Source organism: Vicia villosa, linkage group LG1 (assembly GCF_029867415.1).
Source record: "Vicia villosa cultivar HV-30 ecotype Madison, WI linkage group LG1, Vvil1.0, whole genome shotgun sequence".
NCBI lineage: Eukaryota > Viridiplantae > Streptophyta > Magnoliopsida > Fabales > Fabaceae > Vicia > Vicia villosa.
In genome coordinates, this window is record NC_081180.1 from 101,992,502 (window position 1) to 102,064,590 (window position 72,089).

The window sequence follows — 72,089 nt, forward strand, 5'->3', positions numbered from 1 at the left end:
AAACTTACCGTTAACTCTCATGTAAGTATTGGATTAGTTGGTCGCAAGGTCGGATACCAAGATTTCAAAAAAAAAAACTCATGTAAATCAGTTTTTATTAACTGATTGTGAAGTTGCTAGTTAATTCGCTTTATAACAGTCCTCTATGAAGGGCACTATGGTGTCATACTAGCAAGATATGTATTGCATTAATGTCTGTTGTATAGGACAATAAAAACAAATGATTCTAATGTCTGAAAATATGATTTAAATTTTGAGGGATGCCCGAGACTCTGCTAAATACTGAAACCATAAGGAAAACTTGGGCATAATTGAAAATGTACATTGCATTTGTATCATCTTAGTTTGCCAAGACTTGAGACCATGGAGACATAGCGATCCCCTGATATATATGTTATGAAACTGTTCTTATGATTTACTCTTTTCTATGTTATGTGTGAACTAATCCTTTTAGGTTGAGCCAGCCAAAGAAAACAATTTTGGAGGACAAGCTTTATGCAGACTTCTCATTATTTCCCTCAAAAGGGAACCATGTTTAGCATCAGGTTCTGTTGCATGCATTTCATGGAACTGAGCTGAATTTAGTGTTGTGATTGTATCCATCAAATAATGAAGGTGCTGCTGGCACATTTTTTCCCTTATTCAATATACAAATGAGGTGTTGTTTGTAAGTGCATCCTGTGCAGAAATGAAAGTTGCAAAAGGATGTTGACACAGGTTTTCATGATTGCCTTTGCCAGGAAAGTTTCATATATAGATGGATTTAATACGTACGCAACACAGAAGCATACGCAGTTCACATGAGTATTCCTTTGTTTAAGCAAATGCATGGAATGAGAAAGACTATATAATGTTGTTCCTTAGATCCAGGGGGCAAAATCAATTGGCTCATTGTCTACTTGGTGTAAACCTACACGGTGCAAATCTCCATGTTAAAAATCTTGCTTTAACTGCATTATACTTGGAAGTTGGAAGTGAAAAGCTTAAGCATTTATGGAGTAATGTTTATTCATATCTATCTTTAAGGATGAAATTTGTTTAATTATTTTTCATGTTGAGCAACCATGGAAAATGTATTGTAGTAGAGCATCACCTTACCTGAGCATATACACCGTAGTAGAGTATTCGCTTCTAAAACTCCTTTAGAATCCGAAGAAAATCTACATGATCAGGAAGAGGTTAGGTGTCTAGTGTATGTATGGAGCACCCTCATCGATAGGGATCAAGCATGAGCTGTCCCATGACCATCAATGCCCTCAAAGGCAATATAAATATTGGACTTTTACGGAAAAATCATTATCGCCCCATAAGGATATTGTTGGACTCCTACTCGAGGACCCTTGCTATCCTATGGAGTAATACGATGTCAGACTACCATATGAAGATTCTTGCCAACTCTTAAGGCAACATGTGAATGTTGGACTTTCACAGGAAGATCATTGCCGCCTCTTAAGACAACATATGAATGTTGGACTTCATAGGAAGGTCATTGTCGCCTCTTAGGACAATACATGAATGTTGGACTACCATAGGAAGATTCTTGTCGATATGACTGTGTTATCCACTGGGGACCAATTATCTAAACACCTCGCCTGAAAGACTTGAAGTTTTCTTGGGCGGGAGTCAGCCTAAAGTCTCGCCCAAGGAATGCAACTTAAAGTCTGGCCTAAGTATTGACTTAAAGTCTTGTTTGAGGACTTGATAGAAGTCCTGCCCAAGATGTCTAACGCCTCGCCCGAGAGACTTAGAGTTTCGTCAACTAGGCTCAATATATAACCAGGCTGAGGACTTGAAGTCCATCAATCAGGTTTATCGAAATGCCTCACACGGGGACTTAAAGGTTCCTCGGGCGGGATCCAGCTTAACGTATCGCCTTAGAGACCCAACTTAAAGTCTCACTCAAGGGAATCAACTTAAATTCTCTCATGAGAGATTCAATATATAACCTCTCCTGAAGGGCTTGGAGTCCACCAATCATGCTTAGTTAAACGGCTCACTTAAGGGACTTGAAGTTTCATCGGGCGATATCTAGCTTAAAGTCTCGCCTAAGGGACTCAACTTATAACTCACTTAAGGGACTCAACTTAAAGTCTCATTTGAGGGACACAATATGCAACCTCACCTGAAAGACTTTGAGTCCATCAATCAGGCTTATCTTAACGGTCTCAGCTTATAGTCTGTTTGAAGAACTCAGCTTAAAGCATCGCCCGAGAGACTCAACATAAAGTCTTGTCTAAAGGACTCAACTAAGAATTTCGGAAAATAGGCTCGTTTGAGCGCGCCTCCTACATGCCTAAGCTCCCCTTACGCAAAAGTCAATTAAACACGTTGCCCTTTGTCAAGCCCTCATGCTTAGAGACTGTATAGTGATATATTTTTATCATGCTCTGAGAAGGCATAGCTTACGTAAAAGTAAGGAAAACCAACACGGGGGAGAGGAGCGAGGTACCCAGCAAAGTCAACGGCCGCCCGAAAGAGGCCATGCCGCCTGAATTGGGCCTCGAAGTTGCCAAATCTTAGTGACGGCCCACCCGGTTGGACTTATTCCACCTAAACTATTTTCACTTGCCTAGTAGACGTGGGAGACGACGTGTCCCATTATAATGGACTAGAAGAATGGGTCAAAAGATGAATAACTACTTCCTCCCCATGATCTAATAGTGGGGGAGAAATAATTTCCGTCAACCCAGGCCCATTGACCTCTATAAATATCCAAACTCTAGGTTTGAGGAGACATATCACAACTTACCTCACGTTACGCGTAAACACGGAGCCTTTCACCTCATACCACCGAAAATACCATTAAAATCACCAGACAGGGTCTCTCACCGTTGTGAACAGACCCTAACCATCATCAACGACTAAGGCCTTTAAGTATCCCTTACACGCGTATGGATACCACACACATATTTATTTTTTGTCAAGTATAAAAGAGTTCGCAACTTTTCCGTCCAAAAAGTATAGTCGGGAGAGTTTATAATTTTATCTTTATAAAAACTAAATGTTGAGTAATAAAATATTTTTGTTATATTTTATTTTATTTTAAAATTTTCTTCTTCTTTTCCTTCTTTGTAGGTGTGCTTCTGTGTGTGGGTAGAAATTTAATTTTTTTTAGCTTTCCCAACAATAAGGACAAGGGAGCGACAAAAGGCAAAGAGGAAGGAGAAAATCCTGCATGCCAATTTCAGATGATTCTGAAGATATGGTTGTTATGGTTGCAGTTGCAGATGACCATGTCGACTCCAAGGTCTGGTTCCTCGACACAAGCTGCTCAAAACACATGATTGGTAGAAAAGTGTGGTTGGCATATTTCGAAGAGTCAAAGAAGAGCATGGTCAAACATACAGATAATAGATCATTTAAAGCAGAAGGTACTAGCAATATAGTTATTTAAAGGAGCAATGGAGCAAAATTTATGATCAAAGATGTACTATATGTACCTGGAATGAAGTGCAATCTACTAAGTGATGGAAAATTGGTCGAAAAAGGTTTCTTAGTGGTTATAAAAGATGGAGTCTTGGAAATATTCTATACTCAAAATAATATGGTCTTAAAATCTTCTCTATCGAAGAATAGGACATTTAAGACCATGATCAGTTCGATAGAGGTACAATGCCTAAAAACAGTTGTCGACCACAAGCATGGTTGGTTGTGGCATTTGAGATTTGACCATCTAAACTTTAGGTCACTCAATAAATTGATCACTCAAGATATGGTAACAGGTATACCAATTCTTGTGATGCCCGAAAAACTATGTGAAAGTTTCTTAGTAGATAAGTAGTTCAGAAAGTCTTTCGTTTTGACTATGCCGATGAGATCCTCTTGCATACTAGAAGTAGTACATTCAAATGTATGTGGCCCCTTTGAGGATCATACCATCGATGAGTATAGTCAAAAAATTTGAATTTATGTGATCAAGCGAAAGGACTAAGTATTTGAAATCTTTAAGATATTCAAGATGCTTTTCGAAAACTAGAGTGAAAAAAAGTTCAAGGTTTTGCGAACAGGTGGATGTGGTGAATACAAATCCAAGATATTTGAATAATTCTGTGCAGAACATGGTATTGATCATGAGGCAATGATGTGGATATCCACAAGTGCACAAAATCTATCGTAGTTATAAAAGATATCAAACCCACAGGGACAAATAACCAATCTACCACTATCTATTATTGATATGTAAATCTAAGGCTATGGATCTTAAGGGGAATAAAGTTTAAAACAGGAATTAAAGTAAATTGGTTTAAGAATACTGAATAAAAGCGAGACCGAAATGTGATTTCTGGTATACCTCTGGGACTCAGATAAATCTCTGCACTTAGTTTCGGTTTAAAACATTTTTTGGAGGAAATAATAATTTAAAAATACTACTCACTTTCGCGCAGCCGTGTTATGTTTCAAAACCGTAAATGTCATGTTATCGTTCCACAAGTTACAATTTCAAAACAATTTTTGAAAACGGATAGGTCCTAATTAATTACTAAAGAATTGTCGTTGTTTTTAGAAATTAAAAATCTAATTTTTTATGATTGGATAACCGGTCTCACATTGTCACATTGTTGACCAATATCTAAACGCTCTCGCTTTCACGCAGAAACATTTTACTGATGGAAAAATAAGTTAATATTAAAAATCAGTGCCGGTATAATTTACCAAGTCCCGTCAGAACGACATTCCTCACATCTAGAGCTATCAAAATGGGCTACCCATATGGACCGGCCCGTCCGGTCCGAAAAATCATAGGGCTTGGGCCTTAAAATTAGAGCACATATTTTTTAGGGTTTTTTAGCCCAGCCTTGAAAAGCCCGCTACCCATTAGGGCTAGCCCAATGGGTCGTGTGTAGCCCATTAGGCCCGCATAACTATAAATTTCAAAAAATATATATTAATATTTATATTGTCTTACTCCAAAATAGCAAATGATTTTTCTCACCTCACTAAATTTTATCTCTATTTATTCAATCTTTCCCTTTTAAACATCATACATTAATATAATCAACATTCTTTCATCGTATTATATTAGTTTTTCTATTATGTTAAATATTCAAGTATTATTTTATACAATTTAAGCATATATTTTATTTAGAAACAAATTATAATATTTATAAGAGATAATATAGTACTGAAAAATATTTATGTTTAAAATAACATAATTTTTAATTTTATTTATAATAAATATTATGGAGTTTTTATTTTAATTTTTTTAAATAAAAAAGCCCGTTTAGGGTCGGGTAGCCCGAAGCCTATCTAGGGCCGGGCTCGGGTAGTAATTCTCGAGTCCATATTATATATGGCCTTTTTGCCCAGTCCTAAAAATCCCATGGCCCGCTAAGACCATCCCGTTTAGGGGCGGGTAGCCCATTTTGACAGCTCTACTCACATCACAAGCTCTGAGAGCTTAACCGGACATGTTTATCATAATAATCATACTATTATAAATTTGCATACCAAACAAAACTTTAAACATAATAATATAATATTGATAAGTAGAAACTAGCATGCATAAAGCAGCAACATGGAACAATTGGAAAAATCAGTAGAACAAAAGTATATCACTTAAAGCTAATGTTGTGCAGGAAAAATTTTGAAATGGAAAACTTCAAACTAATGTTGTGCAGTAAGATTACACTAAGTACGATCCAAACACAGACAGACGATTCACAATTCTTAACTCTAAAGTGCAGTAATTCTTCATTGTGAGAAACTACTGCTTTTCAATTGTATTTTACAGCCTAACACTAGATTCTAGAAAACTTGGATCTCAAAAACCTAAAACCTAAGCCTCTTTATAGAGTTCCAACTGTTTCATAGCCAGACAGATTAGTGTAGAATACAGGTACGAAAAATTAGCTCAAGTGGGAGAAGACTGGGCAATCTCAATTGCTATCTTTCTGCTAACGAAGTCCATGGTGAAGGCCATGGCCTCATGGCGAGTGCCATGAGTACTAAGTGGAAGAGGTGGCCAATGGAGGGGTCATGGCGAACGTCATGCCCCTGTAGCAAGCGCCATGCGTACTAAAGCGCACTCATTGGCTTTCTTCATGCTGAGGAGTCTTTTTCTCCGCTTTTTTGCCATTTTTTGCTTTGCTCTAATTTCTAATGTGCCAACTCCTACTTGGGAAATATATGCAAAAAAGATGAAATACCAACATAAAACTATATAAAAATATGAAATGGACCTAAAACGATAAAGAAATGCATGTGTATCGAGATGGAAATACCGATAAGTTTCATGGTCATCAAACTCCCTCATACTTGAACCATTGCTTGTCCTCAAGCAATTCATCCAACAAGTAACATTAAAATGTGGCAAGACTATTAAACACATTAAGTGAAGCAAAGAATTGAAAACTACTCGTACGTGGCTGATGAAATTTAGTTTGGCTATGATCAATTTGGTAGGTACTAATGCAATACCAAGGATATTTTAATAACACAAACCACATTTTGTGGACACAAGACTCCCTCCTATGCATATTAGTGCTAAATCAAGCCATTGGAACAAAGTCTAATTTTCCTATCTACTTTTAATCCTCTTTCATTCACGACAGTCAAATTAAGGCCCTTTATCTTTCATCTTACATGGTAGACGGTCTATTAGTGATTATGATCCAAACATCTTTCAAAATTTTTATTTTTCTTGGTTTTTCAAAGATGCGTTTTCTTTCTTTATTAGGGATTCAACCACTTCATTTGGGCTAAATAACTTGATGAGAGTTATCTAACTTATGTGGTCTATTTCTTATTTATTTGCAAATTGGATCGTCCACTTATTATTCTTCGACCGACCCGTTTAGTGACTACAAATGGTGCCCGACTCGATATAAAAACTACTTTGAGGATTTTCAACAATTAAAAGCTTACGACTAAGGTTCAATGGGGGGTTTTCACTAATGTGCATAATTGGGAGTCTTAAGGTGTTAAGACCATACCGATTTTCTCGGATTTTCCCAAGCCTCCTTGATTTATCCTATCCTTACTTCACCTGCTATGTAATTTTCAAAAAAATTGGTATGGCTCAAGAAAACAGAAAGTTCAATAAATAGCAGAAACCACACATAAAAAGTCGACAGCTCGTGCATTGACTCTACTAACAACAATTAAACTAGAAATTGACAACATCCTAATAACATGAAATAAACTAGAAAAAAGTAAGGCTTACTAAAAAGCAATAAAGAGGAAATAGTAAAATTCCTCCCCCACACTTGTACCAAACATTGTCTCCAATATTTTAATAGTAGCATGAAAAGAAAGAAAGAAAGAACATGGTGAAGGGGGGAAGATCAATGTCGACCACGACCTAGCCTGTGGTGATGCTGCTGACGAGGTGGTGGAGGCATACACATACTGCACATGTAGTGTAACATGTCCTCCATCTGCTTGTCACGATAAATCTACTGTTGAAAATCTCTAGACTCTCTGTCCTTAATCCCCACTTGTAACCCTTGCAACCGCTCGGTCAGATCGGCTATCTGGTGCTTTATATGTCTCGCATAATCATGTTGCTACTCCTGTATATGTTGTATGTATGTCAGCATGTCAATTTGATGTCTCTGCATAGCTCTGATTAGCTGGTCGCGTTCAGCATCTATGTCATTACGATGGCGCAGCTTTTGAAGGACCTCATTTAGGGAGGTCCGCATAGCAACATAGTCATTCTCCTATCCATTATCATTAATTTTGGAGATTCATCTCTGGATAAATCCTATTGTGTTTTACGAAAAAATGTGTTTTCGAATATGCATATTCGTAAGTGCCTTGTTGTGTTTTTTTTAAATTTAACATTGGGTGTATTCGGATAGGTAAGCCTAGTTTTCATGCATCACCAATGCAAAAAATATGTATATACCAACAATCCTATTGATAAAAACTATTAGAAAATTGAAAAACGATTAAAATAAAATTATAAAAATCTGAATATACAACTAAAAATCAAATCAAATAAAATTAAGTGTCTAAAATTTTATTTCGTATTTTTTCGATAATATAAAAACAGAAAACAAATAAAATAAAATAAAAAAAACAAGGAATTTAAGGTTTTTCTGATGAAATGGTACGGTAAAATTTTGATTCTGAATTGATTTTTCAAAAATCCAAGTTTTTACGCTAGATCCCGTAAAGGCCAGAAAAGCAAGGGTCAAAACGCGAGGATACAATTTCTATGATTCTAATATTGGTTAAAATCGACAAAGTCCCTGACAACGACACCAATTTTATTGAAAAATGTGTAGTAAATGGGGTCAGGGGTGTTTTCGAAGATGCATCTCCGAATTCATCTTGAAATTTTTTGGAGATCATCTCCGAATTAATTTTTTATGAAAACAAAATAAGGTACGTTCAAGTTAAATCTTTAAAAATTTATGAGGCCAATTTCAAATTTTCGGAGGTGCGAGACAAACCATAAAAATGAAGAAAGAAATTGCCTTTTATTTTTATTTGTTGGGCCTTTATTTTTATTTGTTGGGCCTATTAAAGCCCGTTTGTACATTAGTTATGTTCATACACACATATGAAACTTGGAATATTCTGTTCTTCACACGGTTTGTTATTAAATATAAATAGAAGTAATCAATCTTAGGTTTGCTCATTCATCACATAAATATGAACCCCGGAAAATTAATTGTATTCTCAAAAATACTTTTGATGATGGTCATTGCAAAAAAAAAAATTATTGAAAAAATATATATTTTACTTTTTTCACACAGTTTAAATTTTAATTAAACAAAGTGTACTTCAGAAATAACATTTTATAAAATGTTCATATTTTATACCAAGAAAACTGATATTTTAGAATAATTGATTCTAAAGTATCAATCAACCTTTATAAGAGATTTAGGTTTTTCACTGACATGGAAACTTCTAATCTCAAGAATTGGAAATAGATGCAAATCTGCATCAACTTTTTAATAAACAAACCTATCAATGATTATGCATTCATCTTCTAATCAAAGAGTTGGAAGAAGTTGCTCTCACTCTTATAAAACCTACCCCATTATGATAGAGAAATTGAAACAGACTTTCAATATAATAGATTGGTTAGACCTAAGAGGTTGGTGATTAAATTGACCCAAATTTTGCACATTATTAACATGTAAACCAAAGCATACATTACATACATGGGTACACACACATTGATGATATAATTTTAAATACTCATAAAAAGTAAACATAATGAAGAGGTAGCTTGTCCTTTTATGATTTTATCAAAATAGTAACATGTCTTAAAATAGGGGAGATGTACATGTCATAAAGAATATCATATCATATCATATCACCTGATGAAGTTGAAGCAAGTGAAATTCATTTGAGCAATTATTTGAGCTTACCAGCAAGCAAATATCATTAAATTTATTGTTAGTTGCTAAGTTATGGGAGATCATGACATGTTGCCAAATCCTTTATAAAAGAACCTCAACTCATAATTACATTTATATATTAAGCATTGTTCTTACCTTACAAGGCATGACTAAGTCTTACCAAGAAGAATCATCATTTCTTTCCCTAAACTTTTTTTCTTTTTGGTTTGTTAGGTGTCTCCCAATATTTATACTATAAATGATAACTAACATGTCTTTTTCTTTTTCTTTCATGTACTCTTCACTCTTTAGTTAAGGAGTCAAATCTTAAATCCATGTAATAAATAATAATCACTTCAAAAACTTTTTACACCTCACAATGAAACAGCATATCCTTTATGGACAGATAGCACTAAGAATCAACTGGCACAGCAGAAAGGTTTAGAATTGATGCTTCATTTTATGGTACATTTCTTGCTCCAGAGAATATAAGCAAGATGTCTAGAATCTAATACTTCAAATTTTCCTCAAAAATATATTCCTCAAATACTTATAGATGTTGTTACTAGTATAGGATATATGCAAAACCAGAGTGATAAAAATGACACAAAGCAAGTGCAAATTTTTAAGTCTTTTACTCAACTCAAAGTTTGGCTACAAATAAACTGCAAAAAGAATTCCCAATAAGGATATTATAAAAAGAGAGAAAAAATAAAACGAATGCCAAGAAAAAGAAAATGCAACTGAGACACCAACTCCTAAAGACCTAAGTAACCTAAAACTACTAGACCTAAGACTCTACTCTTTTTGACTTCCATATCTCTTCTAACCTCTTTTCTTCTGTTCTCATTAAAATCTTGTTCTAAATGCTAAAAATGATCTTCATCATCATCTAATGCTCCTATTCCCCCATTCCAACCCTGTACAAAAACCAATGACCAAAGGAAATAAAATATCAATAAGAAATAACATAAGACGCGACACTAGAGAAGGCGACGAGCGAGAAAACTCCACGACTAGGACTAGGATCGTTCCTGCTTTAAATGTATTCCAGGGCGAGAATGCTGTTAGTGTTTGGGATGAGTTCTGGAGAGGCAGCTGAATGTGATTCAAAACCAGAGCTATCACTGTCCTTGGTTCTCATTTCAAGGACCTTCTTGTGAGAATTGGAGTGCAATGAAGGACAAAAAGTTGGACTGGCAGCAGGACGGTATTCAGGGAATAGCCGACCTGACTTGTAGCGCACGCCACAAGCATTGCAGAGTGTTTTCGGCCCCAATGGACCTGCCCTCCATTGTGGTGTCTTGGTTATTTCACAATGCATACATTTCCTAACAGGCAGCGAACCATTCTGATCGCCGCTGTCAGCCGGAGCAGCAGGAAGCGGCATTTTGATCTTCTTTTTCTTCTTAGGTTCTCCAGAAGGGAGCTTTGGTTTCTTAGCCACAATTTGAGACTCAGCAAAATTGTCAAAATCTGACGATGCAGCCGCCTTGGTGGAGATAACATTAGGCTGCACATTCTCCCCAACAGAAGAGGAAGTAGGGGAAATGAGCTGCATGGCGGAACGGGGGTTGAAGGTTGCAGGACGTGGACGCTTGGTGCGTGCACGTCCACAAGGCACTGGGATGTAAATCCCTGCTGGCGTCATCGTCTTTCCGCCAGAGCAGGAACTGCTGCTTTCAAGGACAGAAACTGGACTTGATGTCTGGAATTGGTTATGCACAGAGTCCTCCTTAGTGGTGACACATGATGATGGTGGTTGCTCAACTTTCTTCATTGTGAGACTCCCCTCAGAAAATGAGTCCTCCACAAAAGTTGACAGCCATTCCAATGGAAGAATGTCTTCATACTGTAATAATAACAAAGAACAAGGCATTGATCAAAACCACATTTAATGTAAGGTTTAATTCATATGTATTATTACTCATTTAAAACCAGCTCAATTAGTTAGTAGCTGTGTAAGGACATCAGTTAATAGGAAAAGTACCATTAGTATAATACCATTCACAAGTAGACAATTCAAGCAAAGAATACATGTTAGTAAAGCATATTAGAAAGTATATTACTCTTCAAATCGAATGAAGAATAAGAATTTGTGCTTTTGTATAAAATAAAAATCAAACGTGGGTTGTTACTGGCTAGATTGAGGGTTCATTATTTATTTGTGTGGGTGCTCACATCACGTGATCATCACATGCAAAATCACATGATATTCAATAATGATGATCCAAATAATTGAGACAGCGCACCACGAAATTAGAGAGTAGGGTGGAAGTGATATGCCACATGTCACCGACACAATCAAGTGTCATGTCGAAATGACCAAACTGCCCCTCTATAAAATATTCAATTTTGTCATTTAAGAATAATTACTTCAAATTTAAGTAAAGGGATTTTCACTTTTTTGGACCAACTTTAGAAAAAACATATTGTCAAAATAAAATAATTTTTATGCATTTAAAAACTAACCAAAGAGAGGCTTCGAATTCAAGTAAGAGGACTTTCACTTTTTCGGACCGTCATAGAAAATTAAAAAATATATAAGTAAAAAAAATTAATTTTGAGAATTGTATTTCAAAAAATTTATACAATTAAATTACGACATAAACATTTAACAAAATAAATTAAGAATTAACATTCAAAAATAACTTTATCATACTATTTCATCAAAAATATTTTAAGTTGTCGGTAATATCTTATATAAATAAATTCATTAATAACTGATTTAAATTTATCCCTTAATTCTAATAAAAAAATTAAATTTCTTCATAAAAAAACAAAACTTTTCAAATATATTTCGCCTGTTAATTTTTGTGAAATAAAGACAAAAAAAACTATTATATCCATTTAATGTAGTGACAGACTGAAAACAGTACTAGTTTGAAACGGACAATGAGGTCCGTACACGCAACCATCGTGTCATCATCAAAGAATCGAACGGCTAGAAACGAAATTAGATAGAAACCGTTGGATTTTCACTGATAATAATTACATAACACTTCACGTAAAAAACGTGAACCTGTCCAATTTTTTAATTTAATAATATAATATGATAATAATGAAAATTAAAATTATTTACATAAATTAAATTTAAAACAATAATAAATAATTACTCACCGGAACGGAAAGCTCCACCGAGAGGTCAGAAGGACTGTTGCCGGAAAACACCGAGTCAGAGGCAGGAAACGAGTCAGACTCATTCGGCCAAATACTCGCCAGTGAGTTGCAGTTTGCGGCGGAGGTGACGGTCGACAACGAAGCGGCGGCGGTGGCATCAACGTCGTCGACGGGGAAATCAAGCAAATCGTCGATGTGGTCAAAGAAGCTACCACAGTCAATCTCGTCCATGAAGTTTGGTCCAACCATTTTCTCTGCAAGTGAAATTTTCGACTGAGTGAATTCAAAACGTAAAGAGAAAATCAAGGGTTTTGTAAAATGGGAATTACAAAGTGGCGGCTTTTATAAACCGGAACTTAACGCGCATGTTAGCATTCCGCGTATATTAATTATGGAAATTTTCAAAATAAAATCCAAAACAGTCAAATAAAGTAAAACAAGTTTTTAAATTTTTTAAACTATTACGTAAACAATTTACCTTTTAACCAATAATGTATTGACACGTAATTAAATGATGTGGCAATATATGTATTTGAATTTTTTTTTACATATATAAATTAATGAATTTAATTAATTTCCATTTAGATTATAAACTTTTTATTAAAACCAAAAGTGACATTGTGCTGAAATGTGACTGGGTGCATACACGTAGAAATTAATCTCTTTTATCACAACTTTGTATTTTCCTTAATTTTATATCAAAAATATTAATTTTCCTTTTTTATGAAATAAATCCGAATTTGAAGATTTTTTAGGATAAGAATGAATTGAATGTTGAAACAAACCAGAGAAAATGAATTTAATTAATTTGGTAGAAGCCCATTGTATTTTATGAACCGCTGGTCCCAATTTTTTATTTACCAGCTCATTTTATTCCATTTTTTTTACAATAATCAAAATTAAATTAAAGATACCCACAACACATAAGAAATTTGAAATTAGAAAATTGAGATAAAGTTGAATAAGGTGACCAACCTTGTTGAATTTCAAGTATAATCTACAGAAGAGTGTACGAGGAGTTGAGAATTGAAGTCCTGCAAAATAAGATAAGAAAATTAAGCAAGGTGAAACTCAAAATTGGGTTTGTGCCGACACTACACTACCACACTAGTGTTTGTTATCCTTAGAGGAAAAAGTAGAATTTGAGAAGCAAACCTGAAACTAGAAATTGGTAATTTGAGGTGAAATTGAAATGAAGAGAGAGAGTGTTAGAGAGAGAGTTGAGGAGAGAGAGAGAGAGAGGGAGGTGGGTTTTTTGAAAGGAGAAAGAGTGGAGTTGAGAAGGTTTAAATGGAAAAGAAGAGAATGTGATGGATGGGCAATGGTAGGTGAGGCTCCTCCTTCATTGCTAGCTGTCTTTTACTATCCCCACTGTCGTGATGTTGAAGTCTTCTTTCTTCCTTTCTACTAACACTTACTCTCTCTTTAGTTTACCCACAGGCCCCACATACCCCCAACCTTTCCTCCATTCACGGATTTTATTTTACCTTTCTTTTCATTCAATTCAAATACAGTCAATCTTATATCAGTTCAATTGATAGTTCTGCAGATACATCTGATAAAAGACGTAGGTTCTAACTCACGATATCTCACTTATTAATAGATGAATTATCGGTCACTACACTATTTAATTAAAAAAACTCTAAAATAAAATGATTACTAAAAATGTTAATGTAAAACAGAAAAATAAACATGGTCACATGAAAATGGTTACCTTTGTTATTTGCGGTTCAAGATTGTGTGAGTACTATTTTGAAAGGGGGAAAGTGAGAAAGACGATGAGTGAAGGTTGGATAAATAGAATGCTAATTGGAAATGTCAGGCTTTAACCGCCGTTGTTTCAGACACGGTTTGTCTTGGTGTGTGTTTTTTGAAATAAAAACAAAAAATTAAATTACTGCATGGGTTAAATAAAACTGGGTATTCTTAGTATTCTACTGTAACAATGTTCAGAAAGTCAAGAGTTTCCTTGAAGCGCGTGATGGACACGGAAAGTGTTTAAGTTTTTGATTTGGGTTCGGAAATCGATGATTGTTCTTTGTTCTACGCTACCTGTGGTAATTTTGAAGAACGTTATACTCGCTACATCCAATAATATTTATATTTATTTAATTGTATGGTTTTTTAATAATATTTTAAATGTGTGTTTCGATGACATAATTTAAAAACTTACTATGTTAAATGATTTTATTTAAAAGGTTTTTGACCAAACAAAAATTAAAAAACTAATATATATGGAATAAGATAAAAAATGAAAATAATTTTGCTTTGTTATTAAAAAACCTTATACATTGTTCATTCGTAATATTTAACCATCACAATGGTAATTCCGACTTTTATCATCGGTAATTTTTAATCATCTGACTAATTTTAAAGTATCTAAATCCATCTTCCTCACTATTCCTTCCCTCCATTAGGATATCTAGTTCTTGGAAAATTTAGAAGTGTATAAATTCATCATCCTCACCTTCCCCTCTTTTCATTAAGATCTCTAGTTTCTAGAAAAAATTTACTAACGATAATTGTGATATTTTTTTGTAAGTGAAGTGACGCAATCTTGCATCAAATGTGATTTTATTGCAATCATTATCTATGAAGATAAATACTTAGCATGAGTTAATTCATGCAATGGTAGGATACTTTAGTCAAAAGGAATAACTCATTTTGCATGTTGACGCATAGTGTGAGAAGTTATATGTCCTTTTGAAATCAATCAAAAAAAGGTTTCTATGCTTTCAATTTCTCGTCCCTTAAAAATGTGAGAAGTGTTAGATCGGTGAAAGTTTAAATTTGAAATCGGACCTCTTGAGGTTATTTACTTGGTCGCGTAATCTCAACCCCAACATTTAGCAACAAATTGCAGCTTAGGATGGATTTGAGTCGATGGGTTGTCACAAGAGTATCGGAGACCCAAAATCTTATTTACTATAGCTAATAGTATCGAGACCCCAATTTGTGTTGATGAAATAACAAATAAGTCTAAGTTTAATAGAATCTTTGGCTATTTGCTAGGATTCTAGTTGAAGTTGATCTCTTCACGCGGTTAGAGTATCAGATCTTGGTAGAAAGACAAATTTTGCTTTCTTTGTGGATATATTACAAAAATCTACCTGACTTTTGTAATAAGTGTAATATGAAAGTTATTTATAAGGATATTGCTCCCGTAACCTCAATCTCTGGTGTCAAAAACCTTGATGAAAGTCATCTTGATGAAAATAACTTGAACCGTTCCACGAGATAGATGAAACTGGTTAGAACGCTAACTTCACGAAATCCTCCTGTCACCCAAGATCAACAAGATGAGAGGAAGAAGGGGAGAAATGGCTAGTTGAAGTTGATCTGTTAACTTATACATTTAATCTCTACAATCATTGTCTAACTTATGTGGCATACAAAATATGCTACAATGCACTAATGCAATAACAAATTTAATGAATACATGAAAATTAAAAGAGATAAGGGAAGAAGAAAAGATACACAGAGATATATAGTGGTTAGGCGTTCTTCCTCGCTTTGTTTACTCCAATCATCAAAGGTGTTAAAAACCATTGGAAAATAATCACAATCTTTCACTATTTTGATAATTTTGATACAAACATTTTGGTTATAATGAACTATCAAACAATAATCCCTTTGTTGATGCAGACACTCAAACTGCTAAGAAAAACAAGATCTCCACAAGATCTTGATCCAATAGCCTATATATCCATTATATTGTGCTCCAACTTGATCCCATTGATTTCTTGTCTAAGCAATTTCCATTAACTAAGTGTTTATTGGACAACTCCCAACTTTGTCTGTGAACAATCTTTCTCCAAATCCACCAAAGAGGGATAACTTTCACCTCTCCCTTACGGGACAATTGATACTTGATCTCGCCAAAGTCTTCCTTTGAGTATAGTGAAACTCTCTTCTTGATGGATAATAACAAATACCAAAAATGCGTTCAAGAAATGATATATGTGCCTGTAAAAAACAACAACTTCACACAAAAACATTAGATACCCTAATGTACATTAGTCTTCCTCAACACTCAATCTATAGAGATGGAGGTCCATAACAATGGAAAATTAACAAAGAATGAAGATGATAAACATTTCCATACTATCTCACAAACACTCTAAAACACAATGTGTTAGTCAAGGGATTAGATGAATATGATGAAGAACACACACAAGGTTCTCTCAAATTTTTGGATAAATGGGTCTTGGTTCTTGATTGTTATCATGAGCTTGATTAATTATGAACACCACAATAAGATTAATCAACCCACTCTCTCTCTCTCTAATTCACTCAAAATAACAACAAATTGCACAAGAACAAGATGTAACAAAAAATGTGAATCTGGCATGGATTACGTGTAGCGGTAAAAAATTAAGACCGGCGGCCATTGGATTGACCCGACTCGTATTTTAGTGAAATTCGTCACCGCGCTTTATTGTTTCCAAAGAGAAATGGGAAAAATAGAGAAATAAAACCCAAAGAAGTTTTTCAAATCAAAACTAATAAAAGAAAACAGAGATCTTAGGTTCGGGGTTGGTTATGCAATGGGAGGGTATTAGCACCCCTCACATCTACGGTAGTCCGTAAGAACCTCTTTAAAAATATACTATTTTTATTGTTATTATATATTGTTTTTGTTTTGTGAAATAGAGTGGGATGGTGAGAAAATAAATTTTTAAAAGTGTGTTCGGTAAGACATCACATCTTGTGCCTACATACCCCTTAAGTGCAATAGGGAAGTCAGAGCATTTGTAGTTCCCCTTTAAAAGAAAATAAAATCCAAATGGCAAAATCTTTTTGGGTGTTGAGTTTTACCAATACTCAACGGGTTTTTAAAATGTTAAGTCTTACCAATACTTAATAAGTTTTTTAAAAGGGTGCCAAGCTTTACCAATACAAGACAAGGGTGATTTAAAAGAGTGGTGATTAAGCTTTAACAATATAAAATCAAGGTTGATTTAAAAGAGGTTGAGCTTTAACATTACAAAACCATTTTTAAGACAGGGAGGGTGCTAAGCTTTAACAATACTAAGCACAAAGTAAAAGAGGAGAAAAAGAGAGTGAGTACCTTGAGAAATTTAGTCAATACCATTCATTCCCATTCCTTTGGATTTTTTAGCATCAATGAGGAATCAAACATCTCAAGCAAGCATTAAGGGTAAGTATCTCAAGTGGTGTGTGAGACATGTTATGTGTATCATGGACAAAATCAAAGAATAGTTAAGATATAAAGGTAAATAAACTTAAGTGTAAAAGGGTTATGAATAAAAGTAATGACATACCTCATGATCATTTCATGTATGTATGAATATGATGTATGATGGATGAATTTCTCATGGGTGTGGGGTTAATAAACAATGTATATATACAAAGATAATAATATAACCAAAGTATAAAGTACAAGGAATAAATGAACAAGTATATGTACAAGTGGATAAACAAAGAGGGATCATGACAATCAAGTTAATATCAACATGGGATTGCATTGAACTTAAAAGGTCAAAGATTTGAAGATTAGGGTTTTGACTATATACACTAACCTAAACCTAATTATTGAAAATTTTAATTAAATCCTAGGTGAATCAACTAAGGGATAATTGTATTATTTTCAAGATAGGCTCATCTTAACCCTAATTGGTTCACACAAATATGTACAAGTCGTTTGGTAAAGAAAACATTTTGAAAACATTTGATTTAAAGATCTTTAAAAGGCATGAAAAGTACTACATTCAAAATGAAACCATTTCAAAAAGTATAAACATTAAAGTTGTATAACTTTTCAATACAAATTCAACCATGTGCATAGCATAAATTTATTTAGCCCGTAGCTCTTTAATTTTTCAGAAAACTACATGAACCCTAATATTTGAAATCAAATTAAATGACATATAGCCAATATAAATGAACACCAACAAAGGGCTTTTGATTCTAACATGATTCTAAATACGATAGAATCGAGAATTATTGAGAATGATACATAAATGTTAGAGTTCTAGTTTTGAAAACTTACCTCTGTAGGTCGAGATCAAAATTGTGTTTAGAGCACTTCCAGATGAGTGTTGATGATTTGACTAGCTTCCTAGAACCTTGGTGATGCTAATTGAATGCTTAGAACACCTTGAGATGGCCCGAGTTGCTCTATCGAATCCAATTGCAAGTAACAAAAGTTGAAAATGGAGGATGGTGTTCAGGGTGTTACAAATGCAATGTTAAAGGTTGGACAGTTTCTATGAAGTGTATGGAAGGTGTTTGAGTGATTGGTTTACGCATAAAACACTTGGAACTCAAAAACTATAAGTTTATGCAAAGTGGAATTTTGGGACTTACAAGTGAGTGAAAATGAGATTTTTGAACCATTTAATACAATTTTTAAATTTGTAATAACAGATACTAATATGTCATTTTTTGAAAATTTTAAAATTCAACTTTAAAATTTTGAAAAAAATGATGAACAACTTTAAAATTTTAAAATATCAATCGAAATTAATTTGAAATTAACATTTTATATAATATGTTCATTTGAAATTAACATATTATTATATTCGAACCGTAATTTAGTAGTGAATTGTCACTTCGTCTACATATAAAAAAAATCATTTTTTATTTTAGATATCGTTTAAAATTAGATAATATATTTTACAAATATTTAATTATTTAAAAAGGTCAATTTTTCATCAAAATAAAAGAATTTTAACTTTATAAAAGAAAATTATGTTACCTTAAAAAATTACCTTGGTTAAAGGCACACTAAAAAATACAGTACAAGTGAAAAGAGTAAATACAATATTTTTTTATATAAATTTATTATTTTTTTATTGTTTTACCAATGCTTCTAGTATACTCGTTAATATTTTCTTCTTTATCTTTTATACTATTAGTGATGCTCTTGCACACCTTAATTAAAAAAAATCTTCATTATTTCACACTCATTTAGTTTCATAAAAATATCTAATTTATTATATTTATTTATCTTCAGTAATTTGTTTTTGGTTGGCCAAAAGTTTGATACGGGTGAGATCAATGTATTGAGCTCAATCATACAAAATTCAATCGAAATTATCCAATATATATAATCAACTAGTAACAAACCCGTGCATATGCACGGGTTCTGTTCGATTACGCGAATTTGGATACATCATTTATTTTAAATAAAAATGCTAAAAAAAAATTAGATAAATAATTGATTATTTCATATATAAAAATATTTAGATCAATGATAGATTTTTTCCCGTATACCATTTTTTGATTAAAAATATTTAATCATAAATATCATTTCTCGTATCTAAAAATATTTAAATCAATAATAGATTTTTTCCCGTATACAGACTTCATTTTTGTTTAGGTATCATTTACAAAAATATTTGGATCAATAATAAATTTCGTATATAATAATATCTAGATCAATAATAAATTTTTTCCCGTATACCATTTTTAAATAAAAAATATTTGGGGTCATAAATACCATTTTTCGTAAATAATAGATTTTTTTCCGTATACAAATATTATTTTTGTTTAGGTATCATTTACAAAAATATTTGGATCAATATTAAATTTTCATATATTAAAATATTTAGATCAATAATATATTTTTTCCGGTATACCATTTTTTGATCAAAAATATTTGATCATAAATACAATTTTTTGTTTATAAAAATATTTAGGTCAATAATAGATTTTTTCCGTATACAGACATCATTTTTGTTTAGGTATCATTTACAAAAATAAGAGTATTTTGGACTTTTCCACAACCATTAATTTTCTTATATTATAGATTGATAGATTATTTTTGGAAGATAGAAGTGAAAAAGTGATGAAAGAGAAAAAAATAGAGAATAGAGAGATTTGATAAGTTTGATAAAATATAAGAGTTGTATTATTTTAATAATAAAATTAAGAATTTTATGGTACAAAGACCAAAAAACCACAATTTTAATGTGGTGGCAAAAAACCAAATAAGGGTATTTTGGACTTTTCCACAACCACTAATTTTTTTATACTATAGATACACCTAAGATTTAAGGTACACTTTTCTAATCTCATAATTTATCTTTGAAAAAAAGATATTTTATTCTAAATTCTTACACTACACCGTATGCCACTTGGTCACAAATACTATGAACAATGACATTTTTATTTTAATTTTTTTATACATTTTTTCTCCCTCTCAAAAATAATTTTTGTTTAGTGATGTGTAAAAATTTGGTTAACGCAATATATAATTTGGTTAATATGTACATTAGCATTAAAAGTAGTATTAAGTGGGAAAATAAAGTTGGTTAATTGAATGTGATAAGCTTAAGCTGGTTACTATATAGTTCATAACTTGGTTATTGAGTGTCCTGATATAAAAGAATAAGTCTTACGTGGTAAATCAATTTTAGTTAATGTTATGTATAAAGTTGGTTAATACATTTAATAAATTTGTTAGCGAGATCTCAAACATAAAAAAGTCTTAAATAGTAAAAGAAATGTGGTTAATAGTGTATAAAGATTGGTTAATACATTTTACAATTTGATGTCACAAAATGGTTGATATTATGTATTTTATTGATTAACACAGTAATGAAGATGGTTAATGAATTATAAGTAAAATAAGTGGTTAATAACATACATTATTGTTGTTAATGCAATGGTAAAGTTGGTTAATAGCACAACCTTATATTTGTGTTACAAAATAAATTTTAAAAAAATGATATTTTTTTATAATAATATTTTTTATTTTAAAAAAAGTTTGCAACAAAATATAAACATTGCTCACTGTATAAACACGGTGAATAGTGCATCGTGTCAAATTTTGGTGTAAAAGATGGTGTCAACATAGCATACTTGTTTATCTTTACTCATCTTAAACTCTATAACTGACTTAGGCATTAGAGTTCCAACCTTGCAGATCCACCCCTGCAACATTGTATTGGAGACTCAACACCACCGTCTTCAGAGTCTATTATCATCAATGAAACACAATTTTGGTTCTAACACTTAACAATGATGTTGTCTGTGGGAATCCACTTCTAGTTCCCGCGAAATTCCATGATCAAACACCGTTTGATCCAAAGCCAAATCTCAATGGAATCACAATAGGAAGAAGTTTGTCCCCCTACTAGGCGTCAGAGAACTTTTCTTCTAAACCTTCCAATCCAACCACCGATTTTGATGATTGTAACCAAGGAAACTAAGAAGCAATCACTGCTACAATAATTATCTCCTTCCACCAGTTTTCTCCCTATAGGATATACAAATCGAGAGAATTTGTGAACCGATGTGATAGTAACATAGTGTGCGAGTCTTTGAAGAAAATTTGAAATTTTACCATATCATAAAGACAGACCATGCCATGCTAGGATACTCAAGGTATAATAGAAGCTTGATTGATCCAAACGCAACACAGAGCAAACATGAAGGTAAATTTTCGTTGCACAAACTGAGGTAAGAATGAGACGAGGAAAACGTTTTGCACCCGACAGATCTGTCAATTTTCTACGAATGGAGGCAAGTCTTCCTAGGGAAAGACGCTTGAAAGGAAATGGTTAAATAACAACCAATGATTTTCAGCAAAGTCAAATTATTGAAACATGCAACACTTCAATAGAAAGGCTGATATATGAATGTTACAGAATCCACCTTGATACTTTGAAGAGGCAAAAATCCAAAAAAAAAAATGGATTGTGATTCCAAGCGAAATTCCAAGTACAAAAACCTATAAGAATTGATCCCCACGACTCAATGTAGAGAGAAGAAACCCTTAGGGAAATAAAATCCACTAATTCATATCCCATCAAGGTAAAATCGATCTCCAGACAATCATATATGGACCCCCTGATGCTAATTATCAAAGGTATGTATGCCAACCCTCTCGGAGGGTAAGATAAGTTATTCTCAAAGCTCCTGAAAAATTATATAATTAAATATTTTGTTTAAAGGAATAATGTGCGCATAAATAATATCTCTACAGCGTGGCATAGATTGTCTTTATGAAACAAGACCCTGTTAGAACAAGATTTGGTTCTGCAATATGTCTCTGAGTTTTGATGATATACATGAAAATGTTTGTATGAACAATTTTGTTATACTAACGTTTGTTATGTTGAGTACTTAACAAACAGGTTCTGACTCTGATGAAAAGGCATGGCCAAAACATCAGAAGCTACTAAGTTATGTTTCCGCGCTACACAAGTTCTGATGAACAGTAGCAAAGCTTCAGAAGCATCTGAAGTAATTAGTCTGATACAAAGTCTGAAGAAACTATTCTGAATACCAAGTGCTGAATGTAACGACCGTTTTTCTTTAATTATTTATTTATGTGAGTTATGTGAATTAATTGTGAAATATGTGTTAATTATATGCTTAATTGATTTTATGTTGTTTTATTTGGAAATTATTAGTAAATAATATAAGATAGTAAGTATTGTTGATTATTGGGCCTAAGTTGGTATTAGTAAGTGAGGGGTGTTAGTTAGAGCCCATTAGTAATTTAAGATAGTAAGGGTTTAACTAAAAATAAGGGTTTTAGAGGAAATAGAAATTAGAAGTTCATTTGGGGTTTTTGGTGAAAGAAGAGAAGAGAGGAGAGAAGAGGAGAATCTCAAGGTTGAAGATAGAGTTGGCTTCAATCCAAAACCTAAGGTAAGGGTGGGATTCTTTCATGCTAAAGGGATGTATGATAATGTTTTGGGTGGGGTTTTGATTGTATGTTGCTATCCATGATTGTGTGAGAATTTGAATAGAAATTTTTAGGGTTCATGCTATGTTTCTATGAAATTGTGAATTTAAGTATGATTAATGATGTTTGTATGGAAACCCATGAGTAGAAATAAGTTTAGGAGCCTTTACATGTGTGGTAAATTGCTTTCATTGATGTATAAATGATGTGTGGGTTAATGGGTGTTGTATGATGGGATTAGGGAAGAAAAATGGTGATTTCCTGAGTTTTACGCAGCATAGGTCGACCTACACAGAGGTATGAGTCGACCTAAGCAGCTTAAAACAGCAGAAAATCCACTTTTCTTCAGCATGCGTCGACCTGAAGATTCTATGAGTCGACCTATAGCATCCCTTGCGTCGACTCATGAGTCGACGAGCGCATACCCGAGGGGGGGGGGACAGCAACATTTTGCGTCGACCTATGCATTCTTTTGCGTCGACCTACTGGTTTCTATTTTTGGCAGATTTTTGTAAAAGCCATATCTTTTGATCCGTAACTCGTTTTTGAGTGCCGTTTGAACCTATGTGTAGCTATAATTGAGATCTTTCTAGTGAATATGATTTAAGAATCTTTATGAACCTTTTTGAAGTTTTCTTTAAATCAATTTGTTTGATGTTATGATTTGTGTGGTGAAGTGGTGCGTTGTTGTATGATGATGCAACATAGCGACGTGGTTGTGAGGTGGTGAATTACTATGAAAGTAATGATGTTTAGTCGGTATTTGTGATGTATTGTGAGTGTCGTGTTTGTATGGATGTTGCATTTATTGAGTCACATCCATTGCATAAAGAGACGGTGGCCTTAATGGTAAAAAGCGACGGTGGCCTTAATGGCAAATAGCGACGGTGTGCCCAATGGCAAATCTTGAGACGTGGGAGTTTTACTCCAAATGGTACCACATGCATTTGCATAAGTCGAGTCACATGTGAATTGCATTCGAGTATTACTTGATTATGATGTAGTGACTTGATGATGAGATGTTTGTTGTGATTGTGCTGGAATCTTACTTATGAATTGTATATATTGTCATGGTTGAATTGATGACATTGTTGCCGTTTCTTAAGATGATTATGTGATGTGAAATCGTTGCTTTGAGTATTGTGGTGAGAAGTGGTGACCAATGTATGATCTTTTCTCTTGCTTTGAATATTATCATACGTTTCTTTATAATGAATGATATCTCACCCCTTATGTTTGAATGTTACCCTCTGTTGGTAACGTGCAGGTAACGACGTGGAGTAGCCGTGTACCTTATAGATCGAGTCGGTGTGTCAATGCTCTGATACGTAGCACTCGGGGGGAATGTTTGCGATACTTGCTTGTGTCTTGTCTTATGTTGATTATCTTTTCTTAGATTTTAATGTTATGTCTTGTGGAGACGTTTTGGACACATTGTGCCATGTTGGCAAGAATATATGTTGATTTAGATATGTGTTGTTATCTGGATTCCGCTGCAATATTATGGAGTTGTTTGGATTTAAATGTTTGATGAATTATGAGTTTCCTCTGATATAAGTGTTATGTATCCATGTACTTTGAGCATGAATTGTGGTTTCGTGAGTCGAATATGTGACGCCTCAAATTAGTTGCTTGTTTCGATGTTTTATACTCTGATTTCTCTTATTATTTGAGGGGTAGATTTGGGGTGTTACACTGAAGACTCTGAAGACGTGGTTCTGCAGACTCAGAAGACTTGAAGTTGTGAAGACTCAAGTTTCTGAAGACAAATGGTTCTGAAGACCAAGTGTTGAAGACTATGAAGACGTGGTTCTGAAGACTTGAAGATATGAAGATCCAAAGCTTATTTTATTTTCTTCTAACTCATGTTGTGAGCCTCTGAAGTTCAAGAAGAATAGAAGATAACGTTATGTAGTACGAGATACAAGGTACAGACGAATGTTTCGTTCCACTACCAAGAAAGAACGAACGTTGCGTACTATCTTGTCTTCCACTACGTTCAAGCCGCCAAACTTCTGGAACTTCCATAACTGCCCTCAAACGGATATATTATTTTATTGGCTATATAAAGGGCTTGAAGACTCAAGAGAAAGCTACTAACTCACGATCATATTCATTCTGAAAAGACTGTTCACAACTTTATACTCTTAAGTCTAGTTTTGAAATATATCGTTTACATTCAGCTTGTGTAAAAGCATTATACTGTGAACAAACATTGATTCAAACGGTTGTTTGATTCTGCATCAAAAGACCTGTTTGTCAGTAGTCTTGGGAAGTTTAGGACTAGAGAGTTTTAAAGGTTATCAGTCACAGGCGGTTGCTTGTGCAGGGTTTGTCACTTGTGGGTAGCTTTTGCATGGTTAGTCACTTGCGGGTAGCTTGTACAGGGTTAGTCACCTGTGGGTAGCTTGTGCATTGTAGTTAGTCACTTGTGGTTGCTTCTGCATTGTTAGTCACTGACGGTTGCCCCGTGCAATTATAATCAGTTTGGCTATAGTGGATTAAGACCTCAATTGAGAGAGGCGAGTTCCTTCTTGCAATCTATAATTATTATCAAGACTAAAGAGTTTGTGTTTAAATAAGGGAGTTGTTTTTTATTAAAGTTTTATTTGTTAAAAACCCTATTCAACCCCCCCCCCCCTTTCTAGTGGTTTTCACACCTTCAGACCGTACCAGGTAGTACGCGCTTAAGCGTAGTTAGCGCACCCCTGTCTTAGGAACTAGCCACTCCAATAGCATATGCGGTGGAGCCCAAGAGACGTCCATCCCGAACCAAGATAAAAACTTGAGGCAGGGATGGGAACCCCAACCTTGGTAGGGATGGTTCCTAATGACGTTGAAGACTCACACCATCTCTCTTCGACCATGATAGGTAACCACAAGCTCAGAAGTTAAACCAACTCCCTTCGATTGGGACGAGTAATGATGAAGCTTAGTAGTTTTTCCATCTCCCCCTAACTGGGATGAGTAATGCTAAAGCATGATAGTTACTCAAGTTCCTATCAAAAGGCGAGTAACAATGAATTCTAAAGGTCTCGTTGATTCTAGTATAGGAAGACCTAAATAAATTATTACAAATAAGGCAAGTTCCTTTTCTGAAGACAATTAATTTCGATCATAACAAGGGAAGAAGTCGCAAGCTTGCTCGAAGCTAAGAGACGTATCCAAGATTGAACCAACTAGTATAGCAAGAGAACTACAACATGCATAAAGAAAATATCACAAAAATAAAGGTAAATAAATTGGTAATGTGGTTCATACAAATTAGAGATGAACATTAGAGCATAACACCCAATATAAATGATAAAAAAGAATAGGAAACAAAAACCATGCACCTCCGCCTTGAGGTTGAACACCATCATCTTACACTAAAGCTCCATCCTGGACTGCCTTCTGCAGGTCAAGCTGCGAGTTGAGAACCTGAACATCGGGATGAAGGGCCTTCAACTGATCGGCCAATTGGTCAAAAGAACCACACACCCCTTTGAGGGTTTGAACATTTCATTAAACTCCTTCTTCAATTTGGCTAATCATCCTTGATAAGCCTCCCACTCCTTTTCCCGAGACACATTATCCTATTAAAGAGCCTTCATAGTTGTGTTCGTGTGACAAGTCATCATTGCAAAAACAATGGTATCCTCCTCACGATATTTATTCTTCGTCCCTAGAGAAGATTGAAGCTCGGGAATTTTACAGCAAGAGAAGGGGGAACCATGCACCTTTAATTCCTAGTAAAGAGACTCTAACTTGTCTACCTTTTCTTGAAGATTCGTCAATTTATTTTGGAGTTGGGATCTCTCGGCCTTGGCTCCCTCGTATTTTCCCTTATAGGTATCCCTTTCCTTTGAGGGGGTTTCCTAATGCTATAATATCACCCCATCCAGCAACAACTAGGGAAAACATAGAAGTCGTCCAATAAGTATAGAAAGTCTACTTAGAGAAGAGTTTCATCTTCTTTGCCTCAGGAAGATTAGGGAGATATGCAAGATCATCCTTAGATATTGAAGCATTTGCCTCTTGAAAAGTGCGAGGAATCTGGAAAGAAAAAATGTGTGACAACTTAAGTAGAGGTGTGGATGACTTGGAAGATGCATCCCCGTACAATTGGACCCATTTGACCAAATCTCACTCTGGAGTACTTTGATCCTGGTCTCGGTCCATCTTGTTATTGGTAGAAAGGGATGAGGCCTAGTATTAATTACCTATAGTAAAAGCCCAAGCAAAAGGAAAGTTTCAACTAGAGGAGATCAAGGAGATTTCATGTGCAGTTGATACGTTAGGACCAACTAGAGGAGGAGTGGGGGCCCGAGTTGAAGAAGTGATGGTGGCAGATTTAGCCTCCTATTCTTTAGCAATATCAAAAACCTTCTTTAAGAAAATCATTTTATCTGCAAACACCAAAACATCCCAAGTTTAAAAAAGGGGGCAATGAGGGCATTAGTCTCTATCCTCAACCAAAGTCTCTTGTCTTTCCATATTACCGGTTGCTCCCACAATATCACTGGTGTGAATTGACTATTTCCTCTATATGAAGGGATTTCCCTTGGAAGCATCAAACACCTCTTCATAACCGAGACCCTCATAGAGATATTCAAGGTCTGTATACATCTTAATCCCTCCAAGGGTAAGAAAATCCAAGGGGACATCATGCTCACGTTTAAAGTGAATCCAAGCCCAATACTTTCAAAACCTATCTATATAGGTACTAAGGGATCAAGCTTGGAAACTAAAAAGGAGAGGAAGCCTGATAGGAACCAAATAGAAGGTGGAGTGAACTTCCATAGTATAGGGTTTTATCAACATAAAATAATGTTAGAACTCGTCTTAATTCTCAACCCAAGTTCCAAACCAGGGAACTTTCTATCATAGTGAAATTATGCCTTGATACTGAAAATTATTCCTTGAAGTATGCACCATGGAAAAAAAGATGGAAGAACATTCGATAAGAAGGATTTCAAAACTGATAATTATCCTAGAGTTGGAACACCTTTATCAAAGCATAGACGCTAGGATGAAGCTGCAAGGGGAGAATCTTCAAGAACTTTAACACCTCCACCTCAAAATTGAACTAAGGTAACTATAAATTTATCTAAGTAAATAGGGATTCATGGAAAGGAATAGAACACTCCATGATGTTCTTACATATCCTTTTTCTTGATTCAAGGAGGAGAACCAACCAATCAAAGGGACGACCTACTTCTATATCAGTCTCCTTCACAAATGCATAACTATCTAAAGTAGAAGGGGTTCCAGTATTTTAGAATCCACCCAGCTATACTTTCTTGCATCAACCAACTCTACAAGGTCAATACTCCTTAGGGGTATCTCGCCATCCTAAAAGATATATGATGTCCTGAGCTAATCGGCACCAGCAACATGGGTTCCTCCACTACAATAAATAATACATTTTATGATTAAGCTTTCACCTTAACCAAATAAATATTGGAAGTTAAATGACCTGAAACACATTATTTTATTTTTTAAAAAAAGTTTAATCTAATCTCTTGGTTTTGTAGAAAACCGTCAGGTTATGTAGCTTAGAGTTTGAACTTTGATTTCCAGCTCTTGCAAATTTATGCTTTATTTAGAACCAAAATCTCACCTTTATTTTCTAAATCATCTTATACCTTGATTTTTTTATAAAACCGACACTAAAAGTTTATTTATATTATATTTAAATAAATTGAACGGAGTTTTTACCTTTGTTATTTACCTTAATTTTTTAGAAAACTGAGATTTTAACTCTAATTATTATTTTACTCTTTCATCAGAATGTTAAGTTTCATTCATTCACCTTTTATGCCCTAGAAATTTTCTTTGACTAAAACACCATTCCCTCCATTTAACGGACTGAAACACCATCTTCTTCAAAGAGGAGGATAAAGGAAGCTCGAATCTCAAATGAACATTTTTATTCATGTTTCCGGTATGTGGAACTCTCTCTTGTGAATGTTGTTGTTGTTGTTATCGTCGTTGTTGTTGTCGTCATAGTCGTTGGTTTTTTGTCGCCGTTGTTATTGTTGTTGTCATAGTTTTTAAGACTTAGGGTATACTGTACAATGTAGTTTTTCAGCTATTTGTAGTTGTTGCACTTTATTGCTATTGTTGTATTATTTTGGAATGTTCATTTTTATTATACTTTCAAAAGTTGTATGTTGTTATGGATCGTAGTTGGATGAGAGCAAATAGATTAAGTAAATAGTATGAGAATGGATTGATTCAATTTCTTGAATTTGCAAAAAAAAAATTCTTTCTAAAAATCATGGGATTTTTTGGCGTCCTTCTAAAATTCACTGAAATAGGCAAAAACATCCAAAGGATTTTGTATTCAATCATTGTGGTTGTGAAAGAATTATTCAAAACTAACAGAATGGGAATGGCAAGGTGAAGTGACCAAAAAGACACGTGTCACATAGAGTTGAATATGATGAAGTTATGAATGATGATCTAGAAGGTATGATTCATGATATTGGAGTGGATGCTTTTAAGAAAGTCCATGCGGAATATACTTTGAAAAGTAACATGGACGAGTCGTTATATCAAGGATGCAAAAAAATTTCAAGACCCTCAGTTGTGTTAAAACTATTTAACTATAAGTCAAGAGGTGGGTGGAGGGATAAAATTTTCATTGAATTACTTGAATTGTTACAAGAAATGCTTCTATAAAGGTAACACATTGCCGAATCATAGTTATGGGGCTAAGAAGATATTATGTCCAATTGGTTTGGACTATGTAAAAATAATTGCATGTCGTAATGATTTCATATTATATGGGAAAGAGTATGAAAACTTTAAGGAGTGCACGAGGTGTGGGGAGTCAGGCTACAAGAAGAAGGACAATAGTGCTGATGATGGTGATGGTGTAACTAGAAAGGGTGTTCTTTCTAAGGTGATGTGGTACCTACCGATAAATCAAAGGTTCAAGAGAATGTTTGCTAATTTAAATTATGCAAAGAATACTATATGACATGTACATGAAATATTATGTGGTGGAAAAAATCTCCATGTAGATTATTCATTGTAATGGAAGAAAATCGATACGTTGTTTCTAGACTTTTCCCTTAAGCCAAGAAACCTTAGGCTTGGACTTTCCACCGAAGAAATGAACTCATTTGGTAATTTGAGTACCAACCATACTTCATGGTCTATTCTTCTCATAATATACAACCTATCTTCGTGTTTGTGCATGAAACACAAATATATGATGTTACCAATGATGATTTTGGGTCTAAAATAACCAGGAAATGACATAGATGTTTATTTAACACCATTAATTGAAGATTTATGAATTTTGTGGGAGGAAGGTGTTGATATTGATGATGAGTATACGGTGATAAATTTAAGTGGTGTGCCATGTTGTTTTGCACAATCAATGACTTTCTTGCATACGGTAATTTGTATGGGTAGAACATTACGAGATATAAAGTGTGTCCAGTATGTGAAGATAATACATGCTTCCACCAGTTAAAAAATGGAAGAAGAAAAAATTATTTACATTGGGCATCAAAAATTTATAAGACCTAATCATCCATATTGTAGATTATGGAAGGCTTTTAATGGAAATCAGAAGTTTGGTATCGCTCCAAAGCCCTTAACTAGGAAGGATGTTTATAAAAGACTACAACACATTAATGTTGTCTTTGGAAAGAAACAAAAAGGGTCAGTGGAGAAAAATAGTTGTAAAAAGAGTTCGGTATTCTTTAATCTTCCATATTGGTATATCCTTGATGTAAGACATTGTCTTGATGTTATACATGTGGAGAAAAATGCATGTGATAGTTTGATTGGATCACTTCTCAAAATTAAAGGCAAAACAAAATATACGAAGAAATCCGGTGAAGATATGGTGTTGATTGGTATAAGACAAGAGTTAGCCCTAGAAGATATAGGAAATATAATATATTTCCCCCTGCATGTCACTCTCTAGTTAGAAAGATAAGAATCTTATACTGGAATCTAGAGCGTACTTTAGGGTCATTGAGGAGATTATGAATATTGCTTATGTTACTTTTAAAGTGCGTTTATTTAAGTGCAAGTGGATTGACAGTAACACTAGTGTATAAATCGATGAATTAGGATTCACATTAATCGATCTTTGAAAGGCAAATTATCTGAACGAACCATTCATCGTGGAATCCCAAGCAAAACAAGTTTTTTCAATTGATCATTCTATCCAAGATGGTCAATTATTCTTCAAGGAAGATATGTTCCTGATAATGATAAAAATCAAGATTTTAATTTAATACCCCATGTTTCACAACACATGTACGTCACTCATCAGAATAAAATGATTGTGATAATGATGTGCATGTTATTTGTCATGATCATCAAGAGGAGATATGAGAAAACTAATAAGTAAATCTTTTATATCACTTAGTAATATATATTTTCTCATTTATCTTTTTATATTCTTTTTACTAAATATTTAATGTTGTTGTTGATGATGATCTTAATTGGTTTCAAACTATAGGTGCTTAACAACCGGTGACAAATCACAAAAGAGAACTTTTAGACGACCTACAAGACTTTACATTTTAGTTATTACCTTTGTTGGTTTATCATTTGCAAATGGATATTGAATTTTAGTTTTAATTTGTTGTAAAATTATAAGGTGTACATATGCTATTTTGGCTTTTCAAATGGTGTAAACAATGAATATTTATGATACAAGGATTTTGTTTGAGAAATGGGAAAAAGGTACAAAGTTTCTATTTCGAAAATGGCCAAAATATAGTTCTGTAATAATGTTTTTGTTTGAGAAATGGCCAAAATATGGTTCTGTAATACAGGTTAAAAGCAAAATACAAAAAAATTAAATAACAATGTTTTCCCCTCGATTATTATTTTAAATTGAGGTAATAATGCTAAACTATTACCTATGTTTCTCAAATAACCGAAAGGTAATCGCCGTTAAATTTTGAAAATAATAAAAAATACAGAAGTTGGGGATCGAAGCCATGTAAAGAACAATTTATCCCTCGGTTTTACAATAGCTGAGGGGTAAAGTGGCAAGTTTTCATGACCCCTTTTGTTAGCTCGCCTTAGTAACCGACTTTAAAGCCCTTTTGTGTCTGAGGTCAGATCCTTTTTTTTATTACTTCACACGAAATATGATCCCTAATATCAGTATCACCTGGATCCAGACTAAATATGAAATGGAAAGTTTTGATAAAAGTTCGAGCCTCTTCCTTGTTCAAGACAACAACTTTTGCCTTCGCATGAAGTCAAAGTAGGGAAACTTGAATCCTCGACGGCTGAGGAGGGATTATGCGCATAACTTACCGTGCAATCACTTCTATCATTTCCATGAGAAAGGAGAGCGTAGAATGCAAATTCATCAAGTGGAGTTTCTGTATCAAGGGAACCGCTAGAGAACCTCTCAAACTCCGAACTATCTACCACATTTACGATGACTGGGGGAAAATGGAAATGAATTATTTCGTGATGAAATCAGAATTGTGTTTGATTGGTGATAATAGGATTTGAATACGGTGGCGTTGATCTTTGATATGGTGGGGCACGACCTTCAAGATTAGCAATCCACCACTCAAGTCAGTTACAGAGTCCAACATGAGTAAAGTAAAATTATGAGATTTAAAAAGTGTACTTTAAGTCTCATGTGTATCTTATATATAAATGCAAGGTTGTCATGATGGCAACCCTAGCCATATGTCAACCTGATAGCAACTCTAAGCACAAACCCTAATTTCAATTTTACTAATTTGACCTTACACTTTAATTTTAATTTTACTAATTTAACCCTACATTAAGAATAAATATAATAATAATAATAATAATAATATTAAAATCAATAATAATAATATAAATAATAATAGCATAAACCATAATTCCAATTTTACTATTTTGATCTTACCTTTAATTTTAATTTTACTAATTTAACCCTACATTAAAAATAAATAAAATAATAATATTAAAACCGATAATAATAATAATAATATAAATAATATTATATTTATTGCCACAATCTTAAATCTATTAATTATTAAATTGATATAATATTAGTAATAATAATTAAAATAACAATAATCATAACAGAAATAATATTAATAATAATTAAAATTATATATATATATATCCCAAAAAAACTTATTTAACCCTACATTAAAAATAAATATAATAATAATATTAAAACCGATAATAATAATAATATAAGTAATAGTAAATAATATTATATTTATTGCCACAATCTTAAATCTATTAATTATTAAATTGACATAATATTAGTAATAATAATTAAAATAACAATAATCATAACAAAAATAATATTAATAATAATTAAAATAATATATATATATATATATATATATATATATATATATATATATCCCAAAAAAACTTAATTCAATTCTTATTATGAAAAAATAATATTGTAAAATAATATTTTCACATCACATAAAAATTTTAGGTGTCACTCAAATGCTTCACTCTCTTCTTTTTTCTTCTTCTATACTACTATCTAATACTTTTCACTTTTAGATGCCCACACATATTATTTCCGTTAAATGAATGTCAATAAATTATGATAATAATTACTAAATAAATTATTCTGTTATGATTTCTCCAATATTTATAATTTTGCATCCTAACCAATTATTTCTATCAAAGAAATATAATAAATATTAATTATTAATTATGATAATTAGAACTCAATAAATCTTTCCGTTACGTTTGTACCAATATTTATTTTCTACCATTTACATTATTCTACATAGAATGTCATTTGCATAGAAAATTACACTCTTTCTTCATTTCATACATTAAGTAAACATTCTAACTTTTCAACAATAGAGTGTTCTATTTGTTGATTAATTTTTACCAATGGACCACATAGATTTTTTGGCTTTCACAGATAAGTATTCAGAGTTATTTTTTTCATTATAGATAATGTCAGATTTAATTCACTTTATATTTTATATTTTTGTCTTCAAACTTCTAATTACATTTTTTAATTTCAATTTTGAATTTTTTTTTTTTTACAGTTTTACAAGTCTTCACGTGTTTGATTGCATGAATTGCAAATGAATTTGTTTGTTCAATTGATTTATTACAAATTATATTTAATTAATTTATTTTTTATATTATTATTATTAATATTTTGTCAGGTGTCTATGCAGGTGTGCTGAAGAAATTGTTTCATGTTTTATCATTTTGCCTCGAGTACTGATATTATCTTTATGATATTTAACTTCATAATAGTTATTTTCTTTTTGGATTTTTGTCTTCAACTTATAATTGCACTTATGTTATCAATTTTGAGAACTAAAATACTTTCTTTCCTTTTTTTTTATAAATTTTGCAAACATTTGATTTGTCTGATTGCACATAAGCAAAATGAATTTCTTAGTTCAATAAAGGGTTAGAGGAATTATATTCAATTAATTTATTTTTATATTATTTTGTTAATTTTTTAAGGTAGATAGTTTTTCAATTCTTATCATTCATTCAAGACTATGTCTCCTATCATTCATTTAAGATTTTATAATCAATAATATTTGTTCTTTAAGACAACATTTATAAAGTCTGAAATTTTAATCAAAACCATCATAACCTTTGTGCTCTATACAATATTATATTTTTATTTATTTACAAGTTTATTATGTGATTGAATAAAATCAATTAGTAGAGAGCCAAATAATTGAAATTCAGTTGTACTTATATTTTCAATAACAATGATGTTTTCTGATTTTTATAATTGCAATTTAATATTTCTAAAGTATCAAAGTATAACATTATTATTTTATTTTTTTGTAATTTATTAAATTAATACAATAAATAAATATATTGTGTAACTCTGATTCTTAATCTTTGAGCTACATTATTAAATAATTTGTAACTAATATTCTTTCATTATTATGATAATTTATTATTGTAAGAATATAATATTTTGTAACTCATATTCTTTCATTATTATGATCACTTATAATTGTATTAATATAAATTATAATTATATGTTAGTAAAAATCCTATTTTATTGATATATTTTATGTTAGTTTTTTATTTTATGGGTGAAATGTTTCATTTCGACATAGATGTAAGTATTGTAGAATAAGTATAATGATTTTTCAAATTTTTGTGATATCATCATCCTATAAAGTGTATATTGAACAAATATGTATTATGTTTGGACATAATGTTTAACGTAGAGTAGAGTAAAGTATTAACTAAAAATTCATAATTATCTATCACCTAGAAAAATGTTATTATTAAATTTTTCCGTACGTCTTCAAATATTTAATATTATTATTAAAATAATCAATTATATTTCAAGAGACATTTGATATATATTAATGTGTATAAGACCGTCTTATACACATTAATATACATCAAATGTTTTTTGAAATATAATTGATTATTTTAATAATAAAATTAAATAAAAATAGAAATCTACATCTAAAAATGTCTCTTATACACATTAAAATTTTATTTTGTATTTAACATAATTTTAAAGCATGTTTAATAATATAATTATAATTAATTATACCTAATCAAATATATTATTTGGTTTAAAAAAATTAAGATAAAAATTCTAAATAATCCCGTGCAACGCACGGGCAATAAATCTAGTTGATTATAAGTTAGATAATTTTGATTAGGCTTTGTATGGTTGGGCTAGATATATGTATCTCACCCATATCAGGCCTTTGGCTAACCCAGAATCATTTATTTTCATAAAAAAATATTTAATTTATTATATTTATTTATCTTGAGTAATTTTTATTTAAAAATATCATTTACATAATATTATTTATTTTTTATCAATATAATATTATTTATTACTTATTTGTCCTTATTTATAAAATGTTTTTGAAATATTTGTATGTTCTTTAATGTAAGATATCATATAAATTTTCATATATTTATTTTAAAATTAAATATAGCGCTTATTAATATTATTAATTTGTAGATTTATAAAGTCACCATTAAATGTATTTACATAAGATAATTTTAAGTGTGCGAGTAAATATGTGTTAGTTCAGGTAAAAGAGTATAAATTGTTAGTCTAAAGTTTAATATCTGCAGTAGAATTTTTTTGTATTTTCTTAAAATTCGTTAATGTAAAAAGTTATTGACACTTACAAATCAATAATATTATTTAATAATACATAAGATAAGTTAGTAGTATTCATACACAAATTATATATTTTAGTTACACTATCAATTTTTTTAAATATACATAAAAAGGGTAAAAAAAAAAGTCTTATAAATAAGAACAATGATAGTGCTCCTACTTTATTCATTTGATAATTAATGTATAAGATATTTTTTGATAAGTAATTTAGTGAGTGAAATTTATTTTTTAAAAATGAATAAGTGGGATGTTGTAGGTTCAAACTCACGCCTCTAAACCTGATGCTCATGCATAGCTACCAACTATGCAGATCAAATACACCCGTTGTTCAATTAAGATATCTTTTTATTATAATGAGAAGCTATAAAAGTATATCTCAATTTATTTAACTACTTCATTTGTCTTATAAAAGTATTTCATCCAATTAATCTATTTCCTATGAAGCATTTTAACACATGAGAAGATAAAAGTATTTTATTTGTCTTCATTGGAAGAAACTGTCTGTGTAAAACACACCATCATCCAATTAAAATGAAACATTTTAACACATGAGAAGATAAAATTATGGAAGAAGTAGTTATTAAAATGATTTAATTATAATTTATTTATTTTTATATTTAATTTCATACTTATGTGTCAAAATCATTCATTCTAATTAAATGACGGTGTAAAGTTACTTTTCACTGTATTTCAGTTAATTTCTATTTCAATATGGATGCATTATTTATGAATTTTTTCCACTAATATTTTTTATTTTTTTAATTTCACTCCACTTAATCTATTCACTAACTACAATTTAAAATAGTATTTTAGGTAATGATTATTTTTACCATTAAAAACAATAAAAACTAATCATTTTCTTAAGAATAACACAAAACTTAAATATGGCTTTTTCTTATGAGACGGATAAAGTATTTCATTAACTACAACTAATAAAGATGGTTTATTCATAATATATTCATTGTCATTAAATGGTAGGTACAGTAGACTCTCTGATGGTAGGACGCGAGCTCGAATCTGCGACATCTAATTAATTCACCTTTAAAAGATTAAATTGGAACCATTATTTCTACTAGAGAAAAAAATCAATTCAACTATTGATTTAATTAAAAAATCATGCACAACTCATAATAACCTTGCATCCTCGGTCTAATAAAAATGTCCTATGTATTGGAACATAAAATGGATTAAAGGATGATGGCGATTTGTCTAAGAAGGCTTCCAATAAATAGGTTATGGTTCTTTGGTGATTAGAAGGGGTACAGGCAAAATGTTAGAACTCCAACGCTAAAGTCAATGTTTGAGAGAGATTTAAACGTTGCAAGTGTGAGAGTAAAGAATACTTTGGTGTGACTCGAAGTCACACTTATATAAATGATATTATTAGAATTATTCTCGGCTTGTCTAACATTGAATACGGGCAACCGTTGGATGTAAATCAACGATTGGGATAGAGGAGAGGTCGTGCTCAAGTGTAGTTTTCCAAAATGAGGGTCTACATGTACGTTAATAATTAAAATGCTATTGTTGAATTAAGCCTATTTATTTGGTTGAACATATTGGGCCTTTAGACAACCCGAAACGTTTTCCCATAAGTCCTTGCTATCAGTCTTTAAAGTGAGGAATGTTGATGCAAAAAGTAGTGAGCTCAACCTCAGAATATAGACCATTGAGGATATTCACGATTGAGAGAAACTCCATGGGAAGGGATTGCTCTGTTGTGTTGCCAAGTAGGAGTAATTATCATTGGGAACATGCATATTTAATGTTCTTCATGTAGACTGAACATTGCTTCAAGAAAGGTCTCCATGATGCCCACATGCTTATAGTAGGGAGGTAACATGCCTATGTCCACTTGAGTGCACACTAGTGGAGTTACAAATTCAAGATTTCATCTGAACTGTTGGATAAGATTTTTGATCTTTTAAGGAATCTCAGTCGTCAAACTTGGCGTTCTTTGTATCTATAAATCAAGAATTTGACGCTCAAATTCACTTTCCAATTTCTTCTATACTTCTTGAGTAAAATAAGATATAACCAATCTTTATTCATATTTCTTTCTTACAGCGGGAGATTCTTAATATTTGGTTCGTTATGTTAAAATTGAGTTGGATTCATCTTGAGTTCTCTTGAAACATACATTAAAACATAAGGCATGTTCTCCTTTCCCTTTGTTTGTCTATGAGTTTTCATTCATGTTTGAGTATGGAAGACCTAGAGAATTCATATTTAGATATTCCAATTGTAGACATTAGTAATGTAGGTTTTTGTGACATTGTGTTAAGCTGGTGATGGTAACCTTAGGAATAAGGATCTTGTCCCTATTAGGATGGACACGAATTATGTTGGGGCTGAGGTTACCTTTTAGGAAATCCAAATAGCTTATCCCATGTAAATAAATCTCATTGATGATCATAATCCGCTAGGTGTTACTAAAAGCTTAGAACATTTATTTAGGCGTGAGGTTTTTATGGATGTGATGGGCTGGTGTTTAGGAGAGCAACCAAAATGTATGAGTTATGGTAAACATATTATGTCTATGAACAACCAAGAAGACATGGAGGAAGAATTCATTGCCATTGATGCTATATTTTCTCCTGGAGTTAAGGTGTATCCTTGGATGTATGATGAGGTCTTAATAATCAAGTTGTTATACTCGAGTAAGGACAAGATAGAAGTATCATACTGGGATGTGGAACCATATTTAGACTAGAGAGTGATGTACCCCGTAAATGATAAACATATATATATATATATATATATATATATATATATATATATATATATATATATATATATATATGGCTTGAGGTGTGCGTCTGGCCTATGTATGAGTGTTTTTTCTATAAGATATGGGGTTCCTTTCAATAACTTTGATGTCGTAGATCTTAATTATCTGGGAATTTCTCTTTCACAACTCCATCCTAAGAGTTATGGTAATGTGAAGCTATCCAAACATTTGTTTGAGTACAAGATAAATTTTCCCATGTTGACCTTGTTCTTCCACTTGTTCCACGTGTTGAGGAAGTCTGTTGATCCTGACCATCCTCAAAAGTTGATCTCCTTAAAGTAAGGTCACAAGATTTTTGAAGTGTACATGGATAACTAGAATAATTTTAAAGATAATTATTACTTTGATTCCCGCGTCAATCTTACCGCCCATGAAAGTCTTTGCGAGATTCTAGAAGAAGCCTTTGATGAAGAAGAAATGGTGTGCCCTTATCGAGAAGCAATGGGACAATTATGAAGCTACAATGTTGGATGACAATTCTTTTACTACTTAGTTAAGCCCGAAGAGAGAGAGAGAGAGAGAGAGAGAGAGAGAGCACAATATCGTATTCTTCCTCCCCCTCATTAATGTGAAATAAGTTCCCTAAGTTATACGAGATCATTTTCTCCAAGGTTCACAAAGGTACATATATAAGGAGGCCGACCTTTCCTTAGAAGAATCCAGGTTGAATAAGTCCATAGTATAGTTTTAGGGTAAGTTTGAGAATGAGGTTCTACTAACCGCTACATTTATACTTCCTTGTTACTTAAGGCAAATAATAGAAAAGAGAGAAGAAAAATTTACGAGGAAGAGCGAATTCACTATTTATTTTTGTTAGGTGGTCTTTATTCATTTTATTTCTTTTTACATACATCGTGAAAAGTTTTTACATGATAATGCCTCTAGATAAAGGAGGGAAGGTCATCCCTTCATCATCTATGACATCACTCATACCCCCTCAAAGTTATGGTTAAGGAAGTCACAGAGGGAAAGGCCCTCGTATATGTGGATTTGGATCTAATTGTAGAGGAAGTAGACACTACGAAGAAGGATGAACCTGTGAATAAAGATGCGTCAAGTAAGGGTTTTGATTAGAGAAGGTTAATTAACCAAATAAACATAAGCTTATGTAGGCTTCGCAACCTATTGAGAAAGCACATTTGAAATCGAAGGGCGCCAAGGATGGTGAACCTGAAAAGATAAAACAAATAAGGGGAAACCAACCTTTACAATTTAGATCTAGGAGGAAATGACCTCTCTCTTTCTCTCCCTCTCCCTTTCTCTCTTTCTCTCTCTCTATATATATATGACTAAAAAATGAGGTAAAATATTTTTCTTTTTAAATAAAAATACAATAAAATAGGTGTTTTTACCCTCAATTTCAAAAAGAACCGAGGTAATAGATGACACCTATTTAAAAAAATGGTTAATGAAAAAAATTTGAAATAACATGTATTGTTTCCTTTTTCAAATTTTTTTATCATTCACCAATTTTGTTGTGTTATACAATATGATTAAGAAAAAATTTCCAATAGTGTCAACCAAAGAAATCAACATAGAAAGTTTTCTTTGATTAACAACATTGGAAAACTATTCCTTTAAACATTGGCAAGAGGTGGAAACAACAACAAAGGCAGCAAAAATAACAACAACAACAACAAAAATATCAATATGTGAGATAGATTGTAAGAAAGGAAAAATGATTTGTTAAAGGTTGGTGTAAAACAACAACACATAACCAAATTTTTTTATGTCTCACAATCCATCTGAAAGAATGACGTTTAAGAGTGGGGAGTGACTGAAGATGTCACTAAGAAAGGCGCTACTTTTAAATAAAATAAAAACAAAAAATGCAGTTGCTGGGACTGGAAGCATGTACCCTGAATTAGTTTACCCCTCAATTTTGTTCTTAAACCGAGGGAATAAATGATAATTTCTTGAAAAAAATTACATAACGCATCTTGAAATTTTACATCGCTTTTTTGTTGGGTGATTTACATACTCACTGTGCTATGACTGATGCTAGCTGATACATATCATTGCCAAATAGTGACAAAAGGGGAATAATGGGGTGTGCGCATGTATGCATGTGTGCTTTTTTTTATTTAGCATATGTTATTTCTGCTTCAATGGATGTTTTGATGTGTGCTCATATGTTGGGGCTTCTGGCTTGTCATCTGACCCTCATATATGTGTGAGCTAACTGATTGCTGACTGACTATGGCTCTGATGTGTAGTGATTATGATGTGACTGACTACTATTGATCGTGTATGCATGCATGTTTAATTGTGTTTCTGGCTGTGTATAAGCAATGTGATTATATTATGATTGTGTAGCAACCACATTATTTTATGATGCTTCTGTTGTTGATTTCTCTATGTGTTCTAAATGTTCTGCGTGGTGTGATTATGATGCTTTACTTGTGATACTCTTTGAAGATTTACCCAAGTACATCTTAAAAGTTTTGCAAAAGTTGATTTTACCAAATTTTGTCAAAGGGGAAGATTGTTGTTATATGTGATTGGCTGCATTGCGAAACAACATGGAGTATACAAGATGTTTTGGTGAAGAAGTGACACATGTGAGACATGATGTTCCAGCATGTGTGTAACATCCGACCCTTGTCATCAGGCCAATGTTGTTGCAGTTTGAAGCGAATATTCTGATTGTGTTTCAATCAGATTTGTTGTTATCTTTTAGCAATGCGTTTATGACATTTGTTTGACAGGTTGTTTGAAATTAATTGGAGATTTAAATTAGAATTTGAATAAAAAAACAAATCATATCTTTTGGAGACTTTTTTGGAACAAATAAAAACATAATCGAAAATCAAATCCTTTACAAATTTGGACGAGATCACAACTAATATCCAAAGGAGAAAATTCCATAATTACATTGTTATTTAAGGATACTCAAATCTCTCTTGAGATGGTGTGCACAAGGATTGAAGATCTTTTGTGTTAGGGTTATTTGAGTCTTTTGTTTGTATTACTTGTACACCATGCTAGCGCTTACATTCATATCATAAGACATGGTTGTTGGTTTGTTGAGTTGAGTTGTAATTTAACATTTATCATTCTGATTATTGTTGTTGGTCACTAGGGATTAGTGATTGAGAGAAAGTGAGAGATGTCTCATATTTAGGGGGAGTCCTAAATAGAAATACATTAGGGGTAGAATTAAGAAGATGGACAATGAACAAGAGACTTGTTCATCTAAGATGTTTTATACTAAATCTATTGGAGAATGAATTTTATTTCTTAAATTAGAAGCCCCAAGACATAGGTGAGGTTGCACCAAACCAGACCATCAATTCTATTGTGTTCTTTAATGTTTTTACTGTGAATCATTATTGCTATCATATTGTGTTAAAATTGATTTAATAAGTTGGGTTAAATATACGTTACTCCCCTGCCATATAGATTCGGTTTACCCCTTTAAATTTTTTTTTGGATTATCCCCCTATAATTTTTTAGTACCCTCTAAGCGTGTAAAAACCAGGGCCCTAATAAAAAAAAAGTATTTTACATGGGGTAGTTTGTGCCCACAGGGAACAAAAGATATTGAATTTTTAGACTTCAGTTGATAATCCAAAATAAAATTTTTAAAAGGGGTAAACTGAATCTCGCCTATATGGCAGAGGATAACGTATATTAAATCCTAATAAATTAGATAAATTATCTCGAACATCTTGTCTAACATTTATCCCATGAGAAACAGAATTTCAATAATAATCAGAATTTCAATAATAATCAACAGACACCTATCATTTATTATTGAATTTCTTCACTAGAATTCCTCGATGACCCTCTTGAACCACTGTAACATTTCATCACAAAGCCAATAAGTAACGGAAAACCTCAGGACTTTTTCCCAGTGTTTTAAAAACCGGACCGGTCATCGAACCGGTGAGGGTACTGGGTCACTGGTTTATCGGTTGAACCACTGGGCCACTGATCGAACCGCACGACCAAACCGGATAACTCGGTTGAATAGACCTGTCATTATATAGGTATAAAACCGGTCGAACCGGATGATTCAGTCTCTAAAAAAATATAACTAGCTTTTAAATTTTTTAAAAATATCATATCATAAATTCACAATTTCATAACTTAAATTCAAATTTTAAACAAAGGTATCACACATAACAAAATAGTAAAAAATTACAAAGTCTAATTGCAAACAAAGTCTAATTACAACATAATCTAAACAAAGTCTAATTACAACATAATCTAATTGAATAGTTTATAACAAAATAACTCCAATGTATACCAAATTTAATTAAAAATAGGATCCTCCTAAAAAGAAAATAAAAAAAAATTCAATATGTTTATGCTATTTAAGAAAATTTATTAGCAAAAATAACAAATAGACAATAAAGTTTTTAATTTGTCACTAACGAAAAAAACTATGTGAGAATGCTATTTAAGTAATACACAACTAAATATATTAAAAAAAAAAGTTTAAAAGAAATGTTAAAAAAAATTTTAAAAAAAAGTTAAAAAAAAAACAATTAAACCGCCGGTTTTCTGGTTTTTCCGGTTTTTCCGATTTGATAGCATACCCGATCCGATTATTGAACCAGATCGGTTACCTGACCGGTTCCCAGTTCGACCGGTCCGACCGACCGGTCCGGTCCGGTTTTTTCCTATGATTTCTTTGGCAAACTTGGCAAACAAATTCGAAAGCTGAATGTTGCATGTAATTGTTGTCTTTATAACTAATGGGTAAAAGAAAAGATAGAGTGGATAAATTCTTGATAAAAAGTTGCATATTTTATTATTAATTAAATAAGGTATAGAATAATCTCATTGAAATTAAACAATTAACTAACATACTACTAACATTTACAATTTAATTAATTAAAAAATTAAAAAAAAAATAAAGTTTTATAAAATAAAAGAAAAAGGTTCACAAATGTGACTGCACAACTGAAGTGTGTTTTGGCTTTGTGGCAAAATAGAAATGATGAGTCTCTCTCTATATAAAAAAGTACCTTGAATTACACTCTTTGAATCAATTCCTTAAAAAATACTCACCCATTCTCTTTCTAGAAAAAAAATCTATTAAAATTAAAAGAGAGATGGAGACAGTGAGTGTGGTAGTGCAGTGGTGCAGTTTCCATTCATCTTTTACTTCTTTAACTAACTTAGGTTGCACTCTTTGAATCCATTTCTTCTAAAAGACTTATCCTTCTTTAAATGATGATTATAATAATTGGTTCAAAACCCAATAAAAAAATCTAAGTCAAGCTTTAGGCTTATTAGCAATCAAAATCGCAGCCTTCAAAGTTTGTTGAAAAACAACTTAGAAGGGTAAATATACACACATACGCATATACGGTCAAAATACATAAGCATTTTTATTTTTATTTTGTTATACTAATAGATATGGATGGAAAATGGGGTCAAATCTATAAGACATATCGGTTTTATCTATATTTTTTTGATTTTTTAAAAACATAAATGTTAACATAAATTTTTATAATTAAAATTTTAAGAACACAATGCGCTTGTCATGTGCCGCCCTCAATTTATGCTAAACAGAACAAAATCTTAGATCCGCATCATCAATTATATTTTTTCTAGTCTCCTTTTTTTTTTCTCCTTATATTTATATAATGAACAATGTCTATTTGCCATCTCTATATTCAACTAATTTATCACTAAAAAAAAGTGTTAAATAGCCTAACACACGAAAAAGTCTACCTAGTCGAATATGTTTTAGCATTTAGAAGTTTTTGAAATTAATAAATTTTAGGCCAAATCAAACGAGGTCTTTGAAAATTGACAAGAGAGTAAGAGTGTTACAAAAATGTGTTGATATGGACTTATAACACCTCAAAATTTAAAGAACGAAGTGATACTGCGGGTATATAAGCACATGTCTGTACCCCATAAAAAGGTAAAATAAATCTTGACCAAAAATAAAAGTAAATTAGATAAAAGTTACATAATTAAGACATATGATAACATTTTTACCGTTAAAGATGGCAGAAAATTATAGATTTCTAAAATATAAATTAACAACAATAGTGGCTGGCATTTTCTTTAGATTTGATGGCTAAGTATTCTTTTTTTTTTAGGTGTGAAAGCATAATAGTATTTTGTTAAACGGAAAAATAAAAACAAATAGTCGAAAGTCACATATAGAGACTTGTTTTTATCTTGTTTTAAAAATAAAAATAAAAATTTCAACACGCTTATACGCACCAATACAACTATACTTTTTGACTTTACATAACAAATACAGTTCGTTTATCACAATTCACAAGCAACTTTCTCGTTTGTTCTTCTTTTCTTTTAAACTACTTTTGTTCTTTTCTATATAAATAAATATATACTCTGCAATTTCATGTTATTTAGTAATTGATTCAACATGTAATTAACGTTATTCGCAGATAATTATTAATTAACAACGTGCTTGGTGATTGATTGAAGGTGGAATCGCATGATCTGCTAATAACATTATCCTTAAGAATTTTACATTTACATACATAAGATCTGTATAAAACAAATTAGTTCAAGTTGATTGCTAAATTAATTGTGTCGGTTACGAGAAGCAAAATGCTCTCATACATGTACGAATTGAAAAATATGTCACATGGGGTTGTATCCTTATTGTGTGAGCATGCATGATAAATACACAATGGCCAAATATCCCTAACATTGAACTATACTACATATTATTGTGTATATATAACTATTCTTTGGTACAGGAGGGCCAAAGTCCATTTATTGTGCATAATTTATTACATTAATAAATCACCATTATTTTTTTTTTCCGAAAAGAATATATATATATATATATATATATATATATATATATATATATATATATATATATATTATGAGAACTGAAAACTTTTAATAATAACCGTACCATTTAAAATCAATGCCTCAGATTTCACTCAAATTTTAAAAGACAATAATTAATAGATAAATTCTGATTTAAATACATATCACAAAAATGCATATCTAAGCATTGATTTTAAATCGTACGGTTGTTATTAAAAGTTCTCATTATATATATATATATATATATATATATATATATATATATATATATATATATATATATATATATATATATATATATATATATATATATATATATATATAAAGACAACCATCAATTATGTAAAATTATCTGAACGTTTTAGGATTATTGTGGATATTAGAGCAAAGTCATTTCAGTGTGGTTTTTAGGTGAGTTAAATGTCTTGTCTCAACTCCTTATTGTACTCATATGGTTATTCACCTATTTTTCGGGAGAGCATGGCTCTTGCCATTGACTGAGTTTCCATATTTTAGTGTCCAAAGACACGCCAATTCTCATGTTTCACGAGTGGGTAAAGGATGGTTTTATCCAAGTCCAACAGAGGACGAGTGATGCAACCTAGAGGCGAGTGTTACAGCCAATAACCACATATTTTGATAAAAGGACCACTAGAACCCAACCTTGGACGACATACAGTGTTAGCTATTCATTTGCCCCAAACTGGTTTGTTCTATCTCCCTTTGGCTTACCTTCTATTGGCAAAACGAAATTATCTAAGTACAATATATAATATAATTACAATCAATAATACAGAAAACCATACTCACACTTAAACACGATACAAGAGATACTAAATAGAGGTCCAAATAAAAAAATTCAACAAAAACAAACAAAAACCTTAAAGAATAAAGGTTTAAAAACAAACTTACCATCTGAAACTCATCAATCACAAGGATATCTACATGCTAACAATTTAACCTTAGAAAATCAAATCACTCTGACATTTCCAAATTAGTGATATCACAACATGTTAGACCATTAAAAGACACCCTCTAATCTTATCGGGCTTCCCTAATACACCAAATAACTCAAACAACAACAACAATAGATCCTTATTAATAATAAAAGATCAACCTAATCATCTAAAGATCCTATACCATAAAGTCAAAATAATATCATAGGTGACAGATAAATGAGAGCTTGACTCCGTGTCTCCCCACAAAGGCTACAAGACACCCTTAGAATAGTAGAAATCCCAACTTGATTGAGTAACCCTTGGTCAACTTTAAGGTCCCAAACACAAACTTACTCTCTTAAATTCTTCAAATGGAAATCCAAGTTACTAAACATTTCTCTATTCCAACATTTTAGAGAACCTTTCAATAACTTGAACTTTTCTTTAAGAATACAAGCTTTATGACCAAAAAATTTGGAGGAAACTCATCTCGATTCAAAAAATGCACTCAAACTTGGATTACTAAGCCAACAATGATCAAATATGAAAGGTTTTGAATCCTATAACTTGTTTGCATAACAGAGAATGATGTGACAATAATCAGAGATGTCTCTCAAGAGAGACCATTGGGACACTTAACCCTAATGATGAAGTTATCCATATTGATTCGCTATACATTTATGATTATTGGTTTCAGACTTACTGGGTAATTTTGATTCTATCAAATACCAAAGATGAGGCTAATATGATATTAGAGCCTTACATGGAAGGCGAACAGGCTTGCATGCGGCCTCCTTGTGGAGTAGAGGGTGAGTACTTCTACTTCTAGTATAGAGAAATTATCGACTTTAGAGTTTGCATCACGCTCACTATCTTTTAAGATAACATCCTAAAGGCCATCAATCACTACCACAAAAAAAATCTTTTACCTTGGATAAAAATAGGGGTTAACCTTGGTTTCATATGTGAGGTAACGAAGGGCGTCATAAAATAGGCGCCATTTTTTCTCTCAGTCGAGATTCCACCGAGGGGAAATACTTAATTGTCATGGGTTCGATCTCCAACAACTGCATTTTTATTATTTTCAGAATTGAATGGCGCGCCCCACATTTTCTCTTGGTTATAAGAAAAACCGAGGCAATAGAGTCAATCTTATTACCTCGGTTTAATATAATAACCGAGGGGAAAATATTGTTATTTAATTTTTTTAATTGTTTACACCAATTGCAAAGTCAAAATGACCATTTCTGAAATAGAAACATTGTACCAAAAATATTCATTGTTTACACCAATTGCAAAGCCAAAATGACACACACCTTATAATTTTACAGCAAAACTAAAACAAATGATAAACAAAAAAAAAAACAAAAACCAAAATGCAAATTCTTGAACGATCGTCCAAAAGTTTTCTTCTATGATATATAAATGGTTGTTAATCACCTATAATTTCAACAACATTTGAAACCAATTAGGATAATCAACAACAACAATATTAAACCTTTAAATCATTGATCTCAACAATAACAACAACATTCAAACTTCAATCTTAACAACAACAACAACATTCAAACTTCAATATTAACAACATGCATTAATAACTACAACAAACATAAATAATTCATAATCGTATATGGATGTCACAAAGAATAACACTTACTTTAGGGATTTTAAATTTTTTGAATTTTACTTATTAAATCATGCAACATATGGTATCCTTCGAAATCTCTACATGTTCAAAAATATAAATATTAGTAAAAATAAGAAAAATGTAAAATGAATAAATATACATTACTAAGTCATATAAAATACTTACTTACTAGTTTTCTCATATTCCCTCATGATGATCATAATCAATAACATGCACATCATCTGAATTATGTTCTTTAGATGAGAGACATATATGTGTTGTGAAAGATGGAGTTTCAAAATTTAAATCTTGATGTTCATTAATATCAGGAATATGTTTTCTTTGTAGAACAATTGACCATCTAGTGTTAGAAGGATCAATGACGTAAAAAACTTGTTTATCTTGGGATGCCATGATGAATGGTTAGTACTCGTATTACCAAACAGGTTCATTTCGTTGGTGGCAAGTCCAAGCCTAAGGTTCTTTGACTTAAGGGCAAAATATGGAAATAACGAATCAATTTTCTTTCATTGCAATGAATCATCTACATGGCGATTTTTTCCATCACATACTTTTTCATATGCATACCATCTGATATTCTTTGCTTCATTTACATTAGCAAACAATCTCTTCAATCTTTGAATTATCAGTAGGTACCACAACAACACCTCGGAATGAACACCCTTTTTAGTTACACAATCATCATCTTCAGCACCATTGTCTTTCAGCTTGTAGCGCGATTCCCCACACCTCAGACACTTCTTCAAGTTTTCATATTCTTTCTTGTATAATATGCAATCATTACGACATGCATGTATTTTGACATAGTCCAAATCCATTGAACACAATATTTTCTTGGCCTCGTAACTACGATTCAACAATATGTTACTTTTTGGAAGCATTTCTTGCAACAATTCAAGCAATTCAGTCAAACTTTTATCCGTTTACCTACCATTTTTATTAAGATTAAATAGTCTTTACACATATGACACTTGTAACATTTTTTGCATCTTGGAAATAACGAATCTCCCATGTCACTTTTCAAAGTATCTTTCACATGAGATTTCTTAAGGCTTTATTTGCATGTTTGGAGGAGATGAGAATGGAAGGCTTCTGAAAACAATTTTTTTTAAAAAATATAGAAAAATATTTGACTTTTTTGAAAAAATGATTTTGTATAAAACTATAAAATAGTGTTTATTATTATTGTATTTTTAATTTTCAGAATACTATAACAACATAAATGATATTTGGAAATTTTACGTAAACCCTTCTTCAATACAAATTTTGAGTTCTCCAAAATTAGGGGTTTTTTTGGTGTTTTGAAGAAACACAGACTCTCCAAATCCTCCCAATAAAAATCTTTATATTATTTTCACCCAATCCGTCCTATTTTTCAAAGTCCTCCCCTCTCTTCCCTTCCAAACTCCTAAACAAAGCCTAAAAGAATCTACTTCAATATCACATATCATATCTTATAGTGTATCATTCATATATTCATCAACTTCAACTCTATGTGACACATGTCTTTTTTGTCACTTCACCATGCCATAACTATTTCATGTGATTTTAAATAATTTATCACAACCTAAATGATTGTATATATATATATATATATATATATATATATATATATATATATATATATATATATATATATATATATATATCATCTTTTGGATGTTTTTGAGTATTTCTGCATTTTTTACACGGACAATAAAAAATTTCACTATTGCTAAGAATTATTATTTTCGCGAATTCATGAAATTGAATCACTTCATTCTCATACTCTTTATTTAATCTATTTGCTTTCATCAAACTAGGATTCATAACAATATACAACTTCATGAATAAAACAACAATAACACTTCATCTCAATAAAACACCAGTAACACTAAACAACAACAACTACAAATACCTGAAAACAACACAATATTATACCCTAAGTCTTAAAAACCATAACAACATCAATGACAACAACGACAACGACAACGACAACGACTAACATTACTGGTATAGTCATGGAGAAAATTTTACATACCAGAAACATGATGAGAGAGTTAAAAAAAAATGTGTTGGTTTAAGGTTTGAGTTTCCTTATCCGAGCTTCCATCCTCTCTGGAGAAGATGAAGAATGGTGTTTTAGTTTGTTAAGCGGAGAAGATGAAGAATGGTGTTTCTTTCGTTCGCTAGGGCGAAAAAAGTTTATGAGAAATAATGAAAAACGAATGAGACTTAACATTCTGATGTCGGAATAGAATATTGTTTAGAGTTTATATCTCCGTTGGTAGAAAAAACAATTGGGATAAAAACTAAGTTCAATTTAATTAAATAAAATGTAGATCAGCATTTCATGTCGGTTTTTAAGAAAACCGAGGGAAAAGATTATTTATAAAATAAGAGCATCATTCTGATTTTAAATAAAGCAAGAAATTTTAGGAACTGAGAATCAAAGCTCAAACCCTGAGCTTTATTTTTTATCGATTTTTTACAAAATCGAGGAATAAATTTATTTTTTAAAAAATTAATTAAAATAACTCGTTCAAAGTCATTTGATTTCAATTTTTAATTAGTTAGATGAAAATTTTATCATAAAATATATTATTTATAAAAGTGAATATTGTCCTCTCTCAACTTCATCATAATAGTATGGCTTTTTTGAGAGAACTCGATATTATCTATTGGGCACTTGACATTACATGTACTATCGCTATATTCTTATCACTCTATAAGACCAATGTAAGACTTAGAAACTTTTTAATATTTAAAACTTGACTTGCTTGAGAGTTTAATCACTCTTGGTAGACCCAATTCCATTGCTTAAAGAACTCTCTTCTTCATGATTATAAAGTTCATTTGAGAATATTACAAGTTATTTTTTTCCGATATCTACTACAATCACCTTTAATTCTTTTTGAATTCAATAATAATAGTAATAATAAATAATTGTAGGGTTTAATATATATATATATATATATATATATATATATATATATATATATATATATATATATATATATATATATATATATATATATATATATATATATATATATATATATATATATATATATATATATATATATATATATATATATATATATATATATGCACTGACACTAAAAAATAGTTTTGCATTGACAGTAAAAAATAGTTTTACACTGTCATTTAATAGAAATATATTATTCTACTATGTCATATCAGTTATTCAAAATTTTCAGTATAATTTGACAGAATACATAGTCATCATTAGTTGACAGTATAAAACTATTTTACACCGTCGATGCAAATTATTTTTCTATAATTTTAAGATCTATCTCAGACAGTGGCGAGTTCGTTTACATTTCTTTTAATATATCTCTTGCTTGAATCAGTTAGTCTATTTTTATTATAAACAAAAGTGGTTTTCAACTAAAGCCCGTGTACTAAGGCAAAAGAATACTTCATAAAAAAAAACTTGTTCAACAAATCACATATTATTATATATTAATTTGTAGAATATATCTTAATCTTAGAGTGATAGAACATAACATGTATGAAGTCATTGTAATTGAATGAAGTGTCTGTCACTAGTGCGAGATGAACGGAGTTTGAACTTTGAAGCCAGAAGAGAACAGAACAGAACAAATGCTGCGTGCGAGCAAGTAACAAACAAACACTTTTGTTTTGTTTTATAATTTCACTTTGAATATTTGATCTTAAGTTTCTTGCTTCCCATGTTCCAGTGGGTCCCACATTGCATGTTCTAATCGTCGGTCCACACGTTCATCAACGTGGCGAATAGAACTATTTTTTCACTTCCCGTGGAGACCCCACCCAGTGAATCAAACCCCCATTCACTTCCAGCTTGTTTTCCTTCAACATAAGCACGCGACGTGGGGGCATGCTCACGTGACCTTTACATTTTTTATCCGTCGCATCAGATTCAGCCACGTGTTATTGCTGACTTTTGCGTCAAATACTGTTTCTCCTACTAGGACGAATTTAAAGTAGTAATAATAATAATAATAATGTTTCGTTTTGATTGATTTTATATTAAGGAAAGGAAAATGAGTGAGTGTTAAGATATTTTTATTAAGATTTTTGGTTATTGTTAATTGAAATATTTCATGTGGTGGTGGGGTATGGTGGTGCTAATGCCGTACCTAAGCAAGGTCCTCGACAAAATGGGATCTCAAGGGTTTATGTGGGACATCATGCGTACAATGTCTGCCCCCACAAATCACTGCTTAATTTGGGACAACAACTATGACTAAATATTATTCAAAATTGATTTATCATATTCTTGCCATATTCACTTGCTTGTTTTAATTAATTCATACAAAGATTCTATAAAATGTACACCGTATAGTTTTTATTATAAATAACAAATCTGAGTCTGACTTAATTAAAATATCAAATCTCAAGTTTAGTCTATCGTCTATTATAAGTTTATTTTTAGATGTGAGTCTAGTCTTTTGAATATCTGGTTGGTCGGTTAGCCTATTTAAAAATCTATTTATGTGAACATATATAAATAAAAAATTTAATTAATGTTTTTATAGATTAAGAAACTAAAAGATCAATGGTAGTAAAGTATGTTTGCATTAACTTATCCGAGCTTACCTATTAGCATAAGTATTATGAGACTATTTATTTAAGAAAATTTATGAAAATCATAACTTATGAAAATCATAACTTATGACACGATTCATAAAGTGTTTTTTTAACATATTCTTATAAGTTTTTCAAAATAATTGAGTTTTATTTTTGTATTTTAATTCAAAATTTAAAATGTAATATAATTATAATAATGAAATTATTCATATTTATTTATATAAGTCGGTCTGATAGATTTAAAAAAAAAATTTAGATTGATGTCTAGTCTTTTTAACTAAATAGACGTATAAAAAATCTAGGCATTTTTAATTTTAAAAGAATCTAATCTATCCTGGGTCTGTGTAATGTGTAATAATATAGTTTAGGTCGTAGACTCTTATTATTTAACTGACTTATTCCCTGCACTACATTCTAACTAAGCAAAATAGTAAAATTAATGTCATAAACTCATAAGCCATATACAACCAATTATACAAACTCTTTTAACAGTTTTTAATCCAATCCACATGAATATTCCCTGCACTACATTCTAACTAAGCAAAATAGTAAAATTAATGTCATAAACTCATAAGCCATATATACAACCGATTATACAAACTCTTTTAACAGTTTTTAATCCAATCCACATGAATATTCCCTGCACTACATCCAACTAAGCAAAATAGTAAAATTAATGTCATAAACTCATAAGCCATATACAACCAATTATACAAACTCTTTTAACAGTTTTTAATCCAATCCACATGAATTCCATTATTCATCATTAATTGTTTGTTGAACAAAATCTATCCTTATAAATAGTGGTGTTATGTAGTGCCAAATGATTCATTCTACATATCACCCTTTCGCTAATCCTCACATACCAACAACGATTTATGGCAACGTCCACTATTAGATAGTAGCTTGATTTAAAACTAATTATTTTTGTCAAAACATATCTAAATTCTGCAGTTGAGTGATCCAAAACTCCATCATGCTTGTAATATGGACGATACAAAACTTTCTATCTTGTGTTTAGAAGGTTTATCGATTATTATATAATCAAGATTATTGATATGAAATAAAAAAAATTGTGTTATACTAGTATTAGTTTGCCGTTGTTTTGTTGAGTCACATTCACATCTAAATGAAGAAGGAAGATTTATCATGATTGGTACTCCAAAGAGAGTAACTCATAGCACCGAATCGCGTTATATTTTTGACTCGAATATCACATATCTTTCTTAGTTTTTATTATTGTTCTCCATTATTATGCTCGTATTTCCTTTGTTTTCAGGTCACATGTCCTTTCAGAGCTTTCTGCGAAGAACCAAGCAAAAACGCCAGAAAAATAGGGTTTTTCCAGAAAAATGCACACATGGCGTCCAGCTCCGCACCGGCTACAGGGAACGCGATGACGTGGCCCACTTTCACCCAGTGGCCAACTGCCACGTTCCCACGATCTGGTAGTTTCCACACACCGCGCCCGCGGAGAGGGGACCGTGCCCGCGACCTTCAGGATTTGTTTCCCGCTCAAAAGCAGTTGAGGGGCATGCTGGTCTTTGCACCTCTTCAGGAAGCTCTATATATAGTTTTCGATTTCCATTTCTTCAAGGCATCAAAGCTTAGTACTACTTAAGCCATATACCATCAGTATCTGTAAAGTGATAATCTCTTCACATTGGGGAGTTATTACGGTGTAGAATAGGTTTGTAATCAAGTTTGGAGCACTTTGGTTGAAGTTCATCATACCATCTTTTACAATTCCACAATTTGTATCAGATTCAAGTCTCCGATTGGAGTAAGGTTCTATTTAATCGCTTTATTTATTTACTTTATTGCTCTTACCATAGACTACACGTTTTATAGACTTTAAATGCTCTTACCATAGTCTACACGTTTTATAGACTTTAAATGCTCTTACCATAGTCTACACGTTTTATAGACTCGCACCTTTTACTTTCCTCTCTTACCATACCCTACATGTTTTATAGGCTCGCATTTATTTTCATGTCTGGCTAAATTTATAAGGGTTAGAATGTAAGGATCGTATCACGATCGTGTTCTAATGTTCCATCAATAGAAAAACTACTGAGGATGTTTTAACTTTTAATACTCGTTAACTGTGTTTAATGTTTATGGGTAAGATCGAAAGCCGTCCATGCTTAAGATCAAACTAGATTAGTTCTTAGCTAAACGGAAAGAGCGAAAGCCATTCATTTGGTTAACTAGAGATCTTTAACATATTTTTAGAAAACGATTTTGGACTTATTTTCGGACGCGTTTGTGGGTTTGAAATATGATTCTTGGTTAAAAGTCAAGAATCTCTTTAAGTTAAATTTCTCAAGTTAAAATCGCTTTCCTACTAAGACAAGTAATTGATTTCTTAAAAATAGGTTCACCACTTTCACGCAATGCGCACTTTTTATTATGTGACAAATGAAGGGGTAGACTTAAAGGGTAAACTCGGTTCTTAGTATGCGAAAGCGACAAGTTCCCGTTAAATCATTCCTTTCTACAAGTAGAAAATATTGCCTCAGAAGTAGTTCTATACATGTATAACTGGAACATGGTCCGACTTACGTGACTTACATTCGATCCCGTTGCTTTTATCTGTCATTTACTTTATACCTTTATTTTCCTTGCACCGCACCCATTTAACCATATTGATTTACCTTAGATAAACACCTTCGCAATAGGATTGATAGATTGACAATTGGTCTCTGTGGTTCGATAATCTTATATATTACTTCGATAGGTTGTGCACTTGCAGTTCTATATTTAGACTATACGTAAACATCCCATCAGTAGCAGAAGACAAATTACCTATGAAATTGTTAAGTTTTCGCGCACGACTATATTTAGGTAATTTCTCTATTTTAAAATAATTGTCGTTTTAAAATAATTTTTGTTTAAGATTTTTGCATACAAATTAAGAAATACAATAATATTGTCATGTGATATTGTATTTTTATTAAATTAATTTTTTTAATGTATTGGAAGTTGTGTACAGAGTAATAATTAAAGAACACAATCGAAAAAATAACAATTATTTTTATGTTAAAAATAAAAAGTGAGAATTACATTCGTTTTGAAACAAATTTGTTTCTCTAAATTGTAAAACGGAGGGAGTAAATAATTGTTAGGGTGTGTTTGTTTCAAGGATAGAAATTGTATTCTTGAGAATCTGATATTGGAAATAAAACAATCCTATGTTTGTTTCAAGTTTTTAAAAATTATTCCCAGATATATTTTATTTCAAGGAATATTTTTACATATCATTTTTGTCATAATTATTCTCATACTTAAAGGGTAGGAATCCAATATTCCCATGGGAATAGAATTTAACTAACTCTAACTTCTCACTCCTACTCACATATATTTTATTTTTATTTTTTAAAATTTTTAAATTGAATAAATATTATAAACATTCTTGGGAATTTTAAACTTTTGACCATACACTTGCATGGGAATATAATTCCTGGGAATAATAATCCTGAGAATAAGGTTTCAAGGAATGATATTTTGTAACTTGAAACAAACGCACTCTTACAGTTTGAGAAGTTTTTTCTCTAAGTTTTTGTTTGATGCTATATAAAATTTAGTCAAATAAATATTTTCTTCTATATGATGAAATATGGAATAAAAGTCGTTTTTATCATTTTGTTGTACATTTTATGATTATACACCATATAATTGTCGACATTAAAATTCAATTATTTTTTTTGAATCACAACCATAAAATAATCATTGTTGATGAATTAAAGTTATAACAGTTCGTCAAATGCAAATTTACTCGAATACATCAGAGATTATTTGCTAGAATATGTAAATGACGGATTAAAATTGGCAATTCACCTATTTAACAAAGAGTTTAATCGAGATACACTGACAGTATAATAGAAATATATCACTATGTTTTGTCATACAAATAGTTTAAAAATTTCAATCTAATTTAACAGATTATATGATCGTTATTAATTGACAGTGTAAAATTAATTTATACTTTCGGTACATTATTTCTTTTTTCTTTAACAAATTTAAGGATTTTTTAATTCACAATCATACCATGTCTATTGCTGATAAATTAAAGTTATTACACTTCCTCAAATGCAAATACACTCAAATACATTAGAATTTAAAATATAAAAAAAAATTGCGCAAACTAGTTTATAAACAAACTAAAGTTAATGAGTGTTATAATGGAATATTGAGTTTTGTCGATTGTGAAGTCTCAGGTTATGGGCTTTTTTAAATCGAATTAAATCAAGAATCATGTTTTCATTCTAATCATTTAAGCCATAATAATAAGACACGTATTTTATGCAATCAATCAACTACTAAATATACATAAACGCTAAAATGAAATTGGCATGTCAATTCGTTTCCATATGTTTAACATTTTGCAAATAGATCAAAACGGTATTGCTGTTATAGCATAGTTGGGTTCAATAACATGTTAAGTACATCTTAGCATAGTACACATTAATTTTATCATTTTATCATTTTGTGTTTGGCTCTAATTATATTTAGGTTAACATAGTGGTGTTACTTGCATTGAATGAAAAAAGATCATGTCTACTTGCATGCTCCAGAAGTATAAATAAATTTGAAATTATGGATTTCTGCTTGATAAGTGTCAAAATTACTCATTTAACATAAGCACGTATTAATTTAAAACATAAGGAATCACATGAAAAACACTTAATCTATCATAAAAATGAGATAAGACACATGTATGAACATGTTAACTATGTTATTTATGAGTACATGTGAAATAATCCAAAAAAATCATTAAATGCATAAGCCAAGTCGTAGAGAACTCGCTGAAGAACCAGGGACTCGCCCAACCAAAGATAGAATAAAAACAAAGTCGAAATAGGGCAACCTTGTTGACTTTTCCTTACCAAGAAAAGCTATAAAATCGCTAGGTGAGCAGATGCAGTTAGAGATTACTTCTAGGCCAAATTACTTCATACATAAGCAAAGCATCTCCCAAGCGAGGTGACAAAATCAATGGGCGGAAAAAGGAAGTTCAAAGACCTCTTGGTTAAGAAACTTCGAAGTGAATGAAGGGGTTTCTCGCTTGGCAAAAAAGGAGGCTTACTAAGCGAGGTAAGGCTACTAAAGTTTAATTGGATGAGTTGGACATGGCTTATTGATGAAGAAAATCAAGCTCGCTAGGCGAGCTAAAGGCCTTAGTAGGAAAATTGAGAGGAAGAAACTCCAAGAGAGGTATTGAACAATCAAAGGTGGATTCTATGTTCATCCGTAAAAGCGTTGTGGATGTTATTCTATCTCTTTCTTCTTGATCATCATTGTAAAAGAACTATGAGTAAGAGTAACTAAATTCTCTTTTGTTGGGGTTGGACGTAGTTATCCAAACACGCATGTGTTCATTTTAATAATGGTGTTATATATGTTCTATTTATTCATTAATATTGATGATTATCTTTGTTCAAAATGATTGCTATGAATTAGCTACTTATAATTTGTTGTAATGATTTTGAACTGAAATTGATAAATAATTTTCTTAACTCGATGAAAGATTTTATCTATAGATGCTAAACTCTAGACATGAATTTAGATTTAACATTCACATTTATTTTCGAAATTGAATGCAATGGTATTGGTTAACTGCTTGAGGAATATTCATTTAAGTAATACGATTGATTGCAATTCGTTGTTTAGACATAAAAAAACATATGCAAAGAGATAAGTGATAATGTTTATTAATGGCTAAGAAAATATATAACTGATCAAAAGGATGCAGGAAAATAATATAATGAAATCTAACTCCATCCATCTCATAAAGGTATGATCTCTCTCTCTCTCTCTCTCTCTCTCTCTCTCTCTCTCTCTCTCTCTCTCTCTCTCTCTCTCTCTCTCTCTCTCTCTCTCTCTCTCTCTCTCTCTCTCTCTCTCTCTCTCTCTCTCTCTCTCATACACACACTCAATAACACCCCCAGTTTTAAATTATTATTTTATTTGGTTATTTGGGATTTATTTGTATTTCAATTTAATTTAATTATTATGTGCAATAATTAAATAAATATGGGTGATGGAGGTGTGTGACCTAGAGGTGAAAGTGTGGAGAGTAATTAAAGACTAGTAAAACTTGATTAAAATTTTTAAGTTTTATTTTAATAATTAAATAACAATAGATTATTTTATTTATTCAATTGAAATGAGAAAATAGAGGTATTTGGTAGAATATATGATTATTATATTAAATATTAAAAAGAAATAAAAATTTAAGGAAAATGGCAAAATAGAAATGTTAGGAGTATACGAGGATAGAATAGGGAAAGTCAAATTAGAGTTTTTTTTAATTATAGAAATGAGAGTTGAGAAAATTAGAGAGTTTTCTATCCGTATGTGAAAACAAGAGAAAACAGCTAGAGTTTGGAAGAGATGGCTAGAAGTTGAAGGTGAAGAAGCAATAAAAAATCAGGAGAGAGTCAATCACTGTTATGAAAACCAAGTAAGGGAGGAGAACTATCTCAATAACGGGTATAATGCTTTAGAGGTGGAATTGAGGAGTCCTTAACCTCCAATAGGGAATTGAGTTTTGATTTATTTCTGTAAATTTGTATGGATTTGATGATATGTGATGTGATTGATGATGAAATTTGTGTACTTTAATTAATGATAATTTTGTTTTGATGTGTTAATATATTTTTACCATTGTTGAGGTTTTGTGGCTTTTGGAATAAATATGAAAGTATGAAAATACATGATTTTGTTGATGCCAGTCTGTGATAAATTGTGAATTTATGGTTTTAATCATTGGATAATTGTTGTATGTCAAATTATGAGATCATGGCTTTTTACGGAATCAAAATCTGAGGTCTGGAAGGACTTCTATGGTGGAAAATGCAGAAAAATAAATTTTGGATATTTACCTGCAGATTATGAGAATAAGTGACGAACTGATCGTGGGAAAAACCCAGTTATGGGTGACGTCTGTCAACCCTCATGACTTCCGCTATGTCTAACAAAAAATTGCATAACTTGAGATCCATGGTTCTGTTTGAGAAGCGGTTCAAAGCGTTGGAAAGCTTACGTGTAGTAATATCTCATAGTGATGCCTTAAGAGGCTGAATATGCACTTAAAGACGTGAATATACTATTTTACTTAAGATGTAATATTGGTCGTTGTGTTTTTAGTTGCTAATTTGCATTTTTTATGTTGTTTTGTCGTGCGGTTCATGTTAACTGTTGTTGGGTATATTTTGGTGACCTTAATTAATTAATTGCATGATTACATTATGTTATTGAGTGTTAATCCTATTGATTATGCTACTGTGTGGTTGTTTAGTTGGATATTATTGTTGATGTTATGTCAAGAGTAAATGTCGTGACGAATATGTTGTATTGAATGATGTAAGTTGTGATATTGATATGTTGTTGTATGACCATGAACTATGTCTCATTGCATAATTTAAATGATGAATATGTGATTGTATCGAGTATGCTGATGGATTGGGCGTGAGAATGAAGTTGCGTGAATGTTGTACTATATGTGTAGATGTTTGTCACTCTACCTTGCATCTTATACTGCTTATCTTATTGATGTGAATTATCACCCCTTTGATTTGATATTTTTCATCATGGGCATCTTCTAGATACTCAAGAGTAAAGTTATTGTTGTGAGTGGGAAATAGCTCTTGGAGTTATTTTTTAATTAGTTTATCGCATTTTTAGTTGTAATGCTCTAATTCTGTAACACTAGGGGCAAATGATGTTTCTTTTATTATTATGTGTTGTTAAATAAGAGTTAGACGTTATACTCTCGATGATTGAATTGATTATTGATGTTGGGGGCTTTTTCCATACTTTCTTTAATTTCACAGAGAGTATTTTATTGAGTCTTATTAATTTAGTAGCATGCTTATTAATAATTTCCGATGCAATGATACTCTAAGTGAAGGTGAGCATGCGATGACAAGCGTTTGTGTTATGTTATGTTTTATTTAACCCATGTTTTGGAACAATTGTTGAATATTGTTTGTTATTTCGCTGCATGTTTTCTAAATGTCTTTGATTTGTTGAAGGGTTGTTGTTGGTGACACTTTAAATTGTCGAGTAACCCTTTAATATATAAGTTTTGGGATTTAGGGTGTTAAACTCTCCCCCCTCTCTCTCTAGTAGTGTGATGATGACATTGCTCACATCTAGTAATTATTTTTATGTTGCACCAACACATAGTTCAAGTTTAATCAATAAAATAACCCAAAGATTATTTGTTATAACTAAAAATAAATAATTTGTTAGCAGAATTTGGCTACTAACCAGACTTAGGATCATGTGAACTTTACTTCATCTAAAGAAAGGTTATGAAATTATTAAGGTCATCGAATAAATGTCTATAGAATCTCTCTCAAGTCTACTAAGATACATAGACGCAAGAAAGGCGTTAGCCCTAGTCAAGACTACCCTAGTCAAGACTAAGTAAAAATGAATAATTTGACATTTTATTTGTGTTTAATACTTGTAGTCCCTTAAACTAAAAATTGTTATTGATAATTTTGAGAAAATAGTGCACGCGTAAATTGAAAAAATTGAAAATATCGTGAAAAAGAAAAGAAAAGTTCATGCACTACTCACGTGATTAGGCGAACAAGACTAAATTTTGTAAACCATGTCATTTTAATCGATAGAAATAATGTTTGTCTCTAAATATTTCACTTGTAAATATTTTAATCACAAAGTCAATCAAACAATTTTTTTATACTTTTCTTATCTCTTCCTTGTTATACGTGAATTTATTCTGTATACTTTTTAATATAATAACTAATATTCAACAATATGTGATTAACCATATATAAAGGTGAGAATAGGCCAGACTGTCTTTAGGGGTCTATAGATTAACCTGGCCTATTTAATAAAAATATTAGACTTAAACTTTTTAAAAATCTATTTAATTAAATAGGGCAGGCTTAAACTATTAAAGATATCTAATTTTATAGGTCAGTCAAAAATAGGCTAAATATTATATAAAAGATTATATTGTATATTTTAAAAATATATAAAATTGACTATTTGAAAAAGTTAATATAAAATAGACTTTCAAGGCATATCAAACTTTTAAAACGACGTGTCAATGTTGGGTTTGGCCTCCTTTCTTATGTGGAAAAATGTCCAAATATGAATTAACACATTTGTCTCAATTATTTAAATGGAGAGTGTCAATTTAGGGTTTAGAGAGATTGAGAGAAAATAATTATTCAAGAGTGAGAAAAGAGAAGAGAAACTGCTGAGACTATTTCTATTGCTATCCTTACCAGAGTCTTGGGAGACGTTTCAGGTTTCTATCACAAGTTCTGCTCCTAGAAGCATTATTTCTTTGGAAATGGCTAAATGTGGTATTCTTAATGAGGAGATGAGAAGGAAGACACATGGTACTTCATCTCAACCTGAGGAGCTTGTCACTGAAAATAGGGGAGAATTCAGAAAAAGGAACCAAAGGGTGGTAGAGAGAATAGCATAAGCAAGTCCAAGTCACAATACAAGAATCTAAAGTGTCATTATTGTCACAAAACAGGACATGTACAAAAGTATTATTATCAACGGAAAAGGGATAACAAAGGTGAGAATGGTAAGTTTAAATAAAGAGATCATAAGGATCATGATGATGATCGTGTTACTACTGCTACTAGTAATGATCTTGTTATTCTACGTGATCATGAGTCTGTTAATCTCATATCATACGAGATCTTGTGGATAGTTGACAATGGTGCTACATTGCATGTTACACCAAGGAAGGATTTCTTCACATCTTATACTTCTGGTGACTTTGGAGTGTTGAAGATGGGTAATGATGGTGTATCTAAGGTAATTGGTGTTGGTGATGTTTTCTTGCAAACCAACATGGAAATGCAATTGTTGCTTAGAGGTGTCAAACATGCTCCAGATGTCTGTTTTAATTTGATCATTTTGCATATACTTGATGATTGTGGTTATGACAATCACTTTGATTCTAGAAAGTGGAAACTCAACAACGCTAACATGGTTGTGGCTAGAGGGGACATCTTTCTAAATTGTATTGAACAAAATCTTTGGTTGCTAGGAACAGTGTGAATGCTATCGACATGGAAGCATCTTTTTGGCACTGAAGACTTAGTCATATTAGTGAAAAGGGGCTGAATATTTTGGCCAAAAAGGATATTCTTCCCAGATTAAAGAATGCATATTTGGAGAAGTGTTCTCATTGCATGGCTGGTAAACAAAATAGAGTGTCTTTTAAGAGACATCCTCCCTCAAGGAAGACCAAGTGTTGGAGAAGTTTAAAGAATTATATGCTTTGGTAGAGAGGTAGACAGGCGAGAAGTTCAAATGTGTTCGTTCTGATAATGGTGGTGAGTATTATGGACCATTTTATTCCTATTGCAAGCATTATGGCATTTCACATGAAAAGACTCCTCCTAAAACTCCCTAATTGAATGGATTAGCAGAGAGGATAAACCAAACACTAATTGAGAGAGTAAGGTGTATGCTCTCTGAAGCTAAGTTGCCAAATAATTATTAGGGTGAGGCACTTTACACGGCGGTGAATGTTCTTGATCTCACTCCTACTATTGTTTGAAAATTGAAGTTCCAAACAAATTTTGGTTTATAAAGAATGTCAAGTATGATTATTTAAGAGTCTTTTGTTGTAAGGCTTTTATGCATATTCCAAACGATGAAAGATCCAAGTTAGATGCAAAGTCAAAACAATATATCTTCATCAATTACGGGCAAGATGAGTTTGGTTACAAATTGTATGATCCTGTAGGGAAGAAGCTTATTCAAATCCACGGTGTGGTGTTTATGGAAGAACAAAATATTGAAGACATTGATAAGGTAGAGAAGATTACACCCAAGAAAGATATCAGTCTGTCTAATGTTGTTCCAGTTCGGTTACCTAGTCATAATCTAGATGCTATTGTTAGTGATGATCAGAAGGGGGAGCCATATGATTATGTTGATGATCAATAACTTGGAGATAAGGTTAATATTCCAACTAATGATGATGAAGGGGAGAGAGATATGTCACACGATTAGAATCTTGGTGAAGCTCCAGAATCATCTCAAGTTCAACTTAGGAGGTCCAATTGGTAGAGACAACCTTCTACAAGGTATAATTCTGATGAATAGGTGACATTGACTGATGAGGGTGAATCTGAGTGTTCTCAAGAGATCGTGGAAAGTGATGAAAATAAAAAATGGTTGGATGCACTTCTCTTGCTATTTCAAGTCGGGTTATATTCAACGTCCTTCAAGTGAATATGAAATGTTTGATATGAAATGTGTTCTTTATGCGTATTTTGTGGGTAGTTTGATATATGTAATGGTGTGTACAAGACCAGATATAGCACACGTTGTTGGTACAGTCAGTAGACTTTTGTCAAATCCAGGTAAAGAGCATTAGAATGTTGTAAAATGGATTTTAAGGTATCTTCGCGGTACTACTTATATGAGGCTTTGTTTTGGAGGAGATAAGTCTACTCTAGTGGGATACTCTAACTCAGATATGGCTGGAGACATTGATTCAAGAAAGTCCACTTTGGGCTACATGATTAAATTTGCAGGGGGGTTGTAGCTTGGCAGTCCAAAATATAAAAGTGTGTAGCATTGTCTACTATAGAGGTTGAGTTTATTGCCATTTCCGAAGCATGCAAAGAGTTACTTTGATTGAAATTTTTTTTGTAGGAGTTTGGTTTTGTTCAAGACAAATATGGGTTATTTGTTGATAGTCAAAGCGGTATTCATCTTGATAAGAAATTTACTTTTCATCATAGGTCAAAACACATTGATGTGAGATATCATTGGATACGTGATATTTTGGATGCTAAGTTGTTGGATTTAGCTAAAGTTCATACAGATGATAATGGTTTTGATATGATGACTAAAGAATTACCAAGAGGGAAGTTTGAAGCTTGTCATGATATAGTCGGTTTGGCGATTTCCTCCACAAAGGGTGTAAGGGGAGATTTGTTGGATTTGGACTCTCTTTCTATGTGGAGAAAAGCTCAAATATGAATAGTCCATTTGTCTCACTTATTTAAGTGGAGAGTGTCAATTTAGGGTTGAGAGAGAGAGAGAGAGAGAGAGAGAGAGAGAGAGAGAGAGAGAATAAGGATTCAAAAGAGAGAAAAATACATGCCCGTTTTTGTGCATCAGTCTCATTAAATCGATGATCCCCGATTCTTTCACTGTTGGATCAAGCTGAAATTTTGAAGGCATGTTCGCAACTCATGTATCTAACTTTTGACTGTTCAAAATTTGAAAACAAAGTCTGAGCTGGAAGATATGCGTCTCGCATTAGAGCTGCAGATTTTGGTTATCTTTCAACTTTTTGATTCTTATTTATAAGTTTAATTTGTTTTACTTTGTGATTTGCGGTTGTTAGCATTTCTTTGTTAATCACTTTAAGAATCACTTTAACACTCAGACTTTCTAAAATATGAACTCTTATTTCCACTCCTATTTATTTAGTTGAGAAACTCATAATACAGAAGTAAATTTCTTCGTCAACTACTTAAAGATATGAAATCACAATTGACCGTTTTTAGTTCATATATCAACTAATTTTCAAATTTAATAAAAACTAGAAATTACTCACGCTAGTTATAATTTAGATATAATCAATTATGCTTAACTCTCTAATCAAAAAAAAAAATATGCTTAACTTACGTTGTATCCTTTCATGTAATTACATTTTCAATTTTATTAATATAAAGTTTATTTTCAATCTGAGCTTTTTCTTTCTTCAATGACCTTTTTCAAAATTCCTAACAACAGAGTACACAAATTTCATAAATTGATTGACCATAATTTCACTATACAAATTACGCATAATATTCAATTTTATATTAAATAGTTTGACCCGCTTAATCAGTTTTATTTTAATATTTTCATTTTCACAAAAATTTAAAACATTGATCTTTTAACTCATTCAACTATTCTAACCCTTAATTCAAACAAGTTGAATTATCAACCCAAACGCTTCCTCAGTCAGGAAAATCAGGTCAAGAAATATCAATATATTTTTATTAAGAAAGAAATACTAATATATATTCTATAAAAAAAAAATACTAATTTATACATAATAAATTCTTAAAACCATGTACTTTATCTAGAATACAAGAGCTTTATTTCACATTCCCATTGACCACCATAGGTGAGCTTTATTATTATTTCTTACTTTATTTTTTTTATTGTATAAAGAAAAATCTCTTTATTACAGTACTTTATTTTCTTAACCAATAAACATAATATTAACGAAAAACGAATAGTCAAAATATTCCGCACCGACGGTAATGCATGGGATTCAGCTGGTTTACCTTATTCATAATAAACAACAACATGTTTCCGGTAAACTTGTCGGTGCAATAACCGTCGGCACCGACACGACAGATTTATTCCGGTCATTTTCAATTTTATGCTATACTTTCAAAATAATTTATAAGGTAAATATATTGAATCAATTATTTTATGTCAAAAGAACTTGATAGATAATAATATCAGAAGCGGTGCATCTTGTCATTTTCTACATGCTTTCACTATCACTGGGTTTTCTTGCCTTTCAAAATTTTAATGCAAGCCTACGTGGCAGGTAGGTTGGGGAGTAATTATCTGCGGTGAGGAGTGTGATAATACAGTGGGGAAGGAAATCTCCGTGGGGCCCGGTGTTGCACTTTAATTACCGTGGAGGTGTAGTACTGGATCATGTTTGGATTGCACGTGAGTTACAACCAATATTTGCAAAAGCTACGGTAGTAGTAAGTAGGAACAAGATTCTTGCACATTTATAGATGTTTGGATAATAGATCAAATGATTCAAATTTTGAATTCATATTTTTTTTATTTAAAAAAAATGTTTAAATTTAAATCTAAACCACGACAAATATATCAAACGTGTGAATACGGCCAATTTATGACATTAGAAAATTTGGTTTCTAGTGATTAGTATAAGATTCATTTGATTCATATTAGTATCACACTTTAGGGATATTGAGAATTAATTTATAATTATTTCTTATCAATAATGCGAGAAAGAGAAATTAAAAGAAATGTATAGGAGAGTCTCACACCCAATTTCTTTTATGTCTATATTTATTTCGAGTGAATACGGATGGTGCTTACTAGTCCAATCGAGTGTCTGGTTGTGGAGAGTTAATTAGAAACGAGGATGGTATGTGGTTAGGAGATTTCTCAAAGTATTTAGGATATTGCAACATCTTTCTAGTGGAGCTGTGAGACATTTTTGAAGGTCTTAAACTCTCGCTGTCTCTTGGATTCTGTAAGGTTGAAATCAATGTTGATTCCATTATGGTTGTGCAGGCTATAGATGGAAGAAGGTCTAAAGAAGGGAGTGTCTGACTATTATTGCTCATATTAGAAAGAGCATGGAGAAGTTTGAAGTTGTTCCAGTGTTGCATTCGTATAAAGAAACTAATAAATGTGTTGACGTGCTTGCTAGTATTGGGTGCAGTCTGAGCCCTGAATTTATTTGTTTTAGTGCAGCCCCTGACTGCATTACTAGACAATTATTGACGGATTCTTATGGTGTCCCTCATGTGAGGGTTGTGTCGGTGTAGTTTTTCATTTCTTGGGCCTTCGGCCCTCTTTGTAACTGAAAAAAAAAATTGAAAATTTTTTTTAATAAAGTTGGAATTAACATAAAAGAATAATTTTTTTTAAGACTATCAATTGACGATTATGAGTCTATAGAAAGATAGAGAGACCCAATAAACAATTTTTTTTCTTCGTCTCAGACCATTTAAGTGAAGAATTGTTAAATTAATGGTAGTTAGTAAGGAAGGAGGTACCCCTCTAGGGAAAGGTTAGAAAGGTCTATCATTGGATTAGGCGATAAACCAAATCAATATCTGTTTGATTTCCAAAATCCCTAACCATATCCATGTCAATCAATCAATTTTGCCCCATCTCTTTTTGCAAATCGATTTATAAGTGCTTGAGCAAGATGATAGTTAATAGACTTAACGTGTATATCGATGAAGTGATAAGACCTTTTCAAACCGGATTTATACAGAGGAGCATTCATGAAACTATAGTGGCCCAAGAATTAATCTATAGCATGAATAACAGAATGGGATAGGAATAGGTCAGGTCAACCTACAGGGGCCTATAGCCTAAATTATTTAAGGCCGAAACTATTTAAAACAAATGTCAGACCTAGGCCTTTTTAAAATTATATTTAATTAAATAGGTCAGACTTAGGCTATTAAAAAAGTCTATGAAACCTTATAAGCCGACCTATATTTTCGTATATATTAAAAATAGTCTAAAAAGGCTGGCGCGCGATATATATATATATATATATATATATATATATATATATATATATATATATATATATATATATATATATATATGTGTGTGTGTTGGCATATATATGCATTTATATTAGAAAAAAGGTTAAATAGTTTTGCCTGTATATGCATATATATTAGAAAATTGCTAAATAGGTCGGCCTATATATACATATATAGACCGACCTATAAGGCTTCTTAAGTAACATGGATTAATTGAAAACTTTAATGAGAAACGGGCTTTTAAATAAGCTTTCAGGCCAGACCAGACTCTTAAAAAGGCCAGATCAGGCCGAAAAAAAGAGCCTATAGTAGGCCATAGGCCAAGCTCAGACCTTGTAAGTTTATCGTAGGCCAGACTCAGACCTTGTAAAGCCTAGGCTAGCCTATTTTCACCCCTAATAACAAACAAAAGAATGTTGGATACTTTGTCATTAAGGTTCATTTGGCTAAAGCGTACGATAACTTATGCCGAGAATTTGTTCATAGAATCCTGATAGAGGTTGGTTTCCCTCAAATTTTAATTTGAGTCATCATGTATGCTATCACGTCCATGTCTATGAGTATTTAGTGGAACGGGAAATAAACAACCTACTTCAACTCAGCTAAAGGTTTAAGACAATGGGACCCAATTTCTCCCTATCTTTTTGTTCTGCGTATGGATAAGTTGTCGCACTTGATTATGGAATCTATTGAGGGTAGGCTGTGGAAAGGAATCAAGGCATGAAAAAGGTTGTGGAAAGGAAACAAACGGCCTACCATTCACCATTTTTTTGGGTTATATTTCTAAGTATGATTAAGAATAAGTTTCTCAATGTTGTCTGTCAAAAAAAGATTTAAATGATTAAAATTTTGCCTTGGGTGACAATATTGAGAAATTATTCTCAAATATAAAAATGGATTATAAACGTGGAATCAACAACAAAAACGTCATTTTGTGATAAAGATTGCAAGGACAGAAAAATGTTTTGTCAAGACTGTAAAATTAGTTTCTTTAATAAATGAATGTAACCACAACAACTGCAACAACAACACACAACCTTGAAACATTTCCTAACTAATTAAGAAACCTTAGGTTATACAGGAAAAACTATTTAACCTTTTTTCTAATATAAATGCATATATATGCCAACTTATTTAGCCTTTTTTTCTAAATATATATATATATATATATATATATATATATATATATATATATATATAGAGAGAGAGAGAGAGAGAGAGAGAGAGAAAGAGGGGAAGGTTCTCAGGAAAAGGTCATGGTAGAGGTAGACAAAGTAGAGAATTTAAAGAATATTACGAATGCCACCTATGTTGAATTTAATGAAGCAGAAGATATGATCCTTATGGACAAAAGTGATTCATAAGGTTAGGCTAAGTTAGAAATATGGTATCTTGACTTTGGATGCATAAATCATATGGTTGGGGTTAATTCTTGGTTCTTTAAATTTGATGGAAGTTTTAGGGAAAATATCAAACTAGGTGATTACTCAACAATGTCTGCCATGGGGAAAGGAAATGTGAAACTGAGCATTGGCAACAGAGCACATGTAATCACTGATGTCTATTACATACTAGGTTTGAGAAATAATCTTCTAAGCACTGGACATCTTTGGCATAAGAAGCTAAGTGTAGTGTATAATCATGATTCTTGTCAAATCTCCCATGAAGAGAAAGGCCTAATCTTGACTATTCAAATGTCTCGTAATAGGATGTGTGTGATCCATACACTAGTCATCATGACAATGTGTTTTCAGACAACTAAACAAATGGAATCCCAATTGTGGTATATCAGGTATGCACATTTGAGCATAAATGGCCTAGATACACTTGTGAAGAAGGAAATATTGAGAGGTTTTACAATCCTAGTAAACACACAACAAAGATGCATTTATTTCTTTGTAGGCAAGAAACATAGAGATTCCATTCCCAAAGAAGCCAATTTGAGAGCTAGTGAAATGCTGAAGCTTGTCCACTCTGATATTTTTGGGCGTTTCAAACTTGAGTCACTTGAAGGAAACAACTTGAAAGGGATCAAGAGACAATTGACCATTTCATATACTCCCCAGCAAAATGGAGTATCTGAAAGTAAGCGTAGGACTACCATGAATATAGTTAGAAGCATGCTATCATGCAAAAAAAATCCCAAACATTTATGGCCTGTTGCAGTAAGATGGGTCACCTACTTCATGAATAGAGGTCATATATTTACTATAAAAAAACATGTTAAAGGAAAAGTAATCATTATCAGCAAACATGTTGTGTTTGAAGAATGAAAGTGTTTAAATTGGAATAAAAAGGATCAAGTGAGCCTTGAAGATGCACAAGTCCAAGTAGAAGATGAAAGTGAAGCTATACCACCAAAAAGATCAGATGTAGCAACTCTAAGAGTAGCAGAAAATTCATACTGAAGAACTTGTTAAAGAACTAGTAGATGACCATACAAATGAAGAGAATGATGGAAAAGAAGAAAACATTGCAGAATCTAATGATCTTACTCACATAATTATAAAATCTCAAAGGCATCTTAATTATTATGTTAGTGGCTTAGAAATGAAGAGAAGGATCAATTGCATAATCTTGCAGTCTTTAGCTCAAATGAGGACCCTACTAGTTATGAGGAAGCTGTTAGATTTGAGTTGTGGAGGAAAGCAATGGATATTGAAATAAGGTCCATAGAGAGGAATGATACTTGGGAGCTGACAACACTACCTAAAGGCTTAAAAATTGTTGGAGTAAAATGGATTTATTAAACTAACTACAATGAAAGGGGAGAGGTGAAAAAACACAAATCTAAATTAGTAGCTAAAGGATATTATCAAAGGCATGGCATTGACTTAATGAAGTATTTGCACATGTGGCTAGGTGGGATACCATTAGAACCAAACTAGCAATAGTAACAAATCAAAGATGGTGTGTCTTTCAATTAGACGTAAAGAGTGCATTCCTGAATGGTGAGATGTTTAAAGATGTTCACGTAAGGCAACCTACAAGAAATCACAAACGCAAACCTAAAATCGTATATAAGTTAAGGAAATCACTCTATGGAATAACATAACCTCCAAGGGCCTGGTATAGCAAGATAAATTCATATTTCTGTATTGACAAATTTATAAAAATGTCCATATGAGCATACTATTTTTGTTAAACATTAGAATTTAAGGGAGGATTCTCATTGTCAGTTTGTATGTAGATGACCTTACATACACATGCAATGATCTTTAAATGATGGGTGAATTCAAGCCATCATTGAAGGGAGAATTTGCCATGACTGACTTGGAAAAGAGGAGGTACCTCTTGGGAATTAAGGCGAAGCACAGAAATGATGGGATCTTCATACATCACCAAAAGTATGCAATAGAAATCCTATCAAGATTTGGCATGGAAGAATGCAATGAAGTTTGAAGTCTTATTGTTCTAGGTTGCAAATTAGTGAAAGGTGAAAGTGGAAAAGTTGTTGATGCCACCATCTTCAAGAAAATGGTAGGAATTAAGCTTAATGTACCTTTTAGTAATAAGACCTAACATGGAATTTTTTGTGTGCTTGGTAGCCATATACATGAAAAGACCTACATAAATTCATGTTGCAACAGTCAAAAGGATCCAAAGGTACCTACAAGACACCTTAAATTTTGGCATCCTTTACAAACATGGAGGTACAACCAACTTTTAGTTGTTAGGATGGACTGAATTTGACTATGCAAAAGATAGGGATGACAGGAAAAAAACCCCAGGACATGTGTTCAAGATAGGTTCAGGGTCAATCTCATGGTCCACAAAGAAACAACCAATAGTTACAATGTTAACAACTAAAATAGAGTTTGTAGCTGCTACTTGCCAAGGAGTATGGTTGAGAAATGTGCTGGTTCATTAAAAGGTACCTCAAAAG

At 31.9% G+C, this 72,089-nt stretch overlaps 1 protein-coding gene across 1 annotated transcript; it reads right to left on the reverse strand.

Annotated features, from left to right (window-relative positions):
- Positions 1-9,962: 9,962 nt before the first annotated feature.
- On the reverse strand, positions 9,963-13,897 carry LOC131643738 (GATA transcription factor 8-like). Its single transcript, XM_058914042.1, has 4 exons — positions 13,572-13,897; positions 13,392-13,450; positions 12,417-12,670; positions 9,963-11,148 (listed from the first exon to the last, which is right to left on the reverse strand). The coding sequence occupies exons 3-4, from the start codon at positions 12,663-12,665 to the stop codon at positions 10,336-10,338; spliced, it is 1,062 nt and encodes a 353-aa protein (XP_058770025.1). The 5' UTR covers positions 12,666-12,670; positions 13,392-13,450; positions 13,572-13,897; the 3' UTR covers positions 9,963-10,335.
- Positions 13,898-72,089: the final 58,192 nt, after the last annotated feature.

Excerpts from the sequence above, each read along its gene's own strand:
- LOC131643738 (XM_058914042.1), bottom strand. The coding sequence starts at position 12,665 with ATGGTTGGACCAAACTTCATGGACGAGATTGACTGTGGTAGCTTCTTT. Across the intron at positions 11,149-12,416 it reads CGGTGGAGCTTTCCGTTCCG|TATGAAGACATTCTTCCATT; the intron begins GTGAGTAATTAT and ends TTATTATTACAG.